The 71877-nt window shown below is 45.6% G+C and overlaps 4 protein-coding genes across 5 annotated transcripts; 2 read left to right on the forward strand and 2 right to left on the reverse strand.

Moving 5' to 3' along the window:
- Positions 1 to 2749: 2749 nt before the first annotated feature.
- On the reverse strand, positions 2750 to 9793 carry LOC123445326. The gene is made up of 4 exons (XM_045122293.1): positions 9526 to 9793; positions 9131 to 9321; positions 4098 to 4333; positions 2750 to 3554 (listed from the first exon to the last, which is right to left on the reverse strand). The coding sequence occupies exons 1-4, from the start codon at positions 9708 to 9710 to the stop codon at positions 2964 to 2966; spliced, it is 1203 nt and encodes a 400-aa protein (XP_044978228.1). The 5' UTR covers positions 9711 to 9793; the 3' UTR covers positions 2750 to 2963.
- Positions 9794 to 27113: 17320 nt separating this feature from the next.
- Positions 27114 to 31216, forward strand: LOC123440742 (CBS domain-containing protein CBSCBSPB3-like). Its single transcript, XM_045117290.1, has 14 exons — positions 27114 to 27182; positions 27260 to 27425; positions 27573 to 27705; positions 28184 to 28354; positions 28498 to 28576; positions 28673 to 28786; positions 28895 to 28961; positions 29133 to 29238; positions 29313 to 29371; positions 29637 to 29740; positions 29817 to 29938; positions 30209 to 30291; positions 30531 to 30620; positions 30829 to 31216. The coding sequence occupies exons 2-14, from the start codon at positions 27351 to 27353 to the stop codon at positions 31000 to 31002; spliced, it is 1377 nt and encodes a 458-aa protein (XP_044973225.1). The 5' UTR covers positions 27114 to 27182; positions 27260 to 27350; the 3' UTR covers positions 31003 to 31216.
- Positions 31217 to 31297: 81 nt separating this feature from the next.
- Positions 31298 to 32350, reverse strand: LOC123440743. Its single transcript, XM_045117291.1, has 2 exons — positions 32000 to 32350; positions 31298 to 31604 (listed from the first exon to the last, which is right to left on the reverse strand). Exons 1-2 carry the CDS (start codon positions 32153 to 32155, stop codon positions 31446 to 31448), a joined length of 315 nt encoding a protein of 104 aa, XP_044973226.1. The 5' UTR covers positions 32156 to 32350; the 3' UTR covers positions 31298 to 31445.
- Positions 32351 to 53099: 20749 nt separating this feature from the next.
- LOC123440744 lies at positions 53100 to 56775 on the forward strand. Of its 2 annotated transcripts, XM_045117294.1 has the most exons (2): positions 53100 to 54265; positions 56516 to 56775. In XM_045117294.1, exons 1-2 carry the CDS (start codon positions 53209 to 53211, stop codon positions 56533 to 56535), a joined length of 1077 nt encoding a protein of 358 aa, XP_044973229.1. In that variant the 5' UTR covers positions 53100 to 53208; the 3' UTR covers positions 56536 to 56775. The 2 variants fall into 2 exon arrangements, with proteins under 2 accessions (XP_044973229.1, XP_044973228.1); XM_045117293.1 differs by lacking the exon at positions 56516 to 56775 and having other exon boundaries at positions 53103 to 54595.
- Positions 56776 to 71877: the final 15102 nt, after the last annotated feature.

Below are 71877 nucleotides of genomic sequence, written 5' to 3' on the forward strand. Positions count from 1 at the left end.
AAACACCAAAAGAATCCACTCACCGGCAGCGCAAAGCCGACGAGGAAGTGCGCCACGAAGACCACGCACTCGCTGTTGCGTGGCTGCGGCGAGACCTCGTCTCCTGGTGCGCGAGCCTCGACCAGGTCTGCCGTAGGCAGCCTCCGCATCCGCAGAGGTGGTCGATGTGGGCCGGGGTGATGTTCGACCCCTCCCACGAGCCGGAGGGCAGGTTCAACATCTCTGACGACACCGGCGACGAGCCTAAGGAGCTGAGGAGGTTGAGCGCTGCGGGCGCGTAGAGGGAGGTCGAAGACGGAGAAGCGCTGCGGGCGCGAGGAAGAAGGAGAGCTCGAGGGAGATGGGGGAGCGGGCGAAGCAATGGCCGCAACTGCTCCCCCACGCCCCCTTTTATAGACTGAGGGAGACCAGGGGCGAGTGGATCAACTGCACCACGATCTCCTTCACTCCCCCCACGATCTACGCGCATTAATCGCGCACACAACCCCAACAGATGGAAACGGCCGCTGTAAATTTGTGCGCGAGCCGAGGCACACTTGGCTGGGTCAGGGAAGCTGTCCCGTCACGCGGGCCCGCCCCTCACCTCCGTACGCCACGTGGCCTGATGGGCCCGCGCAGAAACCGAGGCGTCTGGGCCGGCTGTGGCTCCGGTCGGCTACCTCACCAACATGCGTCGCTTAGGCCGAGCAAAGGTCCAAGGCCGCCTGCCCGGCGCGGCCGGCTGTGAAGAAGCTCCTTTAGGTCAGGGGGATGAAACCGCTGGCCCCCCTCGCCTGAAGACCTCCAAACCCCAATGGTTTCGGGGGCTACTGTCAGGGATACTACGCCGGGGTACCAAAGGCGGAGATTATCACTCTCCAAGACAATTAGGGGGGTCGCCTGCCCCCGAGGCCGGCTGGCGATAGCCGGGCCATCCACATGACCGGCTGGAGGTAGCCGGTCCCCTCAAGACATACGTACGGCCGGCTGACGTTAGCCGGCCCTCCTCTCCAACGGTCGGATGCAGTACAGCCGGCCGGATTGCCCCGTCCCATCAAGCCGTACAGCGGTACGCCGATAAGACAACATCGCATGGCTACAAGGCCCCTGGCATAGGCTAGGGCCGTAGCGGGATGATGCTCTAGCCAGCATGGCTACAGGGGGGCCTAGACGACTCCGACTATGGCTAGACGGCGCGGCTCCGTAGCCCTCGTACCTCCCGCGCACGCGTCATGGCGGCCCAGCGCATAAACCGCTGGCGGTGCAAGCCGGCGGGCCCTACGACAAGACCCAGCAGCCGGTGGGCTCCCTAGGCGGGCTAGAGGCTGACAACCGGGTCCCACCGACGATCTTATCCTCAACACTGTACCACTCCGGCTGCACTATAAATCCTCCCCCAGCCCCCCGAGAGAGGGGCTGGTTCCCTTAGCATTAGCACACACGTATACTACACCGATACAGCTCCAGGAGCACCAATTTACTGTGACCCCATATAGTCACACACAGGACGTAGGGGTATTACCTCACCGGAGGGCCCTGAACCTGGTAACACCGGCGTCATGTGTCTTGCACCCAAACCCATTCCCAGACGCCGCCGGCGCCCATCGGTCCCAAACCATGAGATAAGCCACCCTATGGCATCTGTCCCGGAAATACCATGACAATTCCCTTTGTCTATCGGTATGTTACTTACCCGAGATTCGATCGTCGGTATCTCCATACCTAGTTCAATCTCGTTACCGGCAAGTCTCTTTACTCGTTCCATAATACAAGATCCCATGACTAACTCCTTAGTCACATTGCTTGCAAGCTTCTTGTGATGGTGTATTAATGAGTGGTCCTAGAGATATCTCTCTGTCATACCGAGTTTAAAATCCTAGTCTCGATCCATGCCAACCCAATAGACATCATCGAAGATACCTGTAAAGCATCTTTATAGTCACCCAGTTACGTTGTGACGTTTGATACACACAAGGTCTTCCTCCGGTGTTTGGGAGTTGCATGATCTCATGGTCGTAGGAACACATACTTGACATGGATAAAGCAGTAGCAATAAACTAGTACGATCAAATGATACGCTTACGGTTGGGTCTTGTCCATCACATCATTCTCCTAATGATGCGATCCCGTTATCAAATGACAACGCATGTCTATGGCTAGGAAACCTTGACCATCTTTGATCAACGAGCTAGTCTAGTAGAAACTTACTAGGGACACTTTATTGTCTATGTATCCACACATGTATTTGAGTTTTCAACCAATATAATTCTAGCATGGATAATAAGCGATTATCATGAACAAGAAAATATGATAATAACCAATTTATTATTGCTTTTAGGGCATATTTTCAACATGGAGCAGCACGAGCACCGAAGTGCCAAAAGAGATGAAAGGGGACGTAGCTCCCAAGGCGTGTCAGACAAAAAGATGAGCCGGGATGGACGGCCAGCAAGTGTTGGGTGCGAAGATGCCAAGAAGCCAGCGAGCCATAGGACCCGAAAATAGCGCAGCTCCTGAGGTGTGTCGGATCCGAAACCACGTCGACCGGCCATAGGCGCTGGAAGGGGACGCAAGTCTAATGGTCATCGGGTCAAAGCCGCCCCTGCGGGGGGTGGGTGGATGGTGAAGTAGGCTCGCACGCAGTCAAACTCCCGACCAACGCGCTACAGGAAGTTAGACCCGAAGGTTGGGCAACACGACGGTTGGGCAGGGCTGACGACAGCTGAGCTGGTCTACCCGAAGGTTTCTCCACTACGGTTTACATGGCGGCTGAACCAAAATATACTAGTAGTAGACAGTTCAACGCCTTGCTTATTACAATAGTTTGATTACAATCCATGTTTGGCACACCTAAATTTAGACAGACACTTCTAATTAGTAATTGTTTGATTGTTAGCACAAGTCCACGATTCTTTGATGGCATAACCACGTCTTTGGAGTTCTTCCCCGGTCATATCACAGACACACTATTTGACGAAATTTACTTAAGGTTGGGATGAACTGGAGTGAGCGTGACACCCCCGAGGCAAAGTCGACCAAGTCACCTTCACTGAGAGTAGCGCAAAGTCAGTCTTCATCTTTTGAGTAAAAATCCCATGGTCGTTAGCTATGCAGGAACAATGATGTTCTGCAGAACTGGATGACTCTGCGCCCAACTTGAACTTCAGCGTCATCCAAGAAGCCATAACTACAGCAACCACAGACCTCTTTAAGCCACATGAGTCACCAATGGTGCCATTGAAGAGCCGGATTTCTTCATTCAACCCACTGGTAAAACAACTGAGACACAAATTGAAACTGTTTTGCACTTCTGAGATGACAACTTCTAGAGTCGCCTCAACTGCATTTTCAAGACGTGATGCGGTTAAGTCCACTGCTCCACAATCACCATAGATACGACTTGTGAATGTGTGACAGTTCCGCATGGCTTTGCTGACAATTACTGATGCACCATCTATCAGTTGTAGGTCATGCTTTTCTTCTTCTGCAGTCTTGATCCTCATGTCATATTCGATTAAAATATTGCCATGTGAATCTATCCCCCGCTTAGGGCCAGCCATGTTGATGAGAGAACCCTACAAAATCATTATTATTAAGTAGCTCCCCGTACAAAAGTAAGACATATCTAAAGCCAAATAAAGCCTTATGACATTGCGCTTCACCAATATTTACTTGGAAGGGATATTTTACAATGGATAAATAAGGTTCATGTATCGAACTGGATAGTTAGTAAATACATATCGGTGTTAGAGAGGGAAATTTGGCTCCCACTATATTTATTTCATTTTGTTTCAAATTCCGAATATTAATTGCACAAGTTTGTTGAAAGGAAAAAGGAAAAGAAAAGGTTCGTCTGCTTACCCCCGTCAAGTATACAGGTATTTGACCCTGAAATAATGTATAGCTAAATCATTCCCTGGGGTGATTAAGAGGTGGTTTTGCTCATGCAGCAGCATTCACCTAACAGGTCACGTGGCCAGAAACCACCTCCAATGAACACTTTAAGAGGCAGAATCTTTACTTTTATACTCAAGGGGGTAGGTAGACGAACCACGATATTTGGGGGTGTTCGGTAGTCATGTCCCTTAAAATAATTGCAGATAAGTATGGATGTGCACCTGCTCCACGATGATGGGATCATCCCTTTTAAAATTGACCACATAGTTAAGCAATCGATCCAGATCATCCCGCATTGCAATGTATCCGTACAACTCTACTGGCCCACAACCCACATGAATTTTAGCCAGCTTCAGTGAGAAAATTTGGAACATGCCACTAGGTGTATGCCGCATGCAAGCTCCATCGAGAATGCAGCAATCTGTGGGATCTGCTAACATCATCGGCTCCAACCAAGCTTCACGAAACAAATACAAGTTACATTGTAACTGGAAATAAATACAATAAAAAAATACTTGCCATATGTAAAGTAAACATGCAACTTGAGGATTTGATGTCTCTATTGATTTTATTTTATTTTTTCATGTAAGTGGGAAATATCAATGTTTTTCTACTATAAATTTGCTCCCTCGAAATGTTTTTCTTCGAAGAGAACACAAAGAAAAGAGAGTAGTTTTAATCACCCAGAAAGGAAAAAGTCCAGTTTTACCGAAATCGCTAGTTAAGGCCTTAAGGGGTACCCTTTGCAAAGGTTACCCCAAACTTCTCTGGTGGTCACAAGCACCGCTAGGGAGTTTTGGTGGATTTTCTCCATGGAAGGGGATGGGAGGGTTCCTACATATGCTCTTTTTGTGAGATCCGATTTTCAAAATGAAATATCTCTTGAACCGTGCGTCCAAATTACGCACATTGTGTTCCTCGCGTCAAAATTGAAACTATATCCCATGTAGATAAGTTTCAACGAACTTCTATTTTCAGACATAACTTGTACTACCAAATATAACAAACTTGTGCTACCCGCGATAATGTACTTGTGCTTCACGTGATAACATACTTATACTACCCCACAAGCAGTGTAATCCATGTAGTGCAACCTGTACTAACTGCACAGTACACCATGAACTCCCCGCTCAGTACAACTTGTACCCCCATGCAACCTGTACTCCCCTACCGCAAAGCACACCTGCCTGCGCTTCACAGTGAAGCACACATGCGCTTCGCAGCAAAGAACACCCGTGCTAAACACGCTACAGTACGCGAAGTACACCTGTGATACACAGCCCGTGCAAGACACTTTGCACAATCCTTGCAGCAAACTTACATAAACCACGCAGCACAAAAAAACCAGAAAAAGCACAGTAAAAAACCGGTAGAACAAACTAAGAAAAATCAAACAAAAAAAAGCACAGTAAAAAACCGGTAGAACAAACTAAGAAAAATCAAACAAAACGGGGCGCTCCAGTTTCCTTCCTGGCTCAGCTCGATAGCAAGCGAGCACCACGCACCAAGCCTGTTCGCGCGCGACTCGTTGTCCAAGGGGCACCTCCCCCAATGAGGTACACCCCCATTTTACTGTCTCCAAATATTTCATGACTCCTTAAAAGTACTTCTCACCCCTCAATGAAAAAATCTTTTGTTTATCTTTCTACACATCCTCTTTTAGTGTTGATTATTTGCCAATGGTAGAAAACATAATTAACGTGTGTTATAGAATAATTTCATAATTTACCATGGCTACTGCATAGGTTGGGAGTGCCAAAACCTGCTTAACATTTTATAGGATATAAAAGTCTCAACTACTGTAAACAGTTTGTCCTCCCACTGTGCAAAAAAAAAAATGACATTACAAAAAACAGAGTGAAAGGAAAAACCAGCGTCCCGGCCCACGTATGCACTAACTCTAAACAGGGAGTTTCACCGCCTGTCCTCCCACCGTGCAAAAAAAAAAACTACGGAACCAGAGTGAAAGGAAAAAACCAGCGGCCTAACCCCACGTACACACGACTCCAATCGGTGGGGGAAAAAAATAAGCTAACGTGCCCAAGATGCATGGCTCCACCTCCTCTACCACCGACAACGCCCTCGATCCACCATCACTGGCGACCAATGAGTCCATCCTCGTCCCCTCGTCCACTGCTTCAACACAAGTTGACGCCACCGGTGAGAAATCTGGGGATGCCTAGCAATCACTGTCTCTCTCTTCCTTCGTCCCTTGACCTTCTCTCGCCTCATGAAGGTTCCATTCACCTTCTATTGTCCTTCTCTTGTGCCAGAGTCACATTTTCTAGGACCAATGGTGGAGACCCATTGGCACTGGTGTAGGCGACATGCTACATAGGGAAGAGCGAAGCAAGCCCGAGCACAAGATATGGCATGTGTCGACCGACCTTGTATCATCCGCATGGAGGATGAGGCAGCTTTACCGGATGCCTAGGTAAACATATATGCATAAGCAAGGAGGATGGAGGATGATTAGTGGTGCGTAAGCAAGCACCAGTGGTGCGATCGTGCATCTAGCCCTCTATGTATGTTCATAATGTCTAGGTAAACATATATGCATAACTAGTCTAAGAAATACATGCATCTGAGCCACGATCAGTACAGACTGTCAGCCTAAGATGTTCCCCTTTCTATCATTTTCTATTTACGTGAATATGCAAGTGACATATGTGCTTGTGGAACTTGGTGAATGGACATCGGTTTTTATTTGAACAAGCTTAAATCAGATATAGACGCAAAAAAATGATGTCTTGGTTTTTTTTACTTCTGCACCATGCGTGTCGCTAAATACAATAGTATCTATTCTCTTCGATCTGGGCACCATGTAATTTAAAATTAGTAAAATCTTAATTGATTCATAAGAAAACAATAGAGAAGCATGGCAAGCTTCTTCGTCAACCTTGATTTTCACCTTGTTCGAGAATTTCAAGGGTTGCTCTGAGAACGTAAGAGTCACCATCATTAAGATCCTTTTGCATGTCATGCTTGTGCAATATATGTTTGCTGAAATGAACTGGTCCTAATACTTAGACAGATCTGTTATATTCAATTTTGCTTACAACAATACCTATTGTAAGGAAATAAGTAGGTGCCAATTAACTTGTCATTGTACCATAGATATTTGGTTGGTACCTTTATTTGGAAGAATGTCAACGTGTACTCTTTAAAACATCTTATTAGTAAAGAAAATAAAGTAATACAAAGATATAGTTGATAGAGAAAATAATGCCTTTCATTTGAATTTGTTTTGCAAAAGGAGGTTCATCTTACACTGATTTTTTACAAGGTGGTGTTGTCGGATGTTTTTCATTAGTCATGCTTAATATAGGGCAGCCCTTTTACTTTCACCTGTTCCGCCATTCAAGCCGTAGGTTCAGTTTGAGCTGCCTAAGGTGACCTCAAGTTGTACTTGCATTTTTCTTTTTTCAGTTTTTATGATCTAAGATGGAATTCGAGTTGTCAATTTGATAATTTCTTCTTACATTGACTCTTGACATGGTGATACCCAAGTGAAATAGTTGGGTTCTTTTGATCATTTAATTAACAAGAATCTATTGTCGTTCACGATTTCCAATGTAATTTACCAAATTTAATATTAAGGGACTTTGCTGTAAACTCATAAATTTTTGTATGAGAAGAAACTAGATTAAGTGGTGAGCATTTATTTTTCTTTGGATAGGTTGTCCTATGGCAGAACAATTGGGGTGAAAGCTAAGGTACTTCCAATGCTACGAAATTAAAACCTGGATGAAACCTAAGCTGTTAGTAATGGTATTTTTCAGATATATAGGAGAACTAATGATATTTCTAGTAGCGTACGCTTTCAAGGTCGGTCTCTCTCAGCACATATTCTATTAATATGGATTCATTGCAACACACGGTCACTTTGCTAGTACACCCTCCGTTTCTAAATGTAAGGCCTTTTAAAGATTTCAATACGGACTACATACGAATGTATATAGACCATTGTTGAAAATATCGGTCAGTTAACTGCCGATACGGGCAGTTAACTGCGATTCGGAGCCCCTCCGATACGAGAAAGGGCTATTCGAGCCCATTAACTGGAGGCCCAGTTAATCGGTCTGACAGGCCGAGTTACCGGCTGGGCCGATTAACTGGGCGCACTTTTTTGGCCCAAAACAGGCCCGTTCCCTCCCTTTTTTCAGAGCGAACACACAGCAGCTCGTTAGGTCAGTCCCCCGCTCCTTCTTTTCCTTCTCCCGCTCCTGGAGGAGCCACCGGCGCCGCCTCCCCTCCCCAAGCAGCCCCTGCTGGCGGTGTCCTCTCTCGAGCAGCAGCACCTGATCCTCCCCAAGCTGGATCTGGCTCGGTCCCTCCCCGAGCAGCAGAAGGCTCTGACCCCTCGGTCCCCTCCACAAGCAACAGCACCGGCGCCATCCCCTTCTCGATCAGCAGCCACGGTCTTGCTATGTAGGAATACTTTGGCCTTGTCCTATGCATATGACATTCTAGTTTTTCTTGCTGTTGTTGCTGTCTTGCTGATGCTCCTAGGATTGCAATATTACAATGCATGTTGCTATGTAGCCAATTATATATAGATATGGGCATATGCACCTAGTTACCCTGACCGATAAATGGGTTACCGATATATTCAGTTAAATGGCCGATTCACTGATTAAACCCTTCTCAGCACCCGACCGATATGGTACCAGTTACCGATATCCAAAACATTGATATAGACATATTTTAAATTGTAGATTCACTCATTTTGCTCTGTATGTAGTCTGTATTGGAATCTCTAAAAGGTCTTATACTAAGGAACGGAGGGAGCACATGCTAAAAAGAATTGAGCAGTTATAAACTTATTCCTCAGGGAAGGACACGATGCGGCCTCACAAATTTTGAAAGAAAAATTTATGAGGGGCAAAAAAAGATATATCATTTGAAGTGAACTGAACCCATTTTAGAAAAAAAGAAAGAAACTTGGGGAGGGGATGGTAGGTAAAGGTGGACTGGGAAATAGTGTAGGAACAATCGAAAAAGTCTGGACGGGATATAAAGTTGAATGAATCACAACAATGATTAAGATGACAGTGGCACAAGCTTACGTCACAACAGTTTAGCTGTCTATTACTTTTGCAAACACCCAAATGCATCCCTGAGTACCATTGATGAGATTTCCTTTTATTTCTGGCAATGCACTGGTATTCAACTTGTAAAAGTAAACACAGTACATCAAAATACCTCAAAATTTATCAGAAACGTATCAGGAAAAGAGATATCCATCACTTACTCTGGTTACGATCTGCAATACGATATTCCTTTTTCCATGCATGCCTACCCTTGTACATAGAACCATCATGGTGGCTGCTTTTAGGAAATATAGCCATAGGACATACACCGTCAACGGGGCAACCAGGCATCTGTGCATCCCAGCCTTTTACTCCACTGCTGCGGGCCATGCTGCGAGATCCATGAGGAAATCTATCACCAAAGAGCATAAAAGGCCAATATCAGCATCTGACACAATAAGATGGTACCATCAGTCATGATTGAAATCGTGACGTTAAGCTTGAAATCCATTTCTATTTCTTTCGGCATCATTTTCTCTGTTTTGGGATAATCAAGATCCATAAGTATAGCAGACAATAAAGGTGCAAACTTTAGCACCAGAACAAGGAAACACACCTGCAAACACGACGAGCGGCTGGATTATGAGGCAAAACTCGTCGGAGCGGCCACCAGCTAGGCAGAGTAGAGGTCGTGAAAGAGAGGAGTGACCGCAAAGGGGAGGAGAGGCGGTGCATTGCGGAGGGAGAAGTGGCACCGTCAGAGCGTCGGAGGAGAGGAAGAATCGAGCGTAGGATCTGCATCTGAGTGCGAACAGCAAGCCGCTCAGCACGCGGGCGGGACGCGTTGCAGAAGGTAGAGATTGGCCCGCTGCCGCAGCCGCCGGCTAGATGACGAAGAAGAGGGGCGTGCGGAGGAGGGGAAGGCCGCGCTCTTAAAAGCCAGATGGCAAACTCTCCAGCAATTTTCCAAATTCTAAGCCCAAGTCCGCCCGTATAAAAAGGGAGGTCCTATATGGCGCCTTAAGCGCCGGTTAGGCAAACCGGCGCCTGCAGAGCTCCTTCTCGTGGACCGGCCCATGTTGAATCTGTTGGTCCTTAAAAATCGAAAAGAAGTTCATAGAATTTTAAAAAATCAGATTTGCGAAAAAAAATCAATGACTATAAAAAAAATAGTTCACCGATTTTTGAAATATGTTTATATATTTTCAGAAAGTTCGCTGAATTTGAAAATGAAATTATTGATTTTCAAAACAAAATCATCAGTTTATAGAAACAGTTCACTAATTTTGAAAAAAGTTCATGAACTTTCCAATATGTTCTCCGATTTTCAAAAAAGTTCATCGATTTAAAAAAACATCAATTTTTGAAATTTCATCGATTTTCAAAAAACTTCACGGGCTAAAACACAAATCTGATCTCTAAACGGGCTGGCCAATGCGGAGCGCTGCAGGCGCCGGTTAGCAAAATTTACCTTTAACCGACGCCTGTAGCGCTAAATAGGGTTTCCCGTTTAAAAAGCTTGAAGCCCTGCTGCACTTGAAAGACGGCACTATATAACCACAAACCATGTATCTCGGGCCACATTGGGTTTCAGGCCGGGCTCTTAAAAGCCCAACAACAAACTCTCCACCATTTTTCCAAATTTTAAGCCCAAGTCCGCCCATTTAAAAAGCCCGAAGCCCGGCTGCGCTTGAAGGACACCACTATATAACCACAAACCATGTATCTCGCATAGCGCGAGTCCTTAGCTTCTTTTTTGAAATCACTAATTGAGGAGTATTCTTTTTAAAGATTAGTTTCATTTCCAGGTTGTGACAAGTATCGCACTGCATGTGTGTCACTTGTCGCGACCTGAGAGTTTTTCCCCTTTTTATAGATTCATATTTTTCAAAACATTTTATCTTCTAAACCGTGCGTCCAAATCTCGAATTGTTTTTACTGTTGGCTTCCTCACGTCGAGATCTTCAAAACAAATTTTCATGTTGATAGGTCTTGATGGAAAAAAAATCACGAAAAACAAGACGAAAAAAAATAAAAAAACCATGTCTCTCGCAAAAACAAACAAAAAATACGTTTCTTCCTTTTCGAGAGGCACGGTCATGCCTCCCGCGGAAGCAAAACCATGTCTCTCAAAAAAAATAAAAAATAAAAACACGTTTTTTTCCTTTTCGAGAGGCACGACTGTGTGCCTCTCGCGAAAGCAAAACCGTGTCTCTCACGAAAATAAAACAGAAAACATGTGTTTCCTTTCTAAGAGGCACAGCCATGCCTCTCGCAAAAAAACAAAACAACGTGTTTTTTCCTTTCTGAGAGGCATGGTCGTGCCTCTCGCGGAAGCAAAATCGTGCCTCTCGTGAAAAGAAAAGAGAAGATACATTTTTTCACGCAAAACAATAAAATGATTTTTTTAACGTTCAAAAGCTAAGAAAGACCGATGAAAAACCGAAACACCAAGAAACCGGAAAATATCAATCTAAAAAGACGAAAACGCATACGAAATATTTTTCAAATAAAACACTCACAACGCGACATATGACGATGGCTGAGAAGGTGCCAAATAACGGCGCCTGGGAGTGATCGTTGGGAGGATTTCGAGGAAGGGCTTCCTAATTAGTTGCTCTCCTTCTTCTCTCGCCTAAAGGACTTCTTCTCTTGTATAGCAACTCAAACGACCTGTTTATCCTTTTTTCACAAGCTTCAAATGATGAGGCACGGACTAACGAGATGTTAATTCATGCATGTAGATGGCCCGATCTTTCACGACGATGCTTGATCAATAATTCGTCCCCGATGTTCTTTCTTGCAACCTCCAATAACAAACTCTATTCATGTGCACGATCAGTACACGAACAAAGATAATAACCCCCTCGGATCAGCACATAGGCGTTGATGTGACGATCAACCCTTCATCGCTAGCAATTTTCCACGATGGGAAATCACAGATAATACACACGATATGACCATCCCTGACTTGGATGTTTTCCGTATTTCATAACTCAGAATAATACTCAAAGCTAATCCATACAGAAGGTGTACGGAAGAAGAAAAGATAAGGTGGGGCAAAATCTCACTAAGATTTTTTTTATGCGAATCAAAAAAGTCAATACATGCTAGCAATGCACACTACAAACAATAACCAAATCTTCTATTTCTAAATAGTTAGAAGCCACTACCTAATTTTGCTGAGATATGCAAACAAGTCACACGAAAAGGTCATGCATTTAATACAAGTTACACCATATGTATTTATTTTTATGCATGCATGCAGCGTTGCCACATATATTTATTATTTTTCATTCTATTTCGTATTGAAAGTATATGTGTTGAGCGATACCATATATTACTATAGTGCATCCTTCACATTTGACATTATTTGACTACAGCTTTAAAAATATTTTTTATATTCTTCAAATTTGTAAATGATTTTTTAAACATATATGTGCTTCATATTAGTTTTAGTTTTTTTAGCAATTATTTTACATACTAGCAAAACAACATGTGCGTTGCAACGGGAGAAATAAAATCAAAATCTCCAATGATGATGATCACATTATGTTCATACATCGTCGTTGATATTGAGAAAACATTGTGCACACATGCAAAAAAATGTTTCTTCTTTTAAATTTATTCAAAATTTGAAGCAATCTTCATATTTTCAAAAAAATATCATGGTTGTCAAAAATCTTGGTAATTTAAAGAAATTATTCTGAATTTCAAGATTTTTCTAGAAAACATACAATAATAATCCGATCTACCCAACAGTTAATTCTTCAAAATTCACACGGGTATATTGTCACAAAGACTTAAAAGCATTACTGTTTAATTACATACCTTAGATCCTTCGTTAACATTTTTACAAATATGAGAACAATTTTAAAATCTATACCGTTTTTTACAATTTACAAACATTTACTAAAAATCGTGAACATTTTTATATTTGGAATAGGTTTTAAGTATTTTCTTTTGAATTGGCGAATAATTCTAGAATAGAAGAACATATTTTTTGAAGTTGGAAGATTTTTTTTAATTCACGAACATTATTTGTAATGCATGAAATTTTTCTGACTGAACAAACATTTTTACAAATCAGTAATCTATTTTTTAAATTTATGGACATTGTTTTGGAATATGCAAAAATTTAATAAAAATTTGGAGATTTTTGAATTCACAATTTTTTTATATTTTCGTCAACATTTTGATTCAAAATTCCTAGTTTTTTAAATTGCAAAAAATATAATTCTAAATTATTTAAATTAGAAAAAACTAAAAATGGAATAGAAAAATCAAAATGAAAAATGAAACTATAAAAACATGCACTAACTATTTTTAAAAATTTAGGAAATTTTTTAAATGCATTAACATATTTTGAATTATAAAACATTTTGTTAAACGTCCTTTTTAATTTTTAATACATGGAAATATAATTGAAATTATGGACTTTTTTAATTTTACAAATATTTTTTCAAAATTACAAACATTTTATTGTATATGCGAACAATTTTTTACAAAACCCCGAGCATTTTTTGAATTCACAAACATTTTATGTTTTTTGAATATGTTGATTGAAAATTTCCAGCTTCTTAAAAGTTTAAAAGTTTTTTAAAGTTCTAAATTATTTAAAATAGAAAAGTAAAACGAAACTGAAAATAAAAATAAAAAAGGAACTAAAAACCAGGGGCCTGTGCATGGGCCGGCCCAAATGGTTGTGCTGCATGTTTTCCTAGCCTGCTGAGCGTAATATAGGAGGTTTCTACATGGGCCAGCCTAGTTAGAGATTTTTCGCTGTGAAACGTTTTCTATTGGCATGGTGGTAATTTATGTCAACTTCACGGACATTTCCACGCCGTACCGGCAGAAACACTTTGTTATTTAATAGTATGTATAGATGTATAGATATAGATAGATTTCTCTTACCCAAATTCCCGCTGCAACGCGCAGGGCATCATCTTTTTTTTAACCGGGCTTCTCCCCTTACAACGTCTTTTTCGAACCAGAGCTAGAAAAGCTAGGGAAAGAAAAGAAGCGAGTTTGAGACAATACCAGGAAACCACCACTAGTAGAAAAAGGGCATTTAGCCCCGGTTCGTTTGGGCTATTAGTCCCGGTTTCTGAACCGGGACTAAAGGATCCGTCTATTTATTTTGTTTGTTTGACCCGAAAAGGTAGATTTTTTTTTGATTTTTTTCAAAATTTATTTTTGAATAATTTTTGATTTGTTTTTATGTTTTATTCCAATTTTCAAATCTTTGAATTATTTGACAGTTTAATCTCTAATTACTATCCTCACTGGCGGTCACCCATCCTCTCACTCCTTCAGCCCGAGCACGCTTAACTTTCTGGTTTTATCGCCCCTAGTTACCAAATCTGCACTTGTTATTTTTTTGACAATAGTAAGCTATCAATCCTAAACAACCTGGGTCTTGATGTCATGTCACATGATTTAATCTTTTGAATTGCAAACAATTATTAAAATAAATCTAATAAGTAACAGTAATAGTGAATTTCAATAAAAACGATCTAATATTTTTAAATAAATTTATTTTTTTCTTATTTTTTTGGAAAAAACTTCTTTTTGAAATAACTTTTTTCCATTTGGAATTTTGAGCATCTGAGAGCTATAAGTGAATGCTGTTGATGACTTGAAATCACAGTCTATCTAGTCGAATGAAAGTCATCAAGTGTTTTTGAAGATTTTGTGATAAATCATCACAATGAAGAACAGCTGTTTTGAAGAAAAACACATTTTGAGGAAATAGAACATTTGAAGAAAATCAACTTGAGGAATTTCACATTGGGTGGTGGCGTGACCCACCATATAAGAATGTTAATTACAGACGCCGCGTACAATTGTTGTAGGGACCTGAGAATCAATTTCTTCGTTGATTTCTTCACACTCAGAGTGACATTCTTCATCAGTTGAAGAAAATCGGTTCATCATGTGTTGCACATCTAAGTCATCAATTTTGCATAAGTGTTAGGATGTGTGCATGTTTTTACAAAACATTTGAAGATTCTAAGATATTTAGCTCACACCGCAACTTGCAAAACCTTTTCTCATCCAAGGGCTTAGTGAAGATATCTGCCAGTTGATCATCAGTCTTCACATGGTCGATGAGGATATTGCCATTGAGGACATGGTCCCGAAGAAAATGATGATGAATCTGGATGTGCTTGGTCTTCGAGTGTTGTACTGGGTTGTATGCAATCTTGATAACACTCTCATTGTCACAATAGAGAGGCACATTCTTCATGTTGATGCCGTAGTCCTTGAGGGTTTGCTTCATCCATAGTAATTGAGCACAGCAAGAACCAATAGCAATGTACTCAGCTTCGGCAGTGGAGAGTGATACGCAGTTCTGCTTCTTTGAGGACCAGCAAACTAGTGATCTTCCGAGGAAATGGCATGTGCCAGAAGTTGACTTGCGATCCACACGATCACCAGCATAGTCAGAATCAGAATACCCTACCAGATGAAGATTTGAGCCCTTGGGATACCATAATCCTAGTGTTGGTGTGTGAGCTAAGTATCGAAGAATATGTTTCACAGCCTTATGGTGTGATTCCTTCGGTTTTGCTTGAAAACGTGCACACATGCAAACACTAAGCATTATATCTGGCCTAGATGCACATAGATACAATAAATAACCAATCATAGAACGATATACCTATTGATCGAAATCTTTAAAATTTTCATTAGTGCCGAGGTGGCCGTTGGTAGGCATTGGAGTCTTGGCACCTTTGCATTCATGCATGTCGAATTTCCTCAGAACATCCTCGAGGTATTTCTCCTGTGATATGAAGATTTATTGCTTTGTTGACGAATTTGAAGACCTAAGAAGAATTTCAGCTCCCCCATCATGGACATCTGGTATTCTTCACTCATCATGTAGGCAAATTCATCACTGTATCGTTTGTCAGTACAGCCAAATATTATATCATCAACATATATTTGGCACACAAATAGCTCATTGTCATAGGATTTAGTGAAAAGAGTAGGATCGAGTGAACCAGGTTTGAAGCATTTCTTCATGAGGAATTCCTTCAATGTATCATACCATGCCCGAGGGGCTTGCTTGAGACCATAAAGAGCCTTTTTGAGTCTGAAGACTTTGTCTGGATTCTTTGGATCCTCAAAACCTGGGGGCTGAGCAACATATACTTCTTCCTCAAGCTTACCATTGAGGAATGCACTTTTCACATCCATTTGATATAAGATGATGTTATAATGATTAGCATAAGCAAGTAGTATTCGAATAGCTTCAAGTCTAGCAACAGGTGCAAAAGTTTCATCGAAATCTATTCCTTCAACCTGGGTGTAGTCTTGGGCTACAAGTCGTGCCTTGTTCCTCACCACTTGACCGTCTTGCTTGTTTCGGAAAATCCAATTGGTGCTAATGATGTTGTGCTTGCGAGGATCTGGTCGTTTGACGAGCTCCCATACGTCATTCAGCTTGAATTGAAGAAGTTCGTCTTGCATAGCTTGGATCCAATCCGGTTCCAGAAAAGCCTCAGCAACTTTTGAGGGTTCTGTGATGGATACAAAGGAGAAATGCCCACAAAAGTTAACTAAGTGTGAAGCTTTTGAGAGAGTGAGAGGACCTGGCGCGTTGATGTCGTTGAGGATTTTGTCAAGTTCTACTTCATTTGCAATCCTCGGATAAGCTGGTTGAGGATTTTGTCTGGGCTGAGGAAGTGGTTCTAGCGCAATTTCCTCAGGAGCATCTTCTTGATTTTCATCAGTGATGGGGATTGTTTCTTCACCAATTTCCTCAGTGGGGACAATGTCTTCAGTAGGCTTGAGCTTTATTGCTTCCTCAGGAGACAACTTATCTGGATCAGAAGGCAATTGCTCTCTTTGCGAGCCATTAGTTTCATCGAACCGCACATCTATAGTCTCAACAACTTTGTTGTGATAGTTGTTGAAGACTCTGTAAGTGTACGAGTCCTTTCCATAACCGAGCATAAAACCTTCATGTGTCTTAGGTGCAAATTTTGAGCTATGGTGAGGATCTCTAATCCAGCATTTTACACCGAAGACTCTGAAATAACTTACATTGGGTTTCTTGTCAGTGAGGAGTTCATATGAGGTTTTCTTGAGGAATTTGTGTAGATATACCCTGTTGATGATATGGCATGCAGTGTTGATTGCTTCAGGCCAAAAGCGACGAGGAGTCTGATATTCTTCAAGCATAGTTCTTGCCATTTCAACCAGAGTCCTCTTCTTCCTTTCGACGACACCATTCTACTGAGGAGTATAAGGAGCATATAATTCGTGAGTAATACCAAGTTCATCAAGATAATCATCAAGACCAGTGTTTTTGAACTCGGTTCCATTATCACTCCTGATATGTTTGATCTTGATGCCAAAGTTCGTCAAGGCCCTTGAAGAAAATCGTTTGAAGATTTTCTGCACTTCAATTTTATACACTATGATATGCACCCAAGTATATCTGGAACAATCATCAACTATGACGAAGCCATATAAAGATGTTGCATTGGTTAGTGTGCCATAGTGAGTAGGTCCAAATAGATCCATATGAAGCAATTCAAATGGACGTGTAGTGGTCATGATAGTCTTCGAGGGATGCTTGGATCTGGTCATTTTCCCAGATTCACAAGCACCGCAGAGATGATCCTTGAGAAATTTGACTGATTCGATGCCAATGACATGCTTCTTCTTCGCGAGCGTGTGCATATTCCTCATGCCTGCATGACCTAGTCTTCGGTGCCACAACCATCCTTCTGAGGTTTTTGCTAGTAAGCAAGTGGCTGGTTGAGGACCTGTAGAGAAATCAACAATGTACAAATCCTCTCTTCTTACACCTTCGAAGACTTTGGATCTGTCAGATTCCATGATGACTACACATCTATATCTACCAAAGATAACAATCATATCAAGATCACAAAGCATCGAGACTGACATAAGGTTAAAACCAAGGGATTCAACAAGCATCACTTTGTCCATATGCCTATCCTTGGAAATAGCCACTTTGCCAAGTCCCAATACCTTGCTTTTACCTTTGTCAGCATATGTGATTTGCTTCAGAGGTGATGGAGTTAATGGCATATTCATCAGTAAGCTTTTATCACCAGTTGTGTGATGTGTGCAGCCACTATCAAGAACCCACTCAGTATTCTTGGGTTTGTCATCCTGTAGATGAATTAGTACAGCTTACCATCTCAGATGCTTCAGATTTGAAAAATATGATACTAATTTCACCAGATCAGTAATTTCGTCATAACAGAAATGTAAGGACGTGTGAAATATTTCTATATCATCAATCATTAGCTTGCGTCCTATCAAGCATTTCATCAGGTCTCCAGCAAATTCTTTAGATGATGATTTTCATCTGGAGACCTGACCTGCAGAAGTGATTAGTTCGATTTCTTTACCACCCACATATGAAGGGGTGCCAAAGCATTCATCATCCTGCGAGCACCATATGAGAAAGGTGGCATTGAGGCCAATGCACTTCTCTTAACAATAGGGGGATTAAAGTACTCATATGAATATGCAGAGAAGTGGTTAGAGGATTTATGAACATAATGATTTGAGGAGTAACGCTCATAATCATATTCCTTGTAGTTTCCCTGCATGTTAGACGCATTAGCACGGGTACGAGCATAGTTTTGACCAGTTGAGTATTTTGATCCTCTTGAAGACTTTGGTCCTCCTGAGGAATTTGATCTGGGGTTCAGATTCTTCAGTGGTGGTGTCATGAGGACATTCACCTGAAGATTTTCAAGACAACTTTTGGGAACCCAGATTTTCCTCAGGGGAGGGCCATTCCTGCAGTTAGTTCCAACATATCGAGCAAATACTTGACCAGATTGATTTTTGAACAATTTATAGTTGGAGTCAAATGACTCATCTGAGGAATAGGATAATTCACATGAAAAGCTAGTTAGATTAGATGGATCAAAAGGGGGCCCAGTAGCAGCAACCCATGAGGTTTTGGGATACTGCTCAGGTTTCCAATAAGATCCATCAGCATTTAATTTCCTCTCAAAGGCAATTCCTTCTTTCCTCGGGTTCCTGTTCAAGATGTGCTTTTTGAGCACATTACAAAGGGTTTGATGTCCTTTGAGGCTCTTGTATATGCCTATCACGTACAATTCCTTCAACCCTGCATTTTCATCAGTAACATTTGTGTTTTCCTCAAGTGAGGAAATAGACACAACAGGTGCAGTTGAAGAATTTGTAGCAATAGTAGCATTTGATGATTCTGGTGAGGAATTAGCAGTTTCGCGTTCAATGCATTTAAGACATGGAGGAATGAATTCAACTTGACCAGCGCTGATCTGTTGAGCTAGTAATGAATCATTTTCCATTCGAAGATCATCATGAGACATCCTCAGCTTCTCAAGATCAAGCTTCCTTTGAAGAAATTCATAGGAAAGCTTCTCATGATCAGTGAGGAGTGTATCATAACGATCCTGAAGATTATCAAATCTAGACTGAAGACTTTTCACATCTTCAGTGAGGATTTGGGTAAGGTTCATTTCATCATTCAACAGATCATCACTTTTATCTAGCAGTTTCTGAAGCTTTTCCACAGCAGTTTGTTGTTTAGTGGCAATGATAGCAAGTTTACTGTAACTGGGTTTCTTATAATCATCAGGTTCACAGTCACTTGAATCAGAGGAGGAGGCATTATTTGGTACCTTTGAACCTTTTGCCATGAAGCAATAGGTTGGAGCGAAGTCATCAGTATGGATGGTGCAATCATTTTCTTCAAGATTGAAGATTGACTTGCTAACGAAAGTGGTTGCCAGTGCAAGACTAGCCTGTCTGGATTCTGAGTCTTCATCAGAACCCTCTTCTTCATCACATTCCTCTGATTCTGCCTCGGAGTCCATTTCCTTGCCAATAAGTGCCCGAGCCTTTCTGAAACTAGTCTTCTTGTGCGATGAGGGCTTTGAAGATGAGGATTTTGAAGATTTCTTCTTCTTCTTCGAGTCATCAGAACTGTCATCCTTGTATTTCTTCTTCTTTGATTCCTTTCCCCAACGGGGACAATCAGCAATGTAATGACCTAATTTCTTGTACTTGTGATAGGTTCGTTTCTTGTAGTCCTCAGATGAAGATTCTGATTTCCTCATGTCTCTTCTTGAAGATTTACCGAACTGGCCACGTCGTGTAAATCTCTGGAATTTCCTCACGAGCATTGCAAGCTCCTGTCCAAATTCTTCAGGGTCACAAATGTTGTCATCTGTGTCTTCGTCTTCAGACGAGGAAATTGCTCTGCCTTCAGTGCACGTGGTCTGGAATAGCTTGGTCCATATAGATCTCTCTTTTCTTCTAGCTGGAATTCATGAGTATTTAGCCTTTCAAGTATATCAGCTGGATCAAGCATCTTGTAGTCTGGTCTTTCTTGAATCATCAGAACTAAAGTACCAAATGAAGAACCCAAAGATCTCAGCAGTTTCTTCACAACTTCGTGATCAGTGATGTCTCGAGCTCCCAGTGCTTGAAGTTCATTTGATATGTCAGTGAGGCGATCAAAGGTGTCTTAGCAGCTTTCATTGTCATGTCTCTTGAAGCGATTGAAGAGATTGCGAAGAATATCAACACGAGAGTCACGCTGGGTTGATACTCCTTCATTTACCTTGCACAGTCTCTCCCAGATCAGTGTTGCAGAGCCCAAAGCACTTACTCTTCCAAACTGGTCGGGGCTCAGATGGCCACAGATGATGCTCTTCGCTTGAGAACCGAGTTGCTTGAATTTCTTCACATCAGCAACAGAGACACTGGCAGAGATGATGGGGACGCCATGTTCCACAATATACCAAAGATCATTATCAATAGCTTGTAGATGCATTTGCATTTTGTTCTTACAGAAGGGAAAGTTCTTTCCTTCGTAGGTAGGACATGCTGCAGTCACCTTAAACATGCCTGCAGTCGACATAACTAAAACTCCAGGTGGTTAAACCAAAATCACACAAAACAAGGAAGTACCTTGCTCTGATACCAATTGAAAGTGCGTTATATCGACTAGAGGGGGGTGAATAGGAGATTTTTAGAATTTCATCACTGAGGAAATTCCTTTTGAGGAAATTCCTCACTGATGACTAACTTACAACGGAAACAGTAAATGATCAGAAGTGCAAAGTCTCACAACAACAATTTTTCAGAGTGAAGAATGTGGAAACAGATTGCACTGTGAGCAGGCACGCAGAATACAGATGAGGATTAACTGACGTCAAGAATTTGGGGTTGAGGAAATTCAGAGAAAGTCTTTAGCAAATTCTTCAAACAGCCGCAGTGAAAGTCATCAACACATAATACGAGGAAAATAAGGAGTTGAGGAATTAGAACCCGTTTCTCAGTGAAGACAGTCGTTGATGACCCAGTTCCAACTGCTGTGACAGTTGTACATCTGGTTTGGAGCGGCTTGGTATTGAAACCAAAGGACACACAGTCCCGGGACACACAGTCCCTACCGTATTCTCCTTAAGCTAAGGACACACAGTCCTCGCCCAACACTCATGGTAAGTCTTGAGGGCAGACTTCCAAACCCTCACAAACTTGGTCACCCGACGATCCACAATTGACTGTTGGAAAGCTCTAGACCATGACGCCTAACCGTCTGGAGGATGCACAGTCCTCAAAGGTAAAAGGCTTCAGTCCCACACAGGAACAACTTCTTCAGTGATGCTCAATCACTAGGTTTGGTTTGTGGTTTCGGTGTATGGTGTATTTCCTCACTGATGAATTACTCTCGAAGGCTCTGAGGAATTGGGTTGCTCTTATGACAAGTGTCAGTTTCTAATGGAGCAGCCAACCAGCTAGTGGTTGTGGGGGGTGGCTATTTATAGCCTGGGAGCATCCCGACATGATTTGACACTAATGTCCTTAAATAATATGACCGTTGGAGTGGATAAGACCAATGACTTGGCGTGGCTATCGAAACGGTCGGAACCCTCAAATGTGAGAGTCCTCATGTCACTCGTATTCCTCACTTGAGGCTTTTGGTAGGATTAGGCTTGGGTTGAGCATCATGAGGAAATTCATTCCAAAGTGTAACTTCGACCCCCTTTAACAGTACGGTGTTCCTATTACTCAAATGCGAATAAAATAAAACAGAAAGTGTAAATCTTCATGCTTCAAATTCTTCAGAGTGATTTTCTTCAGGACACACCAGACTTCTCAATATCAGTATCTTCATGACGAATATCAATTTCATCGCAGATTCCTCGCGATTCATTTCTTCAGCTTCAGACCAATTTCTTCAACTGAAGACATACATTTTTAGGGGTCGATATTCTTCAGATATCTCAAACTCCTCAATGACTTATAGATCCTGTGTACACTCACAAACACATTAGATACTTAACCTATAAGTCTTCCAAACCACCAAAATCACTAAGGGGCACTACATGCACTTAGAAGAATTTTACTGATCACATAGATATTTTCGGTCAATTCATCATCATCGCAAATATCATCGCTATTGCACAGGGAAGATGATACCTAATTATTACCTCTTGCTATGAGGCACATGTGAACTGGAGGGGTTGATGCTGATTCTTTTGGTGAATCAAATTCTTCATTAGTCAAAAGTACTTCATATTTCTTGATTTCCCCTAAATGATTAGTCATAGAGCAACTAGGGAGAAACAAGATATTTTGATCAAGAGGACACCGGAAAGCAGGCATATCACCACAGGCATTTGTCGAGGGATCTTTAGGTGAAATGCATGACTTATCAGCACAATAATTTATACTATGTGTGGTGCTAGATATGCTCGTGTCCATAGAGGCTATGCCATTTTCATCAGCATATATTTCTTCACTCACCATGTCATTACCTTGTGAGATTGAAGATGATGAGGTGTGCAAGCAATCGGATATGGAAGTAGTGGTGGACTCTTTATGATCGAAAAGAGTGAAGAGCTCATGCACCAACTCCTTCATCATAATATCATCTTCATCAAGATTGGACCCACCATATATATCTTCAAGTTTAGTCCAAACTTCATGAGCTGACTTGCAAGTCGAGATAGACTTAAACACTTCAGGACTTATGGTTCGATGAATGGCAAGAAAAGCCTCACAATCAAGATACATTTCATTAGTAGATGAAGATGCATCATCCTTTTTGTCGGCAATCCCTACAAGAACAATTCGTAAAGTATTTGGGCCCATGGCCCGAAAGTGATGAAGCATACGAATTCTCCATAGGGTATAATTTGTGCCATCAAAGTCAAAGGTGTCATTATGCACTAATCCAATAGTCGACATCAATACTCTCTAGGTCGTAAAACCTAATTAAAGAGAGACCTTGCTCTGATACCAATTGAAAGGACCACGATGATGCCTAGAGGGGGGGTGAATAGGCTATTTAAAAACTTCTTCGGATTTGGCTTAAACCTAATGCGGAAATAAACTAAGAGGATACTTTTCAAGCACAAATCCTAAATGCAATAGGCACCACAACGTGCACCAACAACACGATCTACCAAGATGGACACAACAAGGTTACTAACAAGCACAAGTAAGTTACACAAGCTTACTTGAGCTATATCACACGACAAGTAGGTGAACGACACAAGATACTAGATCAAACTATAACACACGATATATCAAAAGCTGCAAGTGTGAACGTGTGGATATAGAGGGTATGCTTGAACGATTAATCTTGTACAAAGAAATAGCCAACACAATATAATGAGCACAAACAATATGCAATGTATGTATGCTCAAGTAACACAAGTAAACCACAAGTAAGGAGTTATGGTTAAGGATAACCAAGGTCACTGAGACAAAGATGTATCCCGATGTTCACTTCCTTGGAGGGAAGCTAGTCACCGTTAGAGAGGTGGATGTTACCACGAAGGCACACCAACACCACGAAGGCCCACCCTATTCTCCCTTTGAGATAACACCACGAAGGCGTTTCTCAACCACTAGTGGTAAGCCCTTGAGGTGGCTTCCAAACCCTCACAAACTTTTCCGGGGGAAATCACACGGATTGATTCCTCTCCGAAGAACTCCTACCGCCTAGGAGTCTCCAACCTCCAAGAGTAACAAGATCACGGGGAATGCTCAAATCTCAAATAGCTTGGGTTGAGAGGAGGAGAGGGAGACGATTTATCTTTTGATTGGAACAACTCTCAAAGGGGCTCACAAATGCTCTTGGGATCTAAGATTTGGTGTGAGAAAATGTGTGTGAGGTAGAAGTGTGTTCTTATGAGGATAAGGCTGTGTTTGGGCACCCTCTCACGAAGTGGGAGAGGGGTATATATAGTGGGGAGTGTAAAACAGCCGTTGGGGACACTTTAAGTCACACAGGGTCCGGACGTCCGGCAGTTCTCGGATGTCCGGACTCCCACAAGGGGTCGGACGTCCGACAGGGGTCGGTCGTCCGAGGGATGTAAATATATCAGGAACCACTGTGTAGTCGAACAGGGACCGGACGTCCGGCCCTCGGACGACAGGAGGAGGCCGGAAGTCCGAGTTATTTGACTCAAATTTCTCTGGTGCAAGGTTCCGGTTTTCTGAAGGGTGTCGGACGTCTGGGCCTCGGACGTCCGGGCCTCGGACGTCCGGGCCTCGGACGTCCGGAGAGAGCCGGACGTCCGACCCTCGAACGTCCGGAGAGAGCCGGAAGTCCGAGTTATTTGACTCTGGATTTCTCTGGTATAAGGTTCCGGATTTCCGAAGTGGTCGGGCGTCCGTCCCTTGGACGTCCGGAGGAAGCCGGATGTCCGAGGCATTGGTTCTGTTTTCAGATAACAACAGGGCAGTGGAGATGTGGTATGAGCAGAAAAGTAGAGATGTAGTTTGAGCAAGTTCATCACAAAACATGTGATCCCCTCTTAATAGTGCGGGATCTCTAAAGACTCAAGAATCACAAAAGGGGTACTGATGATCCATACTTGAGTGTATACTTTTATTCGCTGATCATCACTCCGCACCACTAACGTCAAAGGAACTGATACCTTTGAGTTAGCCCTTTCACTTGAGCTTGATGTTGTTGTTCCTTCTTGGCTCAAGTTGAAAGCAAGACATGATGAAATCTTCAAGCAGCTCTCCCATACACAATGTGGAAAGCCTAGCTTATGTGTTCATCTTCATTTGTCCACCATGTGAACATCCGCAAGAATCAAGCATGTAGTGCTCAGGAATGCTTATCTTGATCTTGTCCTTGTTAGCACATGAGCTTGTCCTTATCAACACATGATCATTAACAATAGTTTCAATGATATATTCGTGCTGATCCACTTGAACTTGCACACCACAATCTTGATGACGATCACCACTTGACGTCATCCTTCATGGGTTGTATGAGATCTTCCTTTTGACGCAAGCCCATGGAAGCACACCTAACCCCCACATAGGACTCTCACAAAGACCATGGGTTAGTACACAAACACGTAATGGACAATGCTTACCATACCATGGGATCACTTGATCCCTCTCAGTACATCTTATACGCTTTGTGTGTTGATCATCTTGATTTACTCTTTGTCTGAGATCTTGATCAACCTAGTGTCTCTATGACCATTCTTTGGATAATACCTTGAATACCATCTTGGTCATCATATAAACTCCTTGAACCTAACAGATGGACTTCAAGAAGTGCCTATGGACAAATCCTATAAATATAACTTAAGGCAACCATTAGTCCATAGGAATTATCATCAATTACCAAAACCACATATGGAGATATATGCTCTAACACCTATGGCCTCTCCAATTGCCAACAACTTCTTCGTGTCCTATGCATTTGGCTCTCTCAGATACTCTGCTCCAAACACCTCCACCGCAGCACGGGCAAACTTGATAGTAGTTTTCAGGCATGTGCTTTCCCCCATACTGACCATCTCACCAACGGCATCTGCCGTAGTACCAAGTGCAAGAATCCTCATAGCAGCCGTACACTTCTGCTTGGCAGAGAAAGAGAGTCGACCACAATAATTCCTTGTGAGCTTGAAGTATTCATCGTGTGCCTCCACTCCCTCGACAATGCGCAAAAACAATGGTTTTCGCATGCGCAAAAACAATGGTTTTCGCATGCGAAAACAACAACAAAAAATGTATCAGCCGAGAAAGTTGGTTCCGGATCACAGTAATCCTTCTGGAGTATCTTTGCTTCGGATACCCTATCCCGATTGATGACTCTTCTCCCTTTGATTGAGCCCTTGAAATTGAAAATGTGCTCCACTTCTCGGTCCATTTCCTCTTGCGTGCTCATGAGCATCATCATGTCCACTTCTTCGTCCGAACCTGATGAATCGAAAAAGTCATCTTGAATCAGTTGATCAAGCTCCGTTTGTCCATACTCCTCGCCGGACGAATTATCGAAATCCATTGTTTCCCCTAATAATTTGACCAACAAATCTGGTCAGATATTCTGTCGAACACATCTGGCGCAAGGCACAACCAAAGAGTTGCAAAACGTACCGCGATATCTTTCGGGCCGGCGACGACGTCCTGCGTGGAGAGGTCGGGAGAGATGATCCCTTTGACCGAGCGGACGCGGTGGCAGAGGCTAATAGGCGACGGAGCGCGCGTGGTGGAGGAGTTGCGAGACGGACGACGCACGGAGGAAGAAGAGAGAAAAACAGGAAATGAATCCGACGGTTCTGCGGGTGGATTTGGTGCAATTTGCGGTAGGGTCGGGCTATCGGGTCCGACGTGACAGACCATATCCGTCCCATATTTGAATTGAAAATGAAGGGTGTCGGTCAGCCCAGGAATTTGAGACCGGTTTGAAAGGTCCGTCAAGATTGAATTTTTGTGACCGGACAGTGATCGGACGACCTATGAGGATGTTTGAGAAGGGTTTGAGAGATCCGGGTTGTAGATGCTCTAATATGACACACCATTACACCTGGTGGGCCGCGGTTACGGACTAGGCCGTATGGTTGGTACCCACAGAGCGGTTGGACGGACTCAACGACCTGCGCGCGCACCTTCTGAGGATTCCGCGGCGTACCTGACCGACACACAGACCCCACATCTTCCGGGCCCCACGGACCAGTGACACGCCACGGAAGCCCCTGCGGGCCCACCCGGACCGGCTCCTCCTTCTGTCCTCTGACCTGCTCTGCTCTGCTCTGTTCCCCGCTGACTCTGTCTTGCTTGCCTTCAACTCCATTTCAAACCAGGCCCGCACCGCGATCGCCGCCGCCGGATGCCGATGGCCGCGCCGCAGCCTCGCCGACACCACGGCGCCTTCCTCCGCCGCAGGCCTCCCACCCCCGCCGCTGCCAACGGGAAGGCCGCCGCCTCCACCAGCTCCAAGCCTGCCCAGGCGCCACCCCCGTACGCCTCCGATCGTCGTTACTAGCCGCCCCTTGCTTTCGATTCTGAACTGACGATTGGTGTGTGCCGGCGCACAGGTCGCCGGAGGAGAGGACGGTAAGGCAGCTCCGGCTGACCAAGGCGCTGACTCTCCCGGAGGCCACCGCGGTGTCGGAGGCTTGCCGGAGGATGGCCGCCAGGCGTGCCGACGCCGCGCTGCTCACCGACTCCAAAGGGGTGCTCTCCGGCATCGTCACGGCCGAGGTAAGTACATACGAGTATATCAGGAGGAGGAATCGTTGAAAAACAGAGTAATGCCGTCGATGATGGATGGATGGCCATCAGGTTTTGTATGAAAACATTAGTGATTAAGATCAAGTTTCCTATGTTTGCTTTTCTCTGCATCTGCAGGACATATCGGGTCGAGTGATAGCCGAGGGTCTCATGCCCGAGGAAACGAGCATGGCCAAGGTGATGACACGGACTCCGGTTTTTGTCATGTCCAACTCATCGGCCACCGAGGCACTGCACAAGATGGTCCAAGGTCATCTCCTTATTTTTCTACAGTGCCAAAAAATTAGTGGAGTAGTATTTGTTGCTAGTTTCACCTTCAGTGTGAACATTGCTAATTAGTTCCATTCAATGATCTGATCGGTTTTCCATGGTTCATTGTTGTGCTATATGCACCTCGATGGGTCAGAACGAGTTCAGTTTATCATGATTGTACAGCTACAGCATGATGGGCTTTGCATTTTGTCAGTCACTCAAGTTAAGTGCGACAACAGTAAACCTACAATGCCATATTTGAGAAAACAAATCATGTAGTCGATTCGAACCGAGGGTACGTAGATCATGATGAGTAAGCTTTATTACATCTTGCCTAATAATAGCCAAAGGCAAGAAATGTTCTCTTAAGAAATTCCCGACATGTGATTCTTGCTAACATCTTGTTGCGATTCTTATAGATATATCGTATCTTGTCTCTGTGGTTTTGGTTTTGGTCACATGGCTTTCATGTGCAGGCAAATTTAGGCATCTTCCTGTAGTGGAACATGGTGAGGTCACTGCCATGTTGGACATTACCAAGTTCCTCTGGGATGCAATATCAAGAATGGAGCAGGCGGCAGAACAAGGCAGTGCTATAGCAGCTGCCATGGAAGGGGTTGAACGGCAGTGGGGAAACGATTTCGCAGGTTTCTTTCTTCAGTTTATTTTAGTAGATATGATTAGGTTGGCTACTTATTTCAGTTTTCAAGACCACCCATGATGCATTCCATTCACAGATCTTCTGTTAACTACTTACTAGCTGATGTTATGTTTTGGGTCCTTACTTCAGGTCCGCACGCATTCATAGAAAACCTTCGAGACCAGATGTTCAAGCCTTCCCTATCAACTATCATAACTGAAAATAGCAGGTGAAATTGCTACTGCCAGGAAAATGCCTGATGCGATTTTTTGTTGTTATTGTTATCATATTATGACTGAATATTTGCACTGCTTGCCCTTTGCAGTGTTCCAGTGGTATCTCCTTTAGATCTAGTAACTGTTGCGGCCAAAAAGATGAGAGAATACCGAGTTAACTCAGTGGTTGTCATGACAGGGAACATGTTGCAAGGGATCTTCACGTATATTCTTTTTTTTAAGTTGTGTACACTTTAAATTTTCCCATTTCAACTATTTGTCTAGTACTATCAGTAATATAGCAGGATATATTTCTGGTATGTATTCTGCAGCTCCATGGATTTGGTCTTGCGAGTAGTGGCACAAAGTCTGTCCCCAGAGGCGACCCTCGTAGAAAAGGTATGGTAGAAAAAACTGAAGCACCCACATTTTGAAAGATCATGATTATGTTCCTTATGGCCGTATGCATCTCTCGATGCAGAGGCCGGGGCTATGCCTCCTTTTCAAAAAAAAAGATTATTTTCCTTATTTTCTTCACCTGTTGATTGAATGTGCTATTATCTTTCCAAGGTTATGACTGCAAGTCCTGGTTGTGCTACACTGGACACATCAATCCTGGAGGCTCTACAGTCAATGCAGGATGGCAAATTTCGTCATATTCCTGTTGCAAACAAAAGCAAGTACTGCTGAATTCTAACAGTAAAGAGGAGTTCCTTTCTATGTACATGTCTAAGTTAAATCTTTGAATAGGAGGACAGATTGTCGCCTGTTTGGATGCCCTACAGTTAACCCACGCAAGCATCTCCATGGTAAGAAGAATGTATTACATTTTCTAATTAATTTGCAGTATCTCATCTTGTTACAGAAATTATAATACTAAGTATTATTATGCTAAAATGCATTGGCACACGAGTTCTGTTTTTGTAGCATCAAACTGATTCAGTCACGAGAGTGTATATTAAATGAATTAAATATTCTGTTGACATATGATAGTTTTCACAACACCGTACTATACAAATACGTTCTCTTTATTTCTCATCAGCCTGTAATCCTGACTTTTCATATTATCGTTAGGTTGAGGGAGCCTCCGGACGAAACGATGTGGCAAATGCTATGGTTCAGAAGTTTTGGGATTCAGCTCTTGCATTGCATCCAGCAGAGGAATATGAGGAGCATAGGTTTGTTATTTTTCTATTTGCATATGCGCTTTCATTTTTGAAGATCGTTTGATCAGTGTTTTGTCATATGGTGCAGTGAGGAATCTCGTACGGCAGCGTCAGACAGTGCTGAAGGGAAGCATACACCCCCTCATGTTGGCAATGCATTCTCTTTCAAAATTAAAGACAGAAAAGGACGGATGCACAGATTCAGTTGCGGTCGGGGCATTTCTCAACTTATGCTTGCCTGCCTGAATTTCTGCTTTACTGATGAAGTGTTATAAAAAAAATGGCTTGCCTGCCTGAATTTCTGCTTTACTGATGAAGTGTTATAAAAAAAATGGCTTGCCTGCCTGAATTTCTGATTTACTGATGAAGTGTTATAAAAAAAATGGCTTGCCTGCCTGAATTTCTGCTTCATTGATGAAGTGTTATGAAAAAATTGTGCTTGCCTGCATGAATTTCTGATTACGGACCTCCTTTCTGCAGTTTCAGAGAGCTTGGATGAGCTTGTGTCTGCTGTTGCATACAGATTGGGAAAGGAAAACGAGAAGGCGAACGTAAACCTTCTGGTAAGAGGTTGAGCTTTGCTTATGCTGTACTGTGTTCCGCTTCCTTCAAGCTGCAATAAAGCAAGCAAAAGCTTGCAGATGGTACTCCCTCTGTATGTATGTGAACTAATGTAAGTCATTTTTGCAGTTCGAATTGAACTGCAAAAGCGTCTTACTTAGTGTGCGGAGGCAGTAATTTGTAAGTAGCATTTGTGGGCCTCTGCATCTTTTCACATCTCACTTACAATTGTTTCGAGCAGTACGATGATGATGAAGGTGACAGAGTTCTTTTGGCGACTGATGGTGACCTCGTTGCGGCAATTGAACATGCCAGATCAGCCAGATGGAAGGTCTGGTTTTACTCTTCTTTTCAGACTTTTCTAGAACAGTAACTTGATCTGCATCCTTCCTTGCTAGCTATGCGCAACAGCTAGAGCATTTTTTTTAAACTTGGTCCATTCACTCGCCTTCTTCTTCTTGCAAATTAGTTTCAGTAATTTAATTTGAGGCTTACCTCAATTTCTTCCTCTTTTGGTATTTTGTTTTCCCTGCGTTCAGGTTCTGAGGCTGCACATGGAGGACGGGTCCGAGATCGAGGCGGTGCCCATTTCCTCGTTGCCTATAGATACCTCGATGGCGCGTAGAGGCTGCCTATCGCCCCTCGGACTGGGGATCGTGGCCGCGGTCGCCGTCGTCGCTGTAACCGTCTACTTGAGACGCTCCGAGCTCTGACTGACTTGAAACATTCTTTCTTCATTCAACGTTGTGAAGATGCACTCACACAGGACTGAGAGGCTCACACCGGTACTTACGCCGTCAGCAAGGCCTGTACGACACGCTGAGGTCTTCTTTCTTCAGGGGTTTGCATTCGTTGTAACCGGGTTGGGTTCAGAGAGTGTGTTTTTCTTCTTGGGCGTTCTACTCGTGAGTTGTGACAACAGGGGTGTACATGTATACTAAGCCGTTCATCATAATATATATAAGAACCTTACAAAGAGAAAGAGATAACGATGCTGCACCAACATCAGGCTTTCAAGTTGTCCCTCAACAGTTCATATTCTGAATCCCAAATTGCTGCCTGAAACAAGACCTGACCTACGGGAGACGATGAACCTGCCTTAAATGCCTAATCCTCCAGGCAAGCAAACAAGAAGGCAGGTTTGGATGTGGGTTAATTAGTCTTGAGTACAGAGGTAGCCAGATGACATGAGCAAGAGAGCTCCAAACACGCACGCCCCCATGTCAACAGGATCCTGCAGCTCGGGCAGGTTGTACTTGTACTTGAGCACCAACACGTAGGCTAGAATCGCCAGCCCCAGCATGAGCGTACCACACTGCAATTGAATCGAAAAAAGCAATTCAGCATACAAATTCAATACCTATATTACTCCCTCCGTTTCAAAATATAAGACCTTTTAAAGATTTCACTAGAAGTCTACATATGAAGCAAAATAAGTGAATGTACACTCTAAAATATGTCTATATACATCCGTATGTAGTTTATAGTGCAATCTTTAAAATGTGTTATATTTAGGAACGGAGGGAGTAGATAGATAGAAAAAAGATACTTCCTTCGTCTTAAAATTCTTGTCTTAGGTTAGTCTAAAAATCGATGTATCTAAATACTATAACATGACTAGATACATCCATATTTAAACAAATCTAAGACGAGGATTTTGGGACGGAGGGAGTAGATAGATAGATGGTGGGTGGTGATTTACGTGCGTACCCTGGTGATGATCCTGAAGATGTGCACATATCGTCCGCCCTGGATCAGTTCAGGCCAGTTGAGCAGCTCGCCGTGGCCTTCCTCCACCAGCCGGAGCATGAGGCTCCGCCGCCGGTTCTCCCGCTGGATCTCCCGCTGGTATAGGTAGTGCATCATGGTGCCTGCCCTGCCCGTTGAGGGGAAACTAGTGCTAGAGACAGAGGAGGCAGAGGAGGCGGCGTTTCAATCTGATTTTATCTTGGCTTCGAACGCGTCGGTTGTGGCGAGACTGCTCCGAGTCGCCGCAGCAGACGCAGAGAGAGGATGGGCGTCGTGCCGGGACCGGACTGGAACTGTGGTGGGCCCGGCAAAGAGGAACGATAACCTAGGAGTACTTATGATCTTATACGTAGGGGATATATATCTGGTCATCTCGTTGTGCGGAGGCGAGCAAGGAGGTCTGAACCTTCGATGCGTCACCACTCTCAAGTCTGAACCTGACTATTCTCTCCAGTTTTTTCTACATGGTATCATGTCCCTTTTCTTGAGAAACCGCGGCAGGTGCTGCTTTTTTTTCTTTAGAAAATCTGTCTCTACGGATATTAATTTTACTAGCAAAAGGGCCTATGCGTTGCAACAGGAGAAAGAATACCACACGGCACACGTTCTTAATTTATAAAAAATGTCTATAATTTAAGAATTTATAGTTACGATACAAATAAAGATGGTCTTATCCTACAAAAATGCAGTTCGAAATTTCACAGGTCTTCTATTTTAACACGGCTTGCATGTAGATTTAATACGTACAAAGAATCAGTCAAGTGACCTTCAGTTTCATCTCTAATCCTGATTTTATTGACGTGTTCATTCCCAACCCGGATGAGTACCGGTATGAAAGAAAGACGAATAATGACTTATTTATTAAGATTGCACCCTAGATAGTATTTTTATTAAACGTTTAACAGATAAAATAATATCATATTTAAATTCTACATATTTTTCTAATCAAATTCCATGTATAGTATATTAAATTTGGAGTTACGGTTTAAAAGATATGAGTATTTTAAAAAATATTTAATATATACTACGAATTTAATGTCATAAACAGTAAGGGATTTTTTGTAAAATCATCTCGGTTGGTTTTCCGACGGAAGCGATGGCCTCTTTATTATTAGGTAAAGATTAAAAAAGAAGATGGTTGCCCGGTCAATTAACAGAAAACCGAATCAAAGCCATCACAACAGCCCATACATGGCAAAACTGTCCGACCTTCCATGTGGAGATACACAAATGCCGCAAAGAAGAACCATGAAGTCGAGGTCGTCACCAAGCGTCATCGTCATCACTCCTACACGAGTCAGCAACTCCGACTTCAGCATCAACTTTCGCCAACGAAGCCCTCGTCGCCACAAACATCAGAACCCATGCCGGCCAATGTCAAACAGTCGACCGTCGATGCAGGCGTGAGACAACTCCGATTGAGAAGACCACCAAAAGACAGGAGAAATGGGGAGAGTTGGCGCCAACCAACACCTCCGTCAAGGCCACCAACCACTTGTCATCGTCACCACCTAGCATTCCAGGCCAGCTCCGACTCCGTGACCACATGTTGAGACATAGAAGAAACCTGTCGAGCATGTCGGGGAAAAACTGACAGTCGAAGCCTTGCCACGACCCTACACCATTGTACATCATCATCGTTGCCAAACTGGACGCCACTGTTGGAAATATGCCCTAGAGGCAATAATGAAATGGTTATTATCATATTTCCTTGTTCATGATAATCGTCTATCGTTCATGCTATAATTATATTAACAGGAAACACTAATACATGTGTGAATGAATAGATCATAATGTGTCCCTAGCAAGCCTCTAGTTAGCTAGCTCGTTAGTCAATAGATGATCATGGTTTCCTGATCATGGACATTGGATGTCATTGATAACGGGATCACATCATTGGGAGAATGATGTGGTGGACAAGACCCAATCCTAAGCCTAGCACTAGATCGTATTGTTCGTATGCTAATGCTTTTCTAATGTCAAGTATCTTTTCCTTCGACCGTGAGATCGTGCAACTCCCGGATACCGTAGGAGTGCTTTGGGTGTATCAAACGTCACAACGTAACTGGGTGACTATAAAGGTGCACTACGGGTACCTCCGAAAGTGTCTGTTGGGTTGGCACGAATCGAGATCGGGATTTGTCACTCCGTGTGACGGAGAGGTATCTCTGGGCCCACTCGGTAGAACATCATCATGAGCTCAATGTGACTAAGGAGTTAGTCACACGATGACGTGCTACGGAACGAGTAAAGAGACTTACCGGTAACGAGATTGAACAAGGTATAGGTATACCGACGATCGAATCTCGAGCAAGTTCTATACCGACAGACAAAGGGAATCGTATACGGGATTGATTGAATCCTTGACATCGTGGTTCATCCGATGAGATTATCGTGGAGCTAGTGGGAGCCACCATGGGTATCCAGACCCCGCTGATGGTTATTGGCCAGAGAGGTGTCTCGGTCATGTCTGCCTGTCTCCCGAACCCGTAGGGTCTACACACTTAAGGTTCGATGACGCTAGGGTTATAGGGAATTGTTGTACGAGGTTACCGAAAGTTGTTCGGAGTCCCGGATGAGATCCCGGACGTCACGAGGAGCTCCGGAATGGTCCGAAGGTAAAGATTGATATATAGGACGGATGGTTTCGGACTCCGAAAGTGTTTCGGGCATCACCGGTAACGTACCGGGACCACCGGGACCACCGAAGGGGGGCTGTGACCCCAAGAGGTAAGATGGGCTAAGTGGGGGTGGGAACCAGCCCCTAGTTGGGCTGGTGTGCCTCCCCACTCAGCCCATGGCGCAGGGGAAAGGAAAAGAGGGGGGAACCCTAATTTAGGTGGGCCTTAGGCCCACCAGAGGGGTGCGCCACCCCTCCCCCTTGCCCTGGCCGCCACCCCTTCCCCATCTGAGGGCTGCCGCACCCCTTAGGGGTGGGAACCCTAAGGGCTGCGCCCCCTCCCTCTCCCCCTATATATAGATGAGGTTCGGGGCTGTTTGAGACACGGTTTAATCTCTCTCTCTCTCGCAGCCCTGCCCTCTCCCTCCTCCTCTCTGCCGGTGCTTGGCGAAGCCTTGCCGGGAGACCTCGTCTCTCCACCAACACCACGCCGTCGTGTTGCTGGTCTTCTTCCCCAACCTCTCCCTCCTCCTTGCTGGATCAAGGTGCGGGAGACGTCACCGGGCTGCACGTGTGTTGAACGCGGAGGTGCCGTTGTTCGGCACTAGATCGGAATCGCTGCGAGTACGACTCCATCAACCGCGTTATAGCAACGCTTCCGCTTAGCGATCTTCAAAGGTATGAAGATGCTCTTACCCCTCTCTCGTTGCTGGTCTCTCCATAGGAAGATTTGAACATGCGTAGGAAATTTTTTGAATTTATGCTACGTTACCCAACAGTGGTATCAGAGCCAGGTTTTCTATGCGCAGATTCTATGCACGAGTAGAACACAAAAGTTGTGGGCGATGGTTTGTCAATTTGCTTGCCGTTACTAGTCTTATTCTTTTCCGGCGGTATTGTGGGATGAAGCGTCCCGGACCGACCTTACACGTACTCTTACGTGAGACTGGTTCCACCGACAAACATGCACATAGTGCATAAAGGTGGCTAGCGGGTGTCTGTCTCTCCTACTCTAGTCGGATTGGATTTGATGAAAAGGGTCCTTATGAAGGGTAAATAGCTTTGGCATATCATCGTTGTGGCTGTCACGTAGGTAAGAAGGCGTTCTTGCTAGAAACCCAAATCAGCCACGTAAAACTTGCAACAACAATTAGAGGACGTCTAACTTGTTTTTGCAGGGTTTGACATGTGATGTGATATGGCCAAAGTTGTGATGTTGCATGTATGATGTATGAGATGATCATGTTATTGTAATAGGTTTCACGACTTGCATGTCGATGAGTATGACAACCGGCAGGAGCCATAGGAGTTGTCTTAATTTATTGTATGAGATGCAACGCCATGTGCTTGCTACTTTTACTTCATTGCTAACGGTTAGCCATAGTAGTAGTGATAGTAGTAGTTGGCGTGACGACTTCACAGAGACACGATGATGGAGATCATGATGATGGAGATCATGGTGTCACGCCGGTGACGATGATGATCATGCGATGCCTGAAGATGGAGATCGAATGAGCAAAGATGATAATGGCCATATCATGTCACTATATGATTGCATTGTGATGTTTATCATGTTTTACATCTTATTGCTTAAAACGACGGTAGCATAATAAGATGATCCCTCCTAAAATTTCGAGAAAGTATTCCCCTAAGTGTGCACCGTTGCGAAGGTTCGTTGTCTCGAAGCACCACGTGATGATCGGGTGTGATAGATTCTAACGTTCGCATACAACGGGTGTAAGCCAGATTTACACACGCGAAACACTTAGGTTGACTCGACGAGCTTAGCATGTACAGACATGACCTCGAATACAAGAGACCGAAAGGTCGAACATGAGTCGTATGGTTGAATACGATCAGCATGAAGTTGCTCACCATGGTGACTAGTCCGTCTCACGTGATGATCGGACACGGGTTAGTCAACATGGATCATGTATCACTTAGATGACTAGAGGGATGTCGATTTAAGTGGGAGTTCATACTTAATTTGATTAAATGAACTTAATTGTCATGAACTTAGTCTAAAAGTTGTCTTTATAAATATTGTAGATGTCCAACGTCAACCTCAACTTCAACGCATTCCTAGAGAAAAACAAGCTGAAAGATGATGGTAGCAACTATGCGGACTAGGTTCGCAACCTGAAGCTCATCCTTGAAGCAGCTAAAAAGGCTTATGTCCTTAATGCGCCGCTAGGTGACCCTCCCGCTCCCGCAGCAGCGCAGGACGTTCTAAACGTCTGGCAAGCGCGGAGTGATGACTACTCTCTGGTCAGGTGTGGCATGTTATACAGTTTAGAAACGGGGCTCCAAAGACGTTTTGAGCAACACGGGGCATATGAGATGTTCCAAGAGCTGAAGCTAGTTTTTCAAGCTCATGCCCGTGTCGAGAGATATGAAGTCTCTGACAAGTTCTTCAGCTGTAAGATGGAGGAGAACAGTTCTGTCAGTGAGCACATACTCAAAATGTCTGGGTTACACGGTCGTCTGACTTCACTTGGAGTCGAACTTCCGGATGATGCTATCATTGACAGAATCCTCCAGTCTCTCCCACCAAGCTACAAAGGCTTTGTGCTTAACTACAACATGCAAGGGATGGAGAAAACCATTCCCGAGTTGTACTCGATGCTCAAGTCTGCAGAGGTAGAAATCAAAAAGGAGCATCAAGTGTTGATGGTCAACAAGACCACTAGTTTCAAGAAAGGCAGGGGTAAGAAGAACTTCAAGAAAGACGGCAAAGCTGTTGCCGCGCCCGGTAAGCCAGATGCCGGGAAGAAGAAAAAGAACGGACCCAAGCCTGAGACTGAGTGCTTCTACTGCAAGGGAAAAGGTCACTGGAAGCGGAACTGCCCCAAATACTTAGCGGACAAGAAGGCCGGCAACGTTAAAGGTATATGTGATATACATGTTATTGATGTGTACCTTACCAGCGCTCGTAGCAGCTCCTGGTATTTGATACCGGTGCTGTTGCTCACATTTGCAACTCAAAGCAGGAACTGCGGAATAAGCGGAGACTGGCCAAGGACGAGGTGACGATGCGCGTCGGGAATGGTTCAAAGGTCGATGTGATCGCCGTCGGCACGCTACCTCTACATCTACCGTCGGGATTAGTTTTAAACCTTAATAATTGTTATTTAGTACCAGCTTTAAGCATGAACATTGTATCAGGGTCTTGCTTAATGCGAGACGGCTACTCATTTAAGTCAGAGAATAATGGTTGTTCTATTTATATGAGTGATATGCCCTAGAGGCAATAATAAATGTATAGTTATTATTATAATTCCTGTATCAAGATAATAGTTTATTATCCATGCTATAATTGTATTGAATGAAGACTCATTTACATGTGTGGATACATAGACAAAACACCGTCCCTAGCATGCCTCTAGTTGGCTAGCCAGTTGATCAATGATAGTCAGTGTCTTCTGATTATGAACAAGGTGTTGTTGCTTGATAACTGGATCACGTCATTGGGAGAATCACGTGATGGACTAGACCCAAACTAATAGACGTAGCATGTTGATCGTGTCATTTTGTTGCTACTGTTTTCTGCGTGTCAAGTATTTATTCCTATGACCATGAGCTCATATAACTCACTGACACCGGAGGAATGCTTTGTGTGTATCAAACGTCGCAACGTAACTGGGTGACTATAAAGATGCTCTACAGGTATCTCCGAAGGTGTTAGTTGAGTTAGTATGGATCAAGACTGGGATTTGTCACTCCGTGTGACGGAGAGGTATCTCGGGGCCCACTCGGTAATACAACATCACACACAAGCCTTGCAAGCAATGTAACTTAGTGTAAGTTGCGGGATCTTGTATTACGGAACGAGTAAAGAGACTTGCCGGTAAACGAGATTGAAATAGGTATGCGGATACTGACGATCGAATCTCGGGCAAGTAACATACCGAAGGAGAAAGGGAATGACATACGGGATTATACGAATCCTTGGCACTGAGGTTCAAACGATAAGATCTTCGTAGAATATGTAGGATCCAATATGGGCATCCAGGTCCCGCTATTGGATATTGACCGAGGAGTCTCTCGGGTCATGTCTACATAGTTCTCGAACCCGCAGGGTCTGCACACTTAAGGTTCGACGTTGTTTTATGCGTATTTGAGTTATATGGTTGGTTACCGAATGTTGTTCGGAGTCCCGGATGAGATCACAGACGTCACGAGGGTTTCCGGAATGGTCCGGAAACGAAGATTGATATATAGGATGACCTCATTTGATTACCGGAAGGTTTTCGGAGTTACCGGGAATGTACCGGGAATGACGAATGGGTTCCGGGAGTTCACCGGAGGGGGGCAACCCACTCCGGGGAAGCCCATAGGTATTTGGGGGGGTCACACCAGCCCTTAGTGGGCTGGTGGGACAGCCCACCAATCCCCTATGCGCCAAGAGAGAAAATATCAAAGGAAAAAAAAGGGAGAGGTGGGAAAGCGGAAGGACTCCCTCCCACCAAACCAAGTAGGACTCGGTTTGGGGGGGGGAGAGTCCTCCCCCCTGGCTCGGCCGACCCCTTGGGGATCCCTTGGACCCCAAGGCAAGGTCCCCCTCCCTCCTCCTATATATATGGGGCTTTTAGGGCAGATTTGAGACGACTTTCTCACGGCTGCCCGACCACATACCTCCATAGTTTTTCCTCTAGATCGTGTTTCTGCGGACCTCGGGCGGAGCCCTGCTGAGACAAGATCATCACCAACCTCCGGAGCGCCGTCACGCTGCCGGAGAACTCTTCTACCTCTCCGTCTCTCTTGCTGGATCAAGAAGGCCGAGATCATCGTCGAGCTGTACGTGTGCTGAACGCGGAGGTGCCGTCCGTTCGGTACTAGATCGTGGGACTGATCGCGGGATTGTTCGCGGGGCGGATCGAGGGACGTGAGGACGTTCCACTACATCAACCGCGTTCTCTAACGCTTCTGCTGTACGATCTACAAGGGTACGTAGATCACTCATCCCCTCTCGTAGATGGACATCACCATGATAGGTCTTCGCGCGCGTAGGAAAATTTTTGTTTCCCATGCGACGTTCCCCAACAGTGGCATCATGAGCTAGGTTCATGCGTAGATGTCTTCTCGAGTAGAACACAAAAGGTTTTGTGGGCGGTGATGTGCGTTTTGCTGCCCTCCTTAGTCTTTTCTTGATTCCGCGGTATTGTTGGATTGAAGCGGCTTGGACCGACATTACTCGTACGCTTACGAGAGACTGGTTTCATCGTTACGAGTAACCCCCTTTGCTCAAAGATGACTGGCAAGTGACGGTTTCTCCAACTTTAGTTGAATCGGATTTGACCGAGGAGGTCCTTGGATGAGGTTAAATAGCAACTCATATATCTCCGTTGTGGTGTTTGCGTAAGTAAGATGCGATCCTACTAGATACCCTTGGTCACCACGTAAAACTTGCAACAACAAAATTAGAGGACGTCTAACTTGGTTTTGCAGGGTATGATTGTGATGTGATATGGCCAACAATGTGATGTGATATATTGGATGTATGAGATGATCATGTTGTAATAGAAATATCGACTTGCATGTCGATGGTACGACAACCGGCAGGAGCCATAGGGTTGTCTTTATACTAACGTTTTGTGCTTGCAGATGCGTTTACTATTTTGCTAGGATGTAGCTTTAGTAGTAATAGCATAAGTAGCACGACAACCCCGATGGCAACACGTTGATGGATGATCATGGTGTGGCGCCGGTGACAAGAAGATCGTGCCGGTGCTTTGGTGATGGAGATCAAGAAGCACGTGATGATGGCCATATCATGTCACTTATGAATTGCATGTGATGTTAATCCTTTTATGCACCTTGTTTTTCTTAGAACGACGGTAGCATTATGAGGTGATCTCTCACTAAAATTTCAAGACGAAATTGTGTTCTCCCCGACTGTGCACCGTTGCTACAGTTCGTCGTTTCGAGACACCACGTGATGATCGGGTGTGATAGACTCAACGTTCACATACAACGGGTGCAAAACAGTTGCGCACGCGGAACACTCGGGTTAAGCTTGACGAGCCTAGCATGTGCAGACATGGCCTCGGAACACATGAGACCGAAAGGTCGATCATGAATCATATAGTCGATATGATTAGCATAGGGATGCTTACCACTGAAACTATTCTCAACTCACGTGATGATCGGACTTGGGATAGTGTAAGTGGATCATGAACCACTCAAATGACTAGAGAGATGTACTTTTTGAGTGGGAGTTTAGCATATAATTTGATTAAGTTGAACTCTAATTATCTTGAACATAGTCTAAGTCCACTTTGAATATATTTGTGTTGTAGATCATGGCTCACGCAAGTGTCATCCTGAATTTTAATACGTTCCTAGAGAAAGCTAAGTTGAAAGATGATGGAAGCAACTTTGTAGACTGGGCTCGTAATCTTAAGCTAATCTTACAAGCTGGAAATAAGGATTATGTCCTTAATGCTGCGCTAGGAGATGAACCACCCGCTACGGCTGATCAGGATGTTAAGAACGCTTGGTTAGCACGTAAGGAGGACTACTCAATAGTTCAATGTGCAGTCTTGTATGGCTTAGAACCGGGACTTCAACGTCGCTTTGAGCGTCATGGAGCATTTGAGATGTTCCAGGAGTTGAAGTTTATTTTTCAGAAGAACGCCCGGATCGAGAGGTATGAGACCTCCGATAAATTCTATGCTTGCAAGATGGAGGAAAACTCGTCTGTCAGTGAACATGTGCTCAAAATGTCTGGGTACTCAAACCGTCTAGCTGAACCGGGGATTGAACTCCCGCAAGAAGCTATCACTGACAGAATCCTCCAATCACTGCCGCCAAGCTATAAAGGCTTTGTGTTGAACTACAACATGCAAGGGATGAACAAGTCTCCCGGCGAGTTGTTTGCGATGCTGAAAGTCGCAGAGTCTGAACTCCGTAAAGAGCATCAAGTGTTGATGGTGAGCAAGACCACTAGTTTCAAGAGAAACGGCAAAGGCAAGAAGGGCAATTCGAAGAAGAGCGGCAAGCCTGTTGCCAATCCGCCGAAGAAACCCAAGGCTGGACCTAAGCCTGAAACAGAGTGCTTCTATTGCAAGGGTATGGGTCACTGGAAACGCAATTGCCCCAAGTATCTGGCAGATAAGAAGGCGGGCAAAGAAAAATCAGGTATATTTGATATACATGTTATTGATGTGTACTTAACCAGCTCTCTTAGTAGTGCCTGGGTATTCGATACCGGTTCTGTTGCTCACATTTGCAACTCGAAACAGGAACTGCGGAATAGACGAAGGCTGGCGAAAGACGAAGTGACGATGCGCGTAGGAAACGGTTCCAAGGTTGATGCAATCGCCGTCGGCACCGTGTCACTTCAACTACCATCGGGATTAGTGATGAACTTAAATCATTGTTATTTAGTGCCTGCGTTGAGCATGAACATTATATCTGGATCTTGTTTATTGCGAGACGGTTACTCTTTTAAGTCTGAGAATAATGGTTGTTCTATTTCTATGAGTAACATCTTTTATGGTCATGCACCAAATGTGAGAGGATTGTTCATATTGAATCTCGATAGCGATACGCATATACATAACATTGAGACCAAAAGAGTTAGAGTAAACAATGATAGCGCCATATTCTTGTGGCACTGCCGCTTAGGTCATATTGGTGTAAAGCACATGAAGAAACTCCATGCCGATGGACTTTTGGAGTCACTTGACTTTGATTCACTTGACACGTGCGAACCATGCCTCATGGGCAAGATGACTAAAACTCCGTTCTCCGGAACAATGGAGCGTGCAAGTGACTTGTTGGAAATCATACATACCGATGTGTGTGGTCCGATGAGCGTGGAGGCACGCGGCGGATATCGTTATTTTCTCACCTTCACTGACGATTTAAGCAGATATGGTTATGTCTACTTGATGAAGCACAAGTCTGAAACATTTGAAAAGTTCAAGCAATTTCAGAGTGAAGTGGAAAATCATCGTAACAAGAAGATCAAGTTCCTACGGTCTGATCGTGGGGGTGAATATCTGAGTTTCGAGTTTGGTACTCACTTAAGACAATGTGGAATTGTTTCGCAGTTAACACCGCCTGGAACACCACAGCGTAATGGTGTGTCCGAACGTCGTAATCGTACTTTGTTAGAGATGGTGCGATCTATGATGTCTCTTACTGATTTGCCGTTATCATTTTGGGGCTATGCATTAGAAACAACTGCATTCACTTTAAATAGGGCACCATCAAAATCTGTTGAGACGACACCATACGAACTGTGGTATGGCAAAAGACCAAAATTGTCGTTTCTTAAAGTTTGGGGATGTGATGCTTATGTCAAAAAGCTTCAGCCTGAAAAGCTGGAACCCAAAGCGGAAAAATGTGTCTTCATAGGTTACCCAAAAGAGACAGTTGGGTACACCTTCTATCTCAAATCCGAGGGCAAAGTGTTTGTTGCTAAGAACGGAACTTTTCTCGAGAAGGAGTTTCTCTCGAGAGAATTGAGTGGGAGGAAGATAGAACTTGACGAGGTTGTCGAACCTCTCATCCCTCTGGATGGTGGCGCAGGGCAAGGGGAAACCTCTGTCATTGCGACACCGGTTGAGGAGGAAGTTAATGATGATGATCATGAAACTCCAGTTCAAGTTTCTGTTGAACCATGCAGGTCGACGAGATCACGCGCTGCTCCAGAGTGGTACGGTAATCCCGTCTTATCAATCATGTTGTTAGACAACAATGAACCTGCAATTTATGAAGAAGCAATGGTGGGCCCAGATTCCAACAAATGGCTAGAAGCCATGAAATCCGAGATAGGATCCATGTATGAGAACAAAGTGTGGACTTTGGAGATACTGCCTGAGGGCCGCAAGGCTATTCAGAACAAATGGATCTTTAAGAAGAAGACGGACGCTGACGGTAATGTGACCGTTTATAAAGCTCGACTTGTGGCAAAGGGTTTTTCACAAGTTCCAGGAATTGACTACGATGAGACTTTCTCTCCCGTAGCGATGCTTAAGTCCGTCAGAATCATGTTAGCAATAGCTGCATTTTTCGATTATGAAATCTGGCAGATGGATGTCAAAACGGCGTTCCTTAACGGTTTCCTTAAGGAAGAGTTGTATATGATGCAACCCGAAGGTTTTGTCGATCCTAAAAATGCTGACAAGGTGTGCAAGCTCCAGCGATCCATTTATGGACTGGTGCAAGCATCTCGGAGTTGGAACAAACGCTTTGATGAGGTGATCAAAGCATTTGGGTTTATACAAGTGGTTGGAGAATCTTGTATTTACAAGAAAGTGAGTGGGAGCTCTGTGGCGTTTCTAATATTATATGTGGATGACATATTGCTGATTGGAAACAACGTAGAGCTTTTGGAGAGCATAAAAGGTTACTTGAATAAAAGTTTCTCTATGAAGGACCTAGGGGAAGCTGCTTACATTCTAGGCATTAAGATCTATAGGGATAGATCAAAACGCCTGATAGGACTTTCACAAAGCACATACCTTGATAAAGTTTTGAAGAGGTTCAAAATGGAACAGTCCAAGAAAGGGTTCTTGCCAGTGTTACAAGGTACGAGATTGAGTAAGACTCAGTGCCCAGCAACTGATGAAGATAGAGAGCATATGCGCTCCGTCCCCTATGCTTCAGCCATAGGCTCTATCATGTATGCGATGCTGTGCACTAGACCGGATGTTAGCCTGGCCATAAGTATGGCAGGCAGGTTCCAGAGTAATCCAGGAGTGGATCACTGGACGGCGGTCAAGAATATCCTGAAGTACCTGAAAAGGACTAAGGAGATGTTTCTCGTGTATGGAGGTGACGAAGAGCTCGCCGTAAAAGGTTACGTTGATGCAAGCTTTGACACAGATCCGGACGACTCTAAGTCACAAACCGGATACGTATTTATTCTTAATGGGGGTGCAGTAAGCTGGTGCAGTTCCAAGCAAAGCGTCGTAGCAGATTCTACATGTGAAGCGGAGTACATGGCTGCCTCGGAGGCGGCTAAGGAGGGTGTCTGGATGAAGAAGTTCATGACGGATCTTGGAGTGGTGCCAAGTGCACTGGATCCAATAACCTTGTTCTGTGACAACACTGGTGCCATTGCCTTAGCAAAGGAACCAAGGTTTCACAAGAAGACCAGACACATCAAACGACGCTTCAACCTCATCCGCGACTACGTCGAGGAGGAGGACGTAAATATATGCAAAGTGCACACGGATCTGAATGTAGCAGACCCGCTGACTAAACCTCTTCCACGGCCAAAACATGATCGACACCAGAACTGTATGGGTGTTAGATTTATTACAATGTAATTCACATGGTGATGTGAGGGCTAGATTATTGACTCTAGTGCAAGTGGGAGACTGTTGGAATTATGCCCTAGAGGCAATAATAAATGTATAGTTATTATTATAATTCCTGTATCAAGATAATAGTTTATTATCCATGCTATAATTGTATTGAATGAAGACTCATTTACATGTGTGGATACATAGACAAAACACCGTCCCTAGCATGCCTCTAGTTGGCTAGCCAGTTGATCAATGATAGTCAGTGTCTTCTGATTATGAACAAGGTGTTGTTGCTTGATAACTGGATCACGTCATTGGGAGAATCACGTGATGGACTAGACCCAAACTAATAGACGTAGCATGTTGATCGTGTCATTTTGTTGCTACTGTTTTCTGCGTGTCAAGTATTTATTCCTATGACCATGAGCTCATATAACTCACTGACACCGGAGGAATGCTTTGTGTGTATCAAACGTCGCAACGTAACTGGGTGACTATAAAGATGCTCTACAGGTATCTCCGAAGGTGTTAGTTGAGTTAGTATGGATCAAGACTGGGATTTGTCACTCCGTGTGACGGAGAGGTATCTCGGGGCCCACTCGGTAATACAACATCACACACAAGCCTTGCAAGCAATGTAACTTAGTGTAAGTTGCGGGATCTTGTATTACGGAACGAGTAAAGAGACTTGCCGGTAAACGAGATTGAAATAGGTATGCGGATACTGACGATCGAATCTCGGGCAAGTAACATACCGAAGGACAAAGGGAATGACATACGGGATTATACGAATCCTTGGCACTGAGGTTCAAACGATAAGATCTTCGTAGAATATGTAGGATCCAATATGGGCATCCAGGTACCGCTATTGGATATTGACCGAGGAGTCTCTCGGGTCATGTCTACATAGTTCTCGAACCCGCAGGGTCTGCACACTTAAGGTTCGACGTTGTTTTATGCGTATTTGAGTTATATGGTTGGTTACCGAATGTTGTTCGGAGTCCCGGATGAGATCACAGACGTCACGAGGGTTTCCGGAATGGTCCGGAAACGAAGATTGATATATAGGATGACATCATTTGATTACCGGAAGGTTTTCGGAGTTACCGGGAATGTACCGGGAATGACGAATGGGTTCCGGGAGTTCACCGGAGGGGGGAAACCCACTCCGGGGAAGCCCATAGGTATTTGGGGGGGTCACACCAGCCCTTAGTGGGCTGGTGGGACAGCCCACCAATCCCCTATGCGCCAAGAGAGAAAATATCAAAGGAAAGAAAAAAAAAGGGAGAGGTGGGAAAGGGGAAGGACTCCCTCCCACCAAACCAAGTAGGACTCGGTTTGGGGGGGGGGGGGAGAGTCCTCCCCCCTGGCTCGGCCGACCCCTTGGGGATCCCTTGGACCCCAAGGCAAGGTCCCCCTCCCTCCTCCTATATATATGGGGCTTTTAGGGAAGATTTGAGACGACTTTCTCAGGGCTGCCCGACCACATACCTCCATAGTTTTTCCTCTAGATCGTGTTTCTGCGGAGCTCGGGCGGAGCCCTGGTGAGACAAGATCATCACCAACCTCCGGAGCGCCGTCACGCTGCCGGAGAACTCTTCTACCTCTCCGTCTCTCTTGCTGGATCAAGAAGGCCGAGATCATCGTCGAGCTGTACGTGTGCTGAACGCGGAGGTGCCGTCCGTTCGGTACTAGATCGTGGGACTGATCGCGGGATTGTTCGCGGGGCGGATCGAGGGACGTGAGGACGTTCCACTACATCAACCGCGTTCTCTAACGCTTCTGCTGTACGATCTACAAGGGTACGTAGATCACTCATCCCCTCTCGTAGATGGACATCACCATGATAGGTCTTCGTGCGCGTAGGAAAATTTTTGTTTCCCATGCGACGTTCCCCAACACTATTTATATGAGTGATATGTTTTATGGTCATGCTCCGCTGGTGAATGGTTTATTCTTGATGAATCTCGATCGTGATGTTACACATATTCATAGTGTGAGTACCAAAAGATGCAAAGTTGATAACGATAGTCCCACATACTTGTGGCACTGCCGCCTTGGTCATATCGGCGTTAAGCGCATGAAGAAGCTCCATACTGATGGACTGCTAGAGTCTCTTGACTTTGAATCATTTGACACATGCGAACCGTGCCTCATGGGCAAGATGACTAAGACTCCATTCTCAGGAATAATGGAGAGAGCCACCGACTTATTGGAAATAATACATACTGATGTGTGTGGTCCAATGAACGTTGAAGCTCGCGGTGGTTATCGTTATGTTCTCACTCTCACCGATGATTTGAGTAGGTATGGGTATATCTACTTGATGAAGCACAAATCTGAGACGTTTGAAAAGTTCAAGGAATTTCAGAGTGAGGTTGAGAATCAACGTGACAGAAAGATTAAATGTCTATGATCTGATCGTGGAGGAGAATATTTGAGTCACGAGTTTGGCACACACCTAAGAAAGTGTGGAATCGTTTCACAACTGACGCCGCCTGGCACACCGCAGCGCAACGGAGTGTCTGAACGTCGTAATCGCACTTTATTAGATATGGTACGATCTATGATGTCTCTCACCGACTTACCGCTATCATTTTGGGGATACGCATTAGAAACTGCAGCATTCACTTTAAATAGGGCACCGTCTAAATCCGTTGAGACGACACCGTATGAACTGTGGTTTGGCAAGAAACCTAAGTTGTTGTTTCTTAAAGTTTGGGGCTGCGATGCTTATGTGAAGAAACTTCAACCAGAAAAGCTCGAACCCAAAGCGGAGAAATGCGTATTCATAGGATACCCTAAGGAAACTATTGGGTATACCTTCTATCTTAGATCCGAAGGTAAAACCTTTGTTGCCAAGAACGGATCCTTTCTAGAGAAAGAGTTTCTCTCGAAAGAAGTAAGTGGGAGGAAGGTAGAACTTGATGAGGTGATTACACCCCCTCTCGAACAGGAAAGTAGCGCAACGCAAGAAGTTGTTCCTGTGATGCCTACACCAACTGAAGAGGAAGTTAATGATGATGATCATGAAGCTTCGGATCAAGTTACTACTGAACCGCGAAGGTCCACAAGGGTACGCTCTGCACCAGAGTGGTACGGCAACCCTGTGATGGAAATCATGTGGTTAGACAACGGTGAACCTTCGAACTATGAAGAAGCGATGGCGGGCCCGGATTCCAACAAATGGCTTGAGGCCATGAAATCCGAGATAGGATCCATGTATGAGAACAAAGTATGGACTTTGGTGGACTTGCCCGATGACCGGCGAGCCATAGAAAATAAATGGATCTTCAAGAAGAAGACTGATGCAAACGGTAATGTAACCGTTTACAAAGCTCGACTTGTCGCAAAGGGTTTTCGACAAATTCAAGGAGTTGACTACGAAGAGACTTTCTCTCCCGTAGCGAAGCTGAAATCAGTCCGAATCATGTTAGCAATTGCCGCCTTTTATGATTATGAAATTTGGCAAATGGACGTCAAAACAGCATTCCTTAACGGGAATCTTAAGGAAGAGTTGTATATGATGCAACCAGAAGGTTTTGTCGATCCTGAAGGTGCTAACAAAGTATGCAAGCTCCAGCGCTCCATCTATGGGCTGGTGCAAGCATCTCGGAGTTGGAACATTCGCTTTAATGAGGTGATTAAAGCGTTTGGGTTCATACAGGTTTACGGAGAAGCCTGTCTGTACAAGAAAGTGAGTGGGAGCTCTGTAGCTTTCCTCGTACTATATGTGGATGACATATTATTTATGGGGAATAATATAGAGATGTTGGAGAGCATAAAGGCCTATTTGAACAAGAGTTTTTCAATGAAGGACCTTGGAGAAGCTGCATACATATTAGGCATCAAGATCTATAGGGATAGATCGAGACGCCTCATAGGTCTTCCGCAAAGTACATACCTTGACAAGATATTGAAGAAATTCAATATGGAAAACTCAAAGAAAGGGTTCTTGCCAGTTTTGCAAGGTATGAGATTGAGTAAGACTCAGTCACCGACCACGGCAGCAGATAGAGAGAAGATGAGTTCTGTCCCCTACGCTTCAGCCGTGGGCTCTCTAATGTATGCCATGCTGTGTACCAGACCTGATATAAACCTTGCGATAAGCTTGGTAGGGAGGTACCAAAGTAATCCCGGTGCGGATCACTGGACAGCGGTCAAGAATATCCTTAAGTACCTGAAAAGGACTAAGGAAATGTTTCTCGTTTATGGAGGTGACGAAGAGCTCATCGTAAAGGGTTACGTCGATGCTAGCTTCGACACAGATCCGGATGACTCTAAGTCACAAACCGGATACGTATATGTGTTGAATGGTGGGGCAGTGAGCTGGTGCAGCAGCAAGCAAGAAGTCGTGGCAGCATCTACATGTGAAGCGGAGTACATAGCTGCTTCAGAAGCGGCTCATGAAGGAATTTGGATGAAGGAGCTCATCACCGACCTTGGAGTGGTTCCAAGCGCGTCGGGTCCTATGACACTCTTCTGTGATAACACTGGAGCCATTGCCATAGCCAAAGAGCCCAGGTTTCACCGGAAGACGAAGCACATCAAGCGCCGCTATAACTCCATCCAGGACCATGTCCAAGCTGGAGTGATAGATATTTGTAAAGTACACACGGATCTGAATATTGCAGACCCGTTGACTAAACCTCTTCCACGAGCAAAACATGATCAGCACCATAATGCTATGGGTGTTCGATACATCACAATGTAACTAGATTATTGACTCTAGTGCAAGTGGGAGACTGTTGGAAATATGCCCTAGAGGCAATAATAAAATGGTTATTATCATATTTCCTTGTTCATGATAATCGTCTATCGTTCATGCTATAATTGTATTAACAGGAAACACTAATACATGTGTGAATGAATAGATCACAATGTGTCCCTAGCAAGCCTCTAGTTAGCTAGCTCGTTAGTCAATAGATGATCATGGTTTCCTGATCATGGACATTGGATGTCATTGATAACGGGATCACATCATTGGGAGAATGATGTGGTGGACAAGACCCAATCCTAAGCCTAGCACTAGATCGTATTGTTCGTATGCTAATGATTTTCTAATGTCAAGTATCTTTTCCTTCGACCGTGAGATCGTGCAACTCCCGGATACCGTAGGAGTGCTTTGGGTGTATCAAACGTCACAACGTAACTGGGTGACTATAAAGGTGCACTACGGGTACCTCCGAAAGTGTCTGTTGGGTTGGCACGAATCGAGATCGGGATTTGTCACTCCGTGTGACGGAGAGGTATCTCTGGGCCCACTCGGTAGAACATCATCATGAGCTCAATGTGACTAAGGAGTTAGTCACACGATGACGTGCTACGGAACGAGTAAAGAGACTTACCGGTAACGAGATTGAACAAGGTATAGGTATACCGACGATCGAATCTCGGGCAAGTTCTATACCGACAGACAAAGGGAATCGTATACGGGATTGATTGAATCCTTGACATCGTGGTTCATCCGATGAGATTATCGTGGAGCTAGTGGGAGCCACCATGGGTATCCAGACCCCGCTGATGGTTATTGGCCAGAGAGTTGTCTCGGTCATGTCTGCCTGTCTCCCGAACCCGTAGGGTCTACACACTTAAGGTTCGATGACGCTAGGGTTATAGGGAATTGTTGTACGAGGTTACCGAAAGTTGTTCGGAGTCCCGGATGAGATCCCGGACGTCACGAGGAGCTCCGGAATGGTCCGGAGGTAAAGATTGATATATAGGACGGATGGTTTCAGACTCCGGAAGTGTTTCGGGCATCACCGGTAACGTACCGGGACCACCGGGACCACCGGAGGTGGTCCCGGGGGACCACCGAAGGGGGGCTGCGACCCCAAGAGGTAAGATGGGCTAAGTGGGGGTGGGAACCAGCCCCTAGTTGGGCTGGTGTGCCTCCCCACTCAGCCCATGGCGCAGGGGAAAGGAAAAGAGGGGGGAACCCTAATTTAGGTGGGCCTTAGGCCCACCAGAGGGGTGCGCCACCCCTCCCCCTTGCCCTGGCCGCCACCCCTTCCCCATCTGAGGGCTGCCGCACCCCTTAGGGGTGGGAACCCTAAGGGCTGCGCCCCCTCCCTCTCCCCCTATATATAGATGAGGTTCGGGGCTGTTTGAGACACGGTTTAATCTCTCTCTCTCTCGCAGCCCTGCCCTCTCCCTCCTCCTCTCTGCCGGTGCTTGGCGAAGCCTTGCCGGGAGACCTCGTCTCTCCACCAACACCACGCCGTCGTGTTGCTGGTCTTCTTCCCCAACCTCTCCCTCCTCCTTGCTGGATCAAGGTGCGGGAGACGTCACCGGGCTGCACGTGTGTTGAACGCGGAGGTGCCGTTGTTCGGCACTAGATCGGAATCGCTGCGAGTACGACTCCATCAACCGCGTTATAGCAACGCTTCCGCTTAGCGATCTTCAAAGGTATGAAGATGCTCTTACCCCTCTCTCGTTGCTGGTCTCTCCATAGGAAGATCTGAACATGCGTAGGAATTTTTTTGAATTTATGCTACGTTACCCAACAGCCACACCACCATATTGCCGGTTGGGCACCAGCTGACCGCGACATCTAGCACATGGAGAGCTCGAACGAGATCCAAAGGTCTTCTAGATAACGCCTCAAAGATGGAAGCAATGATGCCGACGCCGTCACCCGACCTCTACCTGAGACATAGGCTTTCACCTAAAGAACTGAATCTGAGAGTGCGCAGGGGGTGAACTCCACGACGATGCCTCCAAAAAGGTGCAACGGCGCCCGTGGCCACCGTCGGCTGTCGCCAACAAGAGGACGACAAGCTTTCGCGTGGAGCACTGCCCAACATCACACCCCTACTAGCCCGCACACCTCCCGCGAAGCCGTTGCGTCCACTACCCGTGAGAGCCACCAGAAACTCTTTCTCACTGCCAACCACCACCGACAGCCCGAATCCATCCGCCCTACCCAAACTACCAACCTCCCACATCCGCACTACAACACCCGCGCAGTCGGCCGCCGTTAGTAGGGTGGAGCCTCCCTCGTCTCAGAACGTGCGGGCGCGCGAAGGAGCTCCGAATCCCGGCTATCCGTCGGGCGGGTTTAGCCCGTCGGCAACTTCCGACAATAGCGAGGAGGAAGGAGGCCCAAGGAGGGCGCGGTGGCGGGCTATTGTTCCGCCCGAGCCGTCACAAGAGCGATGTGGGAGTGGGTCCATGCTTCAGTGGATAGTTATTTAGGCTTTGCACGACATTGCCACCAGGTGCTGCTTTTCATCATTCATTAAGAACATCTATAGCCGGGCGTCCGAAACCCGATTCACACGACCGGGCAGGCCACCCGGTTACAAATCCGTCATGAAATTTCGATCTAGACGTGCTTCTTAAACATGTCTCAAATATCCGGGCTGACCAGCATCCCTCATATCCAGCCCAAATATGAGGCAAATATGGGGCGTCCGGGCACGTCCGCCACATCAGACCCGACAGTGAAACGCTACCGTAAATTGCATCAAATCTTCCAAATCCTTCCTCCACCTAACATCGCCCTCCAACCTTTCCCACCCCCGAACTCTCACGGTACGACACATCGTGATGTCTTCCAACCCATTCCCGACCGCCGCAGTCCGCCTCGTCCGTCGGCATCCCTACCTCCATTACGTCTTGCAAGGCGGAGAATGTCGTCCGAAAGTTGCGGCATCGCTGATAGCGAGAGAGGGAGGCGGTGCATGAGCTTCAATTCTGGAAGATCATGGTAGTCCTATGAGGAACGGGTGCCGACGACCATTTAGATTAGGAATTATACCTTCAATGCCGGACGAGTTCTCCTTTTAGTTGAATCATAATGTTTGCGGGCTATAACGTTGGATGACGGCCTATAATATTAATGTTCGCGGGCTAATGCTGCCCTTTGCACGAACGAATGCCAAAAAGAATTTGCGGACCGATGTTGGAGATGCCCTTATGTGTGTTTGTTTGCACACGATTTGGTCCTGGTGGCTATGACACCAATTGGCAATCAACCTTGGGTACATATGCCCTTAAAAACTCTCAACCTCAGACCTCCAGCGTGCAACCGAAGTGCTCAAGGCTCCATCCAAACCGAGACAAAAAGGAGACGAGAGACACGGATGATGATCATCGACCCGAATAAGCCGTGCCGTCACGCCGCGGAAAAGAACAAGCAAGGAGAAGAAAATTATGCGCGGATGCCTCGACCGCTCCGCTCGCGAGGAAACCAAACACCACCTCCACCGCAACATAAACTCCATCGCCCACTCCGTTGACTGACCGACCAAACACTCCGCATTTCCCCCATCCCAAGTCGTCTCATGAGTCATGAGGCTCTTCTTCTCCGGTCCGGTCACCACCCGCCACTTGATCATCGACAAGCCACAGCCGCACCCTCTCACCGCAGCATGGCCGCCGCACCGGCAGGCCCGGGAGCGGGACGTCCGCCCCTCTCTCCGTGCGCCGGCTTCGTCACCGACGTCCTGATCCTCCCCACCCGGAACGTTAGGCTCTTCGCGCCGGTCTTCGCGCTCGTCCTCGCCCACACCTTCGCCTCCCTCGCCGTCGCCGTCCTCCTCGCCCACCCTCTCGCCACCGTCGAGCGGGATGGCCACGAGTACGAGGTGTCGCCCCAAAAGATCTGGGAGCACTCCGCGGGGCTGCAGGCCCTCTACCTCGCGTACGTCGCCAGCAAGCTCGCCACGCAGGCCACCGTCGCGCTCGCCGCCTGCGCCACGCTCCGCGGCGACCGGCCGCGCTCGCTCGCCGAGCTCCTCCGCGGCACCCCCCGGCGAGGCTGCCTCTTCGCCGGCGCCGCGCTGGTCGCTGCTGCGGAGCTCGCGTGCACGGCCGTCCCGGCGTACTACCTCGACTCCTGGTGGAGGTACAGCTGGACTCACCCGGACACCGGCGGCGTGGAGTCGTTCGTGCAGGGCGTCCTGCTGTTCGTCTCCCTCGCCACGCTCATCTTCCGCCTCTGCCTCGCCGCGGTCTTCCCGGTCGCCATCGCCGCGTCGGCGACGGCGGCGACAGAGGAAGGCGGACACGGTTGTGGCGGCGCCGACGCGGCTACTCATCTCCATCGGGCGTGGCGGCTCATGACCGCGGCCGCGAGCTGGAAGGAGGCTGCTCTGCAGGTGCTCGTGGTGACCGTCGTGCTGCCCCTGGCCACCTACCCGGTGTACGCGTTTGCTCTTGAATACGGGCAGGCGCAGGGCGGGTTCCTGCTTTTGCTGGGCAGCCTGTACGGGTACCTTCTGCCGTCCGCCGGCGTGCAGCTCTACTCCGCGGTGGCGGCCACCGTGTTCTACCACCGGTGCATGGAGCAGCAGCGTCACGAGCTTGCCATTCCAGTGACGATGAAGGCCATGAAGCTAGGTAATACCCCGATAAACTCTCTGAAATTGATTAAGGGCGCGATCGCCTGAAGAAGAATCTATGATGAATAGCGACCTGCTCTGATCCGGCTGGAAGGATCCGACATTCCTCATGTTCCTCCTGTCCTCAGCAAATTTCTAAGTCCAGTTGCAATCCAAACTTCAAAAGTCGTGTTGCTCATCCTAAAAAAGGATCTCATGTTGATTGTGTTGTAGTATGAAATAAGTTGAGTGATCACGGCGTAACATAATCATAGAATTTTCAGAAATTAATATGCAAAAAATGCGGTTGCTTAAAATGGCAGCCTGTGTTCACCAGCATTCACTTAAATCGCTAGTATTTGTGTCCAATGCTCTGTATTCACTATGCTGTTTGGGTCAGTAAAATTTTACAGTACTCCCAAACAGGGGCTTGGGATGAAGCTGGACACTCGGGCAGTTAAAGCAAATTGGTTAAGAGCTCAGCTGGAGAATTTTGGTTGGTCTTTCTTTTGAGAGCGACGCAAGAAAATACCGAATCAAACCAAAAACACAGAAAAATCATTGGTAAGAGAAATGAAAATTTATGGAGCATAGATTAGACTACATACAAGTTGCACACAAATCAATAATCCAGATACTCATTTTTGGCACAATTCGATCTCATAGATTAGACTACATACAAGTTTCCGCATCCTTCGTCTGCAGCTGCTCGCCAAGTCGCCTCGGGCATCTCCAATTAATCGCTCGTAAGTGCTCCAAGGTCTTCATTACCCTCGGGTTCACAGGCGGCCTTGTTTTGCCGGTCCGCTTCGTCCCCATGCACCCTTCTTGCTTTACCCTTCTCATACAAAACCGCGGCAGCCCGTGAAACCATCGATCGCCCATTCGTTTTCCTTCCGGCTCATGATCCTCCGCCCGCCCGAGCACCAGTCGTCCGACATAGTCATCGTCATCGCCCCAAATCGCCTCTGTTGTCCTCTCCCGCGTTGACACCCCCGTCGAAGAGCGTCTCGCGACCGCCGGCCTACTTGAGCACCAGCCACCGGAAATCGTCGCCGCCACCGCCCAAATTGTGTCGCCGCCGCCACCGCCGCCCTCGATTGCAACGCCTCCCCCGTCGGAGGGCGTCTCGCGACCGCCCACCCGCCCGAGCACCAGCTGTCGAAAATCACCGCCGCCACCACCCAAATCGCCGTTGCCGTCGCCACCATCGCCACCCTCGCCCGCGTCGCCTCCCCGGCCGGAGGGCGTCTCGCGCCCGCCCGCCCGCCCGAGCACCAGCCGCCCGAAATCGCCGTCGCCGTTGTCGCTATCGCCCTAAATCGCCGCTGACGTCCTCGCCCGCGTCGCCTCCCCTGCCAGATGGCGTCTCGCGGCTGCCCCGATGCCGCCCATTCGGACGGTTCGACGGCCCGTATAGCTCCTCTCCGCCGACCGCCGAGCTCCTTTCTCCTTTGCGTCGCCGCCCGCATCCGTCCGCAATAGTGACCAACAACCTATCCACTCGCCGGCCATCTTCTTCCAGCGGTTGAACAACAGCCGCGCGGCCGCCAGCTGGTCTTACATCTTTGTTTTGACCATCTATTGGGTTGTTATTTTACATCTCCGTTTTGAATCATTTATTGAAGTTGAGCCTTTTACGAAAATGTAAAAGGCACTTTTTAGTGCTTTAAATTTTTACATCACCGGTTTGAAGCATTAAAATATACATCATCTATTGCAGCTGCTCTTAGCAGCTTTCTTCTCAGTTCCTTTCAGCTGTACTGGTGCCCCTGCATAAAGAGCTAGCTCATGTTAATAAAAGAATCAATTATACCATTGGTGTCATAACTTGACGTAAAAAGTCAGTTTAATGCTAAAATTTATGACATACGTTGAATTGGTGCCACAACTTGACCAGAGTACTTGAGAGAGTCAATTATTGCTGATACAACACGGTTGCTGACAATGCATGCTAGCAGGGGGTTTTGGAGATGTTTGATAGCATAGACTCCACCCTTTTCTTACAGATGGAGGCACATGAGATCCATCTGTCAACGACCCATGGTATTGTGCAAAAATAGTCTTGCCTGGAGATTCGAGCGTGTGACCTGCCGGCCCTGGCAAACCAACAGACCCGAGAATGTTCCTTATCATTTCCTGGTGCATATACTTCCTCTGTAAATTAATATAAAAGTGTTTAGATTATTAAAGAAATGTTCTAAATATTTTTTATATTAATTTACGGAGGAAGTAGCTTATACAAGGAGTATTTTTTGTTATTAACCAGGCGAGCAAAGCACGAGGTAGGTGCATGCGGCGTATCCAGTGATGAAAGCCCAGCACGGGAACTGTGATGGCGATAGGGATGCTAGAACCAGCTTTATACCCGCTCTATTTTGTAGAATGAAATCAAGCTGTCCTACGGAGAGACGTAGCGGCCTATACGAGCATCTTCAGTGAGCACTGAGTTGGCACTTATCTAGACGTCAAAATATTAGTCTAGCGTTCATGATTGATAAAATAATTTTATCTTAAATTTTACATGTAATTTTAAAAAAAATATATATAATGGGTCATCTGTTAGTCTTATTGTTTATAATTAGTTATTCCTAAAAACATGGTGAGACATACTGTGCTAATAGATCATCTTTTGTCTTCTCTTAAATAAAAGAAGGCATAACTTTTTTTTCAAGTTCTCTCTTCTCCACCTCATCATTTATCCTATGTGGCATTTCTAAGATAACATCATTGTACATGCCTAATAGTCCTTTCACCCAAAACTGGTAATAAATAATTTGATCCAGCTGGCCGGTCAAAGCTTTCAGTCGATCTCACGCGGCGTCGCATGATCCAACCTCGCGCACACGTCATGTTTTAGGCGGGGCCTGCTTCACACATCCTCACCCACCACTCAATTCCGTCATTATCCACTCAACTCAGCGATCCCCTTTCCTCCGGCTCACATCATCCCCATTGGTTGTGGAAGGCCTCTCACGAGATATATCTTCCCCCTCTCAAATCTCTCCCTACTTGTCAAAAAAAAAAACATAACGTTTCACAAATGCTTTGAGTAAGCATGCAAGCGGTGCGGGGCATCTTGTCATGCCGCTACGCCGCCCCGCGATTAGGCGCGCAAAATGCCCCGTTGGGATGACCACGTTGTTTATAGCGGGATCAGGCGGTTTGACCACTTTGTCAAGCGGGAGTCCTGCACGTCCCACATGTCGTGCATCGCAAAAGAAAAAAAAAGGTTTTCTATCTCTCTCTTGCTTCCTCCTAATCGGGACGACAACCCTGCAAAATCAATGACCTTCGTCCACCTTCAAGCTGCATCCTTCATAAACGGGAGATTCTAGAACAATCTAATCCTCACACTTAACTCGATTGTTCTGATGATACGATCGTCGGGAGCGGTGGCGCCATCGCTGAATCCACATCAAAGACGTTCTTCTCCGTCGACTCCCTCACGCGTGGCGGTGACGGAGGCGGCCGCATCGTCCAACAATTTTCTTTTCTCAAGAAGTTCCAGCAGCCGAACAACGTCGTCATGGCGCCACACCATTTTGGACACACACACCATGCACGCACACACATAGGTCCAAACTAACACTAGAGGCTCTTCGAGCAACTCCAATCGTATGATCCATTTGGTCCGTGCATGTCTGTTTGGGTCGCTGTGGACAGAAAACACGGCCCAACGCACCGACCCGAACGGACGTGGGTCATTTTTGTCCGCTCGTGACCCATTGTAGGCTCAAAGTTCGGTCGGATTTGTGTCGGAGCAGACACGGAAAGGACGGCCGCGTCGTCCACCCTTCTCTTCCCCTTGACCCCTGAGTCGATGGCACGTACTCCATTCTCCTATTTCCCTTGCCCTCCAACGCTCCCACCCGCCCTGCCTCTCACTCCCGCCGCCAACTTTCAGCCTTGCCGCCAGCCAACCGCTCATAGCCTCACCCTCCCGACAGCCTCATCTCCCGCCGCTGCCCAGCTCCGCTACATTGTCTCGGTGGGGGTGTGAGGCTCCTCACCGGCAGATTCTTCCAGGACTCCCACAAGATGTTCAACGCTTTACCCATAAGGTACAAATGAACTCCGACGATGAGTTTTTTTACAACGTTCTTTGTGATTCAAATGATTATTCATCTGACGATAAGGAGATCATGGCAACTGCGTTGGTCGTTCATGACCACCTTAGTAAGTAGCGGAGCCATTTAGGGGCTCCATATCGGGGCACACGCCGACACCGAATCACAACCAGGAGAGTGGTCATTTCCTACTCTGGAAGGACTACTTCAAGACTCAAACCCGCTCTTCAAACATCACATCTTTCGACGCTATTTTTTATGCCTAGACATGTGTTCAACCGTATTCGGGAGGGGGTGGTTGAGTACAATAACTATTTCGAGTGCAAGAGGGATGCCCTTAGAAAGATTGGCTTCTCCTCTTATCAGAAATGCACTGCTGCCACTCGAATGCTTGCATATGGAGTTCCCGATGATCTCATTGATGAGTACATCTGAATGAGTGAGTCCACATACCTTCAGTCCATGTATAGGTTTTGCAAAGCTGTCATAATTTTGTTTGGATCAGAGTACTTGAGAGAGCCAACTGTTGCTGATACAACACGGTTGTTGGCGATGTATGCTAGCAGGAGGTCCCGGGGATGTTTGGCAGCATAGACTGTATGCACTGGAAGTGGACAAACTGTCCTTCTGCTTGGTAGGCTCAGTATAAGGGTCATGTCTGAGCTTGCATTGTCATACTTGAGGTCGTGGCCTCCCAAAATCTCTAGATTTGGCACTCTTTCTTTGGCATGACCGGATCTCACAACGATATCAATATGCTCCAACTTTCTCCGGTGTTTGCTAGGATGTCAGAAAGCAATTGCCCGAAGGTAAATGTTGAGATCAGTGGCCACCAATACACCAGTGGATACTATCTAGCTAACGTTATCTATCCGCACTGGTCTACTCTTGTGAAGACAATTTCCAACCCTATAGGAGAGAAGAGAAATTTTTTGCCCAAGAGCAAGAGAGTGTTCGCAAAAATGTAGAGTGTGCTTTTGGCGTTCTTTAATATCGATGGGGCATCGTTCGGTATCCCACTATAACTTAGAGCATCAAAAAGTTATGGGAGGTGATGACAGCTTGTGTGATCATGCACAATATAATCGTAGAGGATGAGCACCCAGAACGTGTGTGTAGAAAATGTTGTGCCTGAACATGTAGAAGGGGCAACATTTGCACAGTTCGTCGAGTTTCATCATAAGATGCGTGATTGGAAAACTCACATGCAGCTACAAAATGATTTGGTTGAGCATATGTGAATTCATGTCAACAACCAATAGATGTGTCAGCAACATTTCCTTTTAAATGTATTTGAGACAATTTAATGCTTATTTTACTTGTAGATTATGAGATATTTTATATGGTTCTCAAACTAAGCAATTTTTTTATTTTTATTAAACTTTTAAATGTATTTGAGACAATTTAACATTTATTTAGATTTGTATTTGAATATTTGTAACAAAAAAAATCAAAAATGGCTGCAAGCCTATCGCATGGACGAAAAATGGGTCAGCACCTTAGACACACGACTGACCCAAACGAAAAAAGATAATGGATATACCAACACAAACGGATAAAAAATGAACAAAACCCACATCCCTTGTTAGAGTTGTTCTTATTTATCCGTTTGGGTTGGTATATCCGTTGTCTTTACCGGGACAGGATATACTAACCCACAACTCTAACCGGGTGACAACGGATATACCAACCCAAACGGATATACCAGACTCAGTTCACATACCGAAAACAAAAGCCAAGATCCAAATCAGCCATTGGGGGAGGTGGCGGAACACGAACACGGCCGCGGTGGGTCCATAGGTGCAGAGCAGGTAGTAGTAGAGTTGGTCTTAATGATGGGAGTTACCTGATTGATACCTTTTGCCATGAGGCACTTGGTGACGTGGTTCTCGTTGGGGGCGTTGAAGAGAGACACCTTTTAGGAAGAGGTAGTGGCAAGAGCAACAGTTGTCGTTGCTACTGTATCATCATCACCATCATCATCGGAAGGATACTCTTCCAGGGCTACCATCCCTTTTGGGTGAGGTTTCTTCACAAAGTTGTTCTTGATTGGAAATGATTTGGTTTTGTCTTTGCGAATGAGCTTGCCTCCGTTGTCTTCCCTTTTCTCATAGGGACATTCTGCCACGAAGTGACTCACGTTGCCACAGTTATAACATGTCCTTACTCATTGCTTGGGTTTGAATCCACTCGAGTTGTTTTTGGTGAAGTTGGGTCTTGAGTTCCTTTTATTGCCCCATAATTGCCTTGATGCAAGAGCCATGTGCTCATGATAGGCATACTTTGTGTCTTCAGGGCCGCTCTCCTCTTCCTCATCTTCTTCTTATTCTTCAAGCCTTGCTCTTGCTTTCAACGCAAGGTTGGGTGAAGTTGTCTTTGATCGAACACGAGCAAGAGCATTGTCGGCTGTTTCGTTCATGATTGACATTGCTATGAACTCATCCAACACTTCACTGGAAGACAAGGAGTGGAAGTCTGGCCGCTGACGAATGACAGATGACATGGCTTTGTTGAAAGTCATGATGGCTTTGAGAAACTTGCGCTTGACCCATGTATCATCCACATCCTTACTCCCATGATCCTTTAGTGCCACAGCAATAGCAGTCACCCTCCGATAGAGATCACGAGGGTCCTCGTCTTCCTTCATCACAAACTCATCGGCCTTATCAAGTATCACCTCATAGTTGGATCGTTGAATGCTTGAGCTTCCCTTGTACAACACCATAATATGCTCCCAACAATCTTTGGCCAATGTGAAGGGACGTAAGTGGGGAAGATCTTCAGGTGGCACAGCATACTGGAGAATAAACAAAGCAGAGTGATTGTATTGATTGTGTGCATCTTCTCTCGGAGTGAGGTTGCTTGGATCATGGGGATAATATCCTTGCTCAATGATTCTACACAAATTTGTTGAGCTGTGATTCAAATGAGACTTAATAGAAAATACGCAGTTAGCAAAGTCACCTTTCACAAGCTTAGGAGGAGGACCAACAGGATTAAGACGTGGTGCGGGAACAGATCCTCCATAGACCATGGGGGGTGGAACTGAGGCATATGTTCCAGTCCCATCCTTTTCATGAGACGAGGGAGGTTGCATACCTTTAGCCGCTTCCTTAGAGGAGTTGGCCTCCGAATCGGAAACGGTGGGTTTAACCACTATAGCCGGTTCGGGTGAACTTTTCAATCCCTCAATTAACTCTTTAAGCATGGTCTTGACCTCGTTCGTCAAGGACGTCTTGAGAGCGGCCATAGCCGTATTCAAGTCGTCCCTTGTGACCGAAGTCAAGTCCATGGCCTCGGGTTGCCCATGATTAATTCCCTCTTCGCCTTCCATACTCTTCGGGTGGTTAAACCCATAATTAAGAGACGTGGCTCTGATACCAATTGAAAGGATCGATATGGTTGGCTAGAGGGGGGTGAATAGACAACGACCACTTTTTAATTAATCTTAGCAAGTTAAGGTAAACACCCTACGGGTTCGCAAATAATACGACAATGAGGTGAACCCTATAGAAGCTAACAACGAGAGCTATTAAGACAAGTAAGATATAGTCACAAGCATAAGCAAATACAAAGTAAAGGATAGAGATAACCACAAGTGGAACCGATGGAGACGAGGATGTGTTACCGAAGTTCCTTCCCTTTGACAGGAAGTACGTCTGCGTTGGAGCGGTGTGGAGGCACAATGCTCCCCAAAAAGCCACTAGGGCCACCGTATTCTCCTCACGCCCTCGCACGATGCAAGGTACCGTGATTCCACTATAGGTGCCCTTGAAGGCGGCGACCGAACCTTTACAAACAAGGTTGGGGCAACTCCACACAAAGCTTGGAGGCTCCCAACTAAACCACGAAGCTTCACCACAATGGAATATGGCTTCGAGGTGACGTCAACCGTCTAGGATGCTCAAACACCCAAGAGTAACAAGATCCGCAAGGGATTGGTGGGGGAATCAACTTTTCTCTTGGTGGAAGTGTGGATCTAGGCCTTCTCAACCAATCCCTAAAGAATCAACAAGTTTGATTGGCTAGGGAGAGAGATCGGGCACTTTTGAGCTTGGGGCGCAACAATGGAGCTTAGAGAGGTAAGAGATAGGGTTCCTCAGCTAGAAGAACCCTTTATATAGTGGGGGGAAAAATCAGACCATTTTCCCACTCTCTGCCCGAGCTCCAGCGGTACTACCGCTGGCTGCAGCGGTACTACCGTTGGCACTCCAGCGGTACTACCGCTGAACAGGGGCGGTACTACCGCCGTCTGGCGGTACTACCGTTGACACCAGCGGTACTACCGCTGGGGCTCCAGCGGTACTACCGTTGACACCAGCGGTACTACCGCTGGCCCTTTGGTAGTGCAGAAGCACTACTACCGCCAAGAAAGTCTGCCCAAAAAGGTCCGTCCACGAACTACCGCTAGGCAGGTGGAACAAAGCTCCTGGAGTGGTACTACCGCTGGCCATGGGCGGTACTACCGCTAGCTAGCGGTACTACCGCTGGCTGCAGCGGTACTACCGCCAGCATTCCAGCGGTACTACCGCTAGAGCCAGCGGTACTACCGCTGGGGACCATTTTGCAAAGATGTGAGAAACAAAGTGGCGGGGGCCGCTCCAAAGATGAAGGAAAGGGGAGAATGTGAAGTGTGCGTGTGCAAAGATAGATTTCACCCAAACCTTTCCACTATGGATCCCCTCTTAATAGTACGGCTTTCCTATGACTGAAATAAAGAGAATCGTAGAGAGCGTCGTGCTTTCGTTCCATGAATGAGGAGACGAGTCGTCTTGTGCCGTTGACGTGTGTTATCTGAAACCTTAACACACACGGTTAGTCCTGTACGGTACTGTCATCAATCACCAAAATTACTTAGGCATAAACTATGTCCCAACAATCTCCCCCTTTTTGGTGGATTGATGACAATACCGGATTTGCACGGAGAATAATATGAGAACAAAAGGATAGAGATATATGACAATACGGGGCATATGACTCACAGCATATGAAGGAAATAAATCTCTCGTAAGTTCACGTCTCACACAAGATAGCAAACTAAGCAAACCAAGTTCGAAGCAAACCATAACAAATAAAGCAAAGCAACGCAAAGTTCGAATAAGAAAGCAAATTCAGCTCCTAGACTCTCTCCCCCTTTGGCACAAGACACCAAAAAGGGGCACACCTAATGCCACAGGTAGCTACTCGTCATCCTCAGCATCGCCAGACTCATCGGTCCCCTCCTGATCGGCCTGCTCCTCCTCGTCCGCCTCATCCCCAAACCACTGGTATCCTTGGGTCTGCATCCAAGTAGCCTCTGGAGTGATGTCGTCCTCAGATCTGCTGGAGATGTCCACATCAAGAGTCCTGAGGACACGCTTATGCCTCTGCCGCTCTCCTTTTGAGCCACGTGCGTCTGGTACTGACCCTTAGCCTGCATACAGAATATAGTCTTCATCTTGTCCTGCAGCTTGATGGCCCAAGATGGCATGGCAGAAGAGCGGGACTGGGAGGCGGTTCCTCTGTCAGTAGCAGTCTCAGTGTCAGTATCCATGTGCTGAGAGGAAGTGGATGGGTTGGCCCATTTTTCCTTGACGCGAAGCTTAATCGGGTCGTGCACAATGTAGTCGGACTGAGCGTAGAGCACCTCCTCCGGAAAAGCCTCTTACCACTTATGGCGAATATATGCGAACAGGTAGGGCCCGTAGATGGGAACCTTACGCATGATGATGCAGTTCCAGAGCTCCGTGAACATCACATCAGAAATATCCAGAGGGGCAGACTCCTGAGACATAGCCTCCTCACAAAGCAGCAGCATCTCAGCCAGGGAGCCATGAACCTCGCCGAGGTTACCAATGCGAGGGAAGAGGGTGTTGCGAAGGATCCGGTGCATGATGTCCAGATGCTTGGGGAGCACACCCTTTCTCACATAGAGTTTCTGCAGTCTGTCCTTTGCGGGGGCCCTATCGATGGGGGCTGCAGCATGAGGACGCAGCCCAAGTGGAGTGTCCGCTCCCTGGAAGTCAATGTTGAGAAATTGCATGAACTCACGCCAGGTACCGGTCATCTTCTGAGTCCCAGTCATCCACACCATAGAGCGCTCTGCATTAGGAGAGAAGTGGACCGTGACATAGAACTGAGCAACAGCAGTGGGATCAAAATCTGTCTTGTATGTGATGATGTCCTTGATGCCCAGTTTGTCAATCAGAGAGAGGGCATCACCAAAATAGTCCAGGTTCCGCTGAAGATGGGCTAGGTCAATCCATTGAACGGAGACATAGTTTTTCTTGAAATGCGCAACAACATCCCGGTAGATCCTGCACTGATCCCTTGCCCAGACATGGTCAACATCCTTGATCACAGCCCTCTCGTTGAGATGGTGGTTCTGAGTGCGAAACTGCAGAAAGTCCTTGGGGGACATTGTACGGACATTGACCCTCTTCTCCTTGTGCGCGACCTTCTTCAAGGACTGCTTTTTGGGTTGCATACCTGAGGTGGCAGACCCCTCGGGAGCCTCTTGGTTGCGATACTGCTTTGACTGCGTGTCACGAGGGGGGTTCGAACGGCGAGAGCCACCTGTGACACAAAACACACAGCGAAAAGAGGCGACAAAAAGAGTCAAGGCAACGAATCTTTGAAAACGCAGAAGAAATAAACACGCGTTGCTAAGCACATAAAAGGAATACACAGTGAATGCTCCTGGCGGTAGTACCGCCACCCCTGGCGGTAGTACCGCCGGGGGTCATAGCGGTAGTACCGCCACCCCTGGCGGTAGTACCGCCGGGGGTCATAGCGGTAGTACCGCCACCCCTGGCGGTAGTACCGCTGGGGTTTGACTTTTCAGATCTGACAGATAAAAATCGTTACGAGGGCATGGGCTGTATATGAACATGAAGAACTCCACCCCAGCCCTACTTTACATGAGGAACACTAGTAACACGAGATAAGTACATGCCTAGGTAAGAGAGAGCAAGTTTTAGATCTAATCCAAACAAAGTTCAAGTGCTAGATCTAAAACAAGTAAATCCTAGGGCATGGCAACATAATCAACAACAATCCATTGGACCTATACTCCCCTCAAATATCTCCTTCATGCCACCCAAGAACTAGCCATAAGATCAAAGATATGGATTCAAACCCCAATGCTCCTATCTCTAGAACGAGAACATCAACCAAATAGAAGAAGGGAGGAGATTTACCGGGATTCATGGCTCTTGGAGGAGGAAGGAGAGGTGGAGCAACCCTTCCAAACCAACGGGGAGAAGGAGCTCCACGAAACGAGATCCAAACAGGGAGTTTTCGGGCTAAGGGAGGGAGGAGCCGCGAGAAAGAAGAAACAGGTTGAGAAAAACGGGCTCCCCCTCCTTTATATAGCCCAAGGGGTACGGGCCAGCGATAGTACCGCTGAGGTCCTGGCGGTAGTACCGATACCTGGCGGTAGTACCGCCAGATGCAGCGGTAGTACCGCTGGGGTCCTGGCGGTAGTACCGCTCCCCCTTAAGGCAGCCCTAAAAATTTCCTAGCCGGTCGTGTTAGATGGGAATCCTGGCGGTAGTACCGCTACCCCTGGCGGTAGTACCGCTGGGGTCCTGGCGGTAGTACCGCTACCCTGGTGGTAGTACCGCTGTAAATGTCGCAACGCGGCTAAGGAAAAGAGATGAACTTGGGCACATGACAAGTGAGTAAAAATAGATAGCATCTAGGAAAATGTACTGACTTGTCATTGTATCTCCTTTCTTCTATACGCAAGAAAGGATGGAGGGGCGGTGGCCGAGGCCACCTATGTTTGAGACAATGGTATGACACCGCGAAGAATTATCCTTGGGTTCATGACCAATGCTCGTCTTTAAAGCACAAGTGCCATTTGACAATGGCTAAAGTGAAAGACTATATTGATTTATGCATAATGGGGGGAGGGAAAGTTCATTGAGAGAATAACACTCCCCCTATGTCCATACCTACATCTAGACCAAGATGGAATGCAAAGTGAGGTGCAATATGCCTAGTTTCAATCCAAATTACTTGAATCAATGATATTTAGCTCATGCCTTAACTCCCGGAACCTTGCTTCATCTAGAGGCTTAGTGAAAATATCTGCAAGTTGCTCTTTAGTGTTGATGAAGTGAACCTCAATATCACCTAGCTTGATATGTTCACGAATGAAGTGATGACGAATATCAATATGTTTGGTTTTGCTATGTTGCACTGGGTTGAGGGAAATCTTGATAGCGCTTTGATTGTCACATAGAAGAGGCACTTTGTCACAAGTGACACCATAATCCTTTAAAGTCTGCCTCATCCATAGCAATTGTGCACAACAACTTGCAGCTGCCACATACTCAGCTTCGGTGGATGATAAGGAGACGCAATTCTGCTTCTTTGAAGACCAAGTTACCAAAGAGCGACCAAGGAATTGACATCCTCCAGACGTTGACTTCCTCTCCACACAATCTCCTGCCCAATCTGAGTCAGAATAGCCAACTAGATTGAAGTTTGCTCCTTTGGGATACCAGAGGCCAAAGTTTGGGGTATGAGCCAAATATCGAAAGATTCGCTTAACAGCCATGTAATGACTTTCTTTTGGTGCGGATTGAAACCGTGCACATATCCCTACACTCAACATAATATCCGGTCTAGATGCACAAAGGTAAAGGAGGGATCCAATCATGGAGCAGTATACCTTTTGATCCACTGCTTTACCATTGGGATCACTGTCAAGCTTGCATCTTGTTGGCATGGGGAACTCGACCGGCTTGACATCTTCGAGCTCGAACCGTTTGAGCATGTCTTGAGTGTACTTGGCTTGTTTGATGAATGTCCCTTCTAGACCTTGTCTAATCTCAAACCCGAGGAAGAACTTCAACTCTCCCATCATGGACATCTCAAACTTCTCAGTCATTAGTGCAGCAAATTCTTCATTGAATGAAATGTTAGGAGAGCCAAAGATAATATCATCAACATATAGTTGGCATATGAACAAATCCCCTTTAACCCTCTTAGTAAAAATAGTGGGATCTATCTTCCCAATTTCAAACCCACGATCTTGTAACAACTCAGTAAGATACTCATACCACGCGCGTGGGGCTTGTTTAAGGCCATAGAGTGCCTTATTAAGTTTGTACACGTGATTGGGGAGTTTGGGATGTTCGAATCCCGGGGGTTGTTTGACATAGACCAACTCATTCAAAGGACCATTAAGAAAAACACTTTTCACATCCATTTGCTGTAATTTGAAGTTATGATGAGAAGCAAATGCAAGTAACATGCGAATAGATTCTAGACGAGCAACAGGGGCAAAGGTTTCACCGTAGTCGATACCCTCGACTTGGGAGTAGCCTTGAGCCACCAATCTTGCCTTGTTTCGAATCACAATTCCATTGGCATCTTGCTTGTTCTTGAATATCCATTTGGTCCCGATGACATTATGTTCCTCAGTTGGCCGAGGCACTAAATCCCAGACTTGGTTGCGCTCGAAGTTGTTAAGTTCTTCGTGCATGGCCATAAGCCAATCCTCATCATCGAGCGCTTCCTGTACCTGTTGAGGTTCACAATACAAGACAAACGCGTGATGCTCACAATAATTCCAAAGCTGTTGACGGGTGGATACTCCCCTTTTTAAACTGCCAAGTACATTCTTCATAAGATGTGACTTGACTCTCAACTTGTTCGCATTCTTGGCTGCTCGACGCTCCAAGAGTTCTTCATTAGATAATGGGGGAGCATCGACTTGTTTCTTTTGCTTGCCCTTGCGTCTTGAGCCGGTTGTTGGAGCTCCAGACGGGAATTGTGAGACAGTCTCCTGATCATCTTGTCCTTCGACTTGAGCAGGTTCACTAGTTTGTTCTTGTATTAGTGGTTGCTCTTGATCTTGATCTTGTGCTTCTACTTGGTCTGAATCTCGGGGTTGCACTTGATCTTGATCATGAGCCGGTTCGGAGTCTTGGGGTAGTGCTTGAATATCATGGGACACATCACCATTGTTGGGCAATTGATCTTGACCTTGAGCTTGTTCAATTTGTTGAGAGTCTTCTCTTTGTTCATCGGAAGCGTGTGGGGCTTGTGGGGGTGATGGCTCCACTTGAGTAGAGCATTGTCCTTCTCCTTCGGCCACAAGGGGTTCCTCAATGGGGAGTATTTGACCAATCCCCATTCTTCTTATGGCTCGAGAGGAATTTCATCACCTATATCACAAAGACCACTTTGCTCCACTTGGGAGCCATTATTTTCATCAAACTCTACGTTACACGTCTCCTCAATTAGTCCGGTGGATTTGTTGAGGACACGGTAAGCATGAGAGTTTGTAGCATAACCAACAAAGATACCCTCATGTGCTCTAGAATCAAATTTAGCTAATCGTGCTCCTTTCTTGAGAATGAAACACTTACAACCGAATACCCGGAAGTACTTGAGATTGGGTTTGTTTCCAGTTAGAATCTCATAAGGAGTCTTGTTCAAGCCTTTGCGGATGTAGAGCCGATTGGATGCATGACATGCTGTGTTGATGGCCTCTGCCCAGAAGTTATATGGAGATTTGAATTCTGCCATCATTGTTCTTGCAGCGTCTATCAAGGTCCGGTTCTTCCTTTCTGCCACACCATTTTGCTGAGGGGTATATGGTGCAGAATATTGGTGCTCTATTCCCTCATCACCTAGAAACTCATCTAAGGTGTAGTTCTTGAACTCGGTGCCGTTGTCACTCCTAATCATCAAGGTCTTTGCTTCATGTTGACGTTGCGCTTCATTAGCAAAGTTGATGACCGTTTGTTGAGTTTCACTCTTCCTTTTAAAGAAATATATCCAGGTATATCTTGAGTAGTCATCAACAATCACTAAGCAATATTTTCTGCCTCCAAGACTATCAAATGTTGGAGGACCAAACAGATCCATATGGAGAAGTTCCAATGGCCTCTTGGTGTAGATAAGAGTCGTTGGACGATGAGCAGTTTCATGAATCTTTCTTTCAATGCAAGCACTGCAGACACGATCTTTAGCAAAGCTCACATTTGTTAGTCCACAAACATGGTCCCCTGTCAGAATACTTTGCAAAGATCTCATATTGACATGAGCTAAACGGCGATGCCAAAGCCAACCCACGTCAACTTTAGCCATTAAACATGTCGCAGTCTTAGTGGGTCGCTTTGAGAAGTTCACCACATAAAGACCATTTTTGACATGTCCAACATAGGCTACTTTAAGAGTCTTGCTCCTCAGGAGGACCACAGTGTCAGTATTAAAGAATGTGAAAAAACCCATAATTGCAAGTTGACGAACTGAAAGTAAATTTTAGGCAAGTGACTCGACAAGCATGACCTTCTCAATAGATAAATCTTGAGAGACGACCACCTTACCAAATACCAATACCTTTGAAGAGGATGCATCGGCGAATTGGACATGGGTGGGCATAGATGGAGAAGGATGCACATCCACCACTAAGTCCTTGCTTCCGGTCATATGATTTGTTGCTCCACTATCGAGCAACCATGACACCCCACCGGAAGCAAACTCCTGCAATAGATCAAGGCTTGGTTTTAGGTACCCATTTTTTAATGGGTCCTTTCATGTTAGAGACAAGGGTCTTAGGAACCCAGATAGCCCATTCAATATCTTCATCGTAGGAACCAACAAATCTGGCATAAACATGCCCATCACTAGCACAACATAAAACATAAGAAGAATTGAGTTTGCCGGCTGTGTTAGTAGGAACGGTTTTGCCCTTCTTGGGGTTCCCATAGTCCACCTTGTTCCTGTTCATTCTGAGTCCCCTCACCCTCTTTGACGAAGATGTCCATGAGGGTGAGAGATCGTTTGTTCTTGTTCTTCCTTTTACCTTTTGACTTGGAGGTAAGTCCAAGTCCTTCCTTTCCTACAGCACCCTTTTGAGTGCTCAAGAGATCGTTCAGACTCTTCTCACCTTGTATTCATGCCACAAGGCCCTTCTCAAGTTTCTCCTTTAACTTGGCATTTTCCTCCACAAGATGAACATCTCACAACAGGGGTTAGTTGCACAAGTATTATCGATTAACACAAAGGGAGGACAAGTAGAGATCTCCTTGGTAAGCTTTGCTTGGAGTTGATCATGAGACTCTTTCAGAGAGAAATGAGCACCTTTCAAGGCTTTGTGGGCCTTGTCAAGTATGTCAAACTCCTCTTTGAATCTGTCATGGCCAACCTCAAGAGCATACTTTTCAGATTTAAGCATGCGAGTAAGAACAACATCATGATCTAGTTTCTTTTGCAATTTAGGGCAGTCATCGTTACATGACTCCTCAAGAGCCAAACGAAGAGTGCACTCTTCCTCTAGAGCACTAGATAATTCGGCAATTTCATCGGCATAGTCACGACTATGTCCCTGAAGCTCGGAGATGGTCTCCTCATGAGACTCAATGAGGTCAGTGGCCTCACCCAGTTGTTCCAAGAGAGCAACAAAGTGCTTCTTGGGTTCTCCCTTAATAGTGCACAGAAACTTATCAAGATCATGCTCCTTAAGTTCCCCAACATCACTATCTTCAACACAATTTAACAATGAAGGAGCAGAAGCAATGTTGGTCTTAATGATGGGAGTTACCTGATTGATACCTTTTGCCATGAGGCACTTGGTGACGTGGTTCTCGTTGGGGGCGTTGAAGAGAGACACCTTTTAGGAAGAGGTAGTGGCAATAGCAACAGTTGTCGTTGCTACTGTATCATCATCACCATCATCATCGGAAGGATACTCTTCCAGGGCTACCATCCCTTTTGGGTGAGGTTTCTTCACAAAGTTGTTCTTGATTGGAAATGATTTGGTTTTGTCTTTGCGAATGAGCTTGCCTCCGTTGTCTTCCCTTTTCTCATAGGGACATTCTGCCACGAAGTGACTCACGTTGCCACAGTTATAACATGTCCTTACTCATTGCTTGGGTTTGAATCCACTCGAGTTGTTTTTGGTGAAGTTGGGTCTTGAGTTCCTTTTATTGCCCCATAATTGCCTTGATGCAAGAGCCATGTGCTCATGATAGGCATACTTTGTGTCTTCACGGCCGCTCTCCTCTTCCTCATCTTCTTCTTCTTCTTCAAGCCTTGCTCTTGCTTTCAACGCAAGGTTGGGTGAAGTTGTCTTTGATCGAACACGAGCAAGAGCATTGTCGGCTGTTTCGTTCATGATTGACATTGCTATGAACTCATCCAACACTTCACTGGAAGACAAGGAGTGGAAGTCTGGCCGCTGACGAATGACAGATGACATGGCTTTGTTGAAAGGCATGATGGCTTTGAGAAACTTGCGCTTGACCCATGTATCATCCACATCCTTACTCCCATGATCCTTTAGTGCCACAGCAATAGCAGTCACCCTCCGATAGAGATCACGAGGGTCCTCGTCTTCCTTCATCACAAACTCAACGGCCTTATCAAGTATCACCTCATAGTTGGATCGTTGAATGCTTGAGCTTCCCTTGTACAACACCATAATATGCTCCCAACAATCTTTGGCCAATGTGAAGGGACGTAAGTGGGGAAGATCTTCAGGTGGCACAGCATACTGGAGAATAAACAAAGCAGAGTGATTGTATTGATTGTCTGCATCTTCTCTCGGAGTGAGGTTGCT

The sequence above is a fragment of the Hordeum vulgare genome, chromosome 3H, assembly GCF_904849725.1.
Source record: "Hordeum vulgare subsp. vulgare chromosome 3H, MorexV3_pseudomolecules_assembly, whole genome shotgun sequence".
In the NCBI taxonomy this organism is placed as follows: Eukaryota; Viridiplantae; Streptophyta; class Magnoliopsida; order Poales; family Poaceae; genus Hordeum; species Hordeum vulgare.

Bases quoted from the DNA above. Each gene is read 5' to 3' on its own strand.
- LOC123440742 (XM_045117290.1), top strand. From the start codon at position 27,351: ATGGCCGCCAGGCGTGCCGACGCCGCGCTGCTCACCGACTCCAAAGGG. The intron at 29,372-29,636 runs GTAAGAAGAATG...TATTATCGTTAG, and splicing joins CCCACGCAAGCATCTCCATG to GTTGAGGGAGCCTCCGGACG. The intron at 29,939-30,208 runs GTCGGGGCATTT...TCCTTTCTGCAG, and splicing joins GATGCACAGATTCAGTTGCG to TTTCAGAGAGCTTGGATGAG.
- LOC123445326 (XM_045122293.1), bottom strand. From the start codon at position 9,710: ATGCAGATCCTACGCTCGATTCTTCCTCTCCTCCGACGCTCTGACGGT. The intron at 9,322-9,525 runs GTGTGTTTCCTT...CTTTGGTGATAG, and splicing joins GCCGCTCGTCGTGTTTGCAG to ATTTCCTCATGGATCTCGCA. The intron at 4,334-9,130 runs GTAAGTGATGGA...TGTTTCGTGAAG, and splicing joins TATTGCAGATCGTAACCAGA to CTTGGTTGGAGCCGATGATG.
- LOC123440743 (XM_045117291.1), bottom strand. From the start codon at position 32,155: ATGATGCACTACCTATACCAGCGGGAGATCCAGCGGGAGAACCGGCGG. The intron at 31,605-31,999 runs GTACGCACGTAA...ATTCAATTGCAG, and splicing joins TCTTCAGGATCATCACCAGG to TGTGGTACGCTCATGCTGGG.
- LOC123440744 (XM_045117293.1), top strand. From the start codon at position 53,209: ATGAGTCATGAGGCTCTTCTTCTCCGGTCCGGTCACCACCCGCCACTT.